At 33.9% G+C, this 72,089-nt stretch overlaps 6 protein-coding genes and 1 long non-coding RNA gene across 8 annotated transcripts; 3 read left to right on the top strand and 4 right to left on the bottom strand.

Moving 5' to 3' along the window:
• Positions 1–11,300: 11,300 nt before the first annotated feature.
• LOC131594645 (transcription factor MYB63-like) lies at positions 11,301–13,999 on the top strand. Its single transcript, XM_058866822.1, has 3 exons — positions 11,301–11,517; positions 12,723–12,852; positions 13,115–13,999. The coding sequence occupies exons 1-3, from the start codon at positions 11,379–11,381 to the stop codon at positions 13,818–13,820; spliced, it is 975 nt and encodes a 324-aa protein (XP_058722805.1). The 5' UTR covers positions 11,301–11,378; the 3' UTR covers positions 13,821–13,999.
• An 11,881-nt stretch (positions 14,000–25,880) lies between these two features.
• LOC131594643 (putative Peroxidase 48) lies at positions 25,881–28,602 on the bottom strand. Its single transcript, XM_058866820.1, has 4 exons — positions 28,233–28,602; positions 26,865–27,059; positions 26,623–26,788; positions 25,881–26,447 (listed from the first exon to the last, which is right to left on the bottom strand). Exons 1-4 carry the CDS (start codon positions 28,560–28,562, stop codon positions 25,954–25,956), a joined length of 1,185 nt encoding a protein of 394 aa, XP_058722803.1. The 5' UTR covers positions 28,563–28,602; the 3' UTR covers positions 25,881–25,953.
• Positions 28,603–32,884: 4,282 nt separating this feature from the next.
• On the bottom strand, positions 32,885–35,441 carry LOC131594644 (transcription termination factor MTEF1, chloroplastic-like). The gene is made up of 2 exons (XM_058866821.1): positions 35,145–35,441; positions 32,885–33,766 (listed from the first exon to the last, which is right to left on the bottom strand). The coding sequence occupies exons 1-2, from the start codon at positions 35,292–35,294 to the stop codon at positions 32,936–32,938; spliced, it is 981 nt and encodes a 326-aa protein (XP_058722804.1). The 5' UTR covers positions 35,295–35,441; the 3' UTR covers positions 32,885–32,935.
• A 3,189-nt stretch (positions 35,442–38,630) lies between these two features.
• On the top strand, positions 38,631–42,474 carry LOC131594647 (style cell-cycle inhibitor 1-A-like). Its single transcript, XM_058866826.1, has 4 exons — positions 38,631–38,788; positions 39,005–39,124; positions 41,816–41,871; positions 42,010–42,474. Exons 1-4 carry the CDS (start codon positions 38,731–38,733, stop codon positions 42,235–42,237), a joined length of 462 nt encoding a protein of 153 aa, XP_058722809.1. The 5' UTR covers positions 38,631–38,730; the 3' UTR covers positions 42,238–42,474.
• Positions 42,475–43,628: 1,154 nt separating this feature from the next.
• Positions 43,629–50,244, bottom strand: LOC131594646 (proteasome subunit alpha type-2-A). 2 transcript variants are annotated; one of them, XM_058866825.1, is made up of 12 exons: positions 50,153–50,244; positions 49,874–49,923; positions 49,696–49,772; positions 48,602–48,666; positions 48,071–48,117; positions 47,343–47,418; positions 46,781–46,848; positions 45,939–46,008; positions 45,678–45,763; positions 45,437–45,499; positions 44,861–44,926; positions 43,629–43,934 (listed from the first exon to the last, which is right to left on the bottom strand). In XM_058866825.1, exons 2-12 carry the CDS (start codon positions 49,912–49,914, stop codon positions 43,886–43,888), a joined length of 708 nt encoding a protein of 235 aa, XP_058722808.1. In that variant the 5' UTR covers positions 49,915–49,923; positions 50,153–50,244; the 3' UTR covers positions 43,629–43,885. The 2 variants fall into 2 exon arrangements, with proteins under 2 accessions (XP_058722808.1, XP_058722807.1); XM_058866824.1 differs by having other exon boundaries at positions 49,874–49,939; positions 50,153–50,238.
• Positions 50,245–55,382: 5,138 nt separating this feature from the next.
• Positions 55,383–56,780, top strand: LOC131594648 (uncharacterized). Its single transcript, XR_009281436.1, has 3 exons — positions 55,383–55,564; positions 55,879–56,296; positions 56,387–56,780. It is a non-coding gene; the product is annotated as an uncharacterized LOC131594648 (long non-coding RNA).
• Positions 56,781–64,112: 7,332 nt separating this feature from the next.
• LOC131594641 (uncharacterized) lies at positions 64,113–69,515 on the bottom strand. The gene is made up of 7 exons (XM_058866819.1): positions 69,245–69,515; positions 68,383–68,509; positions 67,409–67,509; positions 66,108–66,402; positions 65,815–65,931; positions 64,800–65,721; positions 64,113–64,614 (listed from the first exon to the last, which is right to left on the bottom strand). The coding sequence occupies exons 4-7, from the start codon at positions 66,399–66,401 to the stop codon at positions 64,604–64,606; spliced, it is 1,344 nt and encodes a 447-aa protein (XP_058722802.1). The 5' UTR covers position 66,402; positions 67,409–67,509; positions 68,383–68,509; positions 69,245–69,515; the 3' UTR covers positions 64,113–64,603.
• Positions 69,516–72,089: the final 2,574 nt, after the last annotated feature.

Raw genomic sequence — 72,089 nt, forward strand, 5'->3', positions numbered from 1 at the left:
CTATCGATCAGAGTAACCAGCAATGCCCCATTAATCCGTTAACTATAATGATCAAATCTATTGATCATCGCATCTAACGGTGACATATCAAACCAGGGTTGTACGCCCAAATCTAAAACACACTAAACCACGACACTACAGATTTTCATCTCTTCAATACTACGGTGTTCAAACTACGATAAGGTAATTAAAAATACCTTGCGAACATTTGCATTTCAAAACTACGATAGGCCATTCAAAAAGCCTTCAAACACCTCCATAATCAATTCTAAGGCGTACAATCCTGTGCCCGAACTACGTTGACTCTGATTCTCCATAAGGAGATACGTAGGCACTTGGCAACAAGGCGAGTCCCCCTCCCTAAAATCTCAATTCACTTAAAATCTCATCTTTGCCCTTTTCACTTCCTTAGCTATTAACCTCTATAATTTTGCCATAAACTGTTACCTTAGATTCAAAGCCATAGGAAAGGGTTGAGGGTGCCTAACACCTTCCCTCGACCTGATTATAATAACTTACCCCGAATCTTTAAACTGCGTAGGGTTTCCTATTCGCCCTTCAGAATAGGTGGTGACTCTAAACCTTTAATTTTTAGGGCAGGTTGCTACACATCATCATCATTTACTTCACAAAATATTCATCACAAGGCACACGCCCATATCACGATTATCATTATTAACTCAAGTAATAACACTCATACATATTACGACAACGTCACGTAAACAACGGAACAATTCCGGCAATTCATCAAATCAACAAACGATACCATTAGAAAAATAATCACAAAGATATTCACAACAATTCACAATTTCGGTCAAATCCTCAAGATATCGTAATTTACCGATAAATCGAATGGTTTTTTTTTTTGAATCAACAACTTGTATATTAATTCAAAAACCTTTAAGTACAAAGCGACCCCAATGGGTCCAGCCCATCAAACACGGACTATAACATTAGTCTAGCAATATGAGGCCTAATTTTCAATTTACCCCACCCTTTATAAACTATCATGTCTATAATATTTGTTCCAATTTTCAATCTATCAACATCCTTTCCAAAACTGACCGAGTTCCTATACATCCATATTCCATATACCGTTTCCGCAATAGCCAGCTTTAGTATATCCGACCGTATAGATTTACCTCTACAGTTTTGAATTAACCAAACCAGTTCCTCATTCCAAGCTAGAGGTTCATGGTGAATATTCATCCACATCAAAACCTGCTTCCAAATATTCTTTGTCTCAAGGCATTCAAATAACAAGTGCTCCATGGTTTCCTCCTGCAAGCAAAAACAGCAAGTAGTATAATCCACCATCCCAAACCGATACAATCTACTTCTCGTGGCCAACTTGCCATGGCAGGCAATCCACATGAGAAAAAGAGCTTGAGGCCGTGCACTGTTCCCACAGAAAATCCTATACCAAGGAGCTTGGCCATTTACTTTCATCAACTGCTTGTAAACAAGTCCGGTACTATATGTTTGCCACTAGAACCAGCCCTGCAAACCAATAGCCATATCTCTTTGTCGAAGAATAGCTTTGAATATCCAAAAGTGTTGCTCTCTTTCCTCCATATGCATAACATTAAGCCCCTTTATGTAATAGCTATCAATCCATCTAACCCAAAGATTATCTTTCTTTTGCTGAATATTCCAGAGCAACTTCATCATGGTAACTTCATTCCATACTTGAAGATCCACAATGTTTAGACCACCAGCCTTCCTAGGTCTGCAAGCATTATGCCAAACCACAGGGATCTTTCGACTGATAGTAGACCCACCTGTCCACACAAAAGACCTGCAAACAGCATTAATATGATGGATAACATGCTTAGGCAGAGGGAGGCATTGTAGCTAGTAATTAGCAGTGGCAAAGCAAACACTCTTGACAAGCTGAATTTTCCCTGCATAGCAAAGAAGTTTACTACTCCAATGAGTAATTCTGCCCACAATCTTGTCAATCAATGGCATATAGTGGTGGATCTCCAATCTCCTACTAGTCATAGGGATCCCCAAATATTTGAAAGGCATCTCTCCCTCCTGAAAAGTTGTCACAGATTTCAGTCTAACCCTAGTATCAATATCAACTCCTCCAAAGAAAATCCTACACTTCCTGGGATTCACCACAAGCCCTGTAGATAAAGAGAATGTTTGCACCACTTTCATCAGCATCTTCACAGAGTTTGTATCACCTCTTGAAAACATCAGCACATCATCTGCAAAAGAGATATGGGTTAACTGAACAGCCTTGCATCTATTATGATGTTTAAATCCAGGATCCAATTGCATCTTGTACAACAATCTATGCAGGTATTCCATCATTATCACAAACAGTAGAGGGGATATAGGGTCCCCCTATCTGATACCTCTCTTAGCAGGCATGATAGAGGTATAGATACCATTAACATTAAATCTATATGAAACTGTCCTCACTGTCAACATAACCCAATTGATGAACTGTTGGGGAATTCCAAGCTCTCTCATGATAGTTTCAAGGGCCCCCAAATCTACCATGTCATAAGCTTTTTGAAGATCCAGCAGTAGCATACATTTAGGCACACCACCTTTCCTTGAATAGCCCCTCAAAAGCTCATAGGCAAGGAGAATATGACTTTGAATTTGTTGCCCAGACACAAATGCTGCCTGACTGTGACTAATAACTGTTCCCACCACTTTTGCCAATCTGCTAGTCAGAATTCTAGATATAATTTTGTAAAGAGTGGTGCACCCAGCTATAGGCCTATAATCCTTAATAGTCCTAGCTTCCTCACTCTTTGGGATCAAGGTAACAATGGTACATTTTGCTGCTTTATATAACTTGCCATTATCAAAGAAATCTCTGATAGCTGCCAACACATCACCTTTAATAGTCTGCCAACTAGCCTTAAAGAATCTTGCCCCATAACCATCAATGCCAAGTGATTTTAAGTCCCCAATACCTTTCAAAGCAGTCTCCACCTCAAGCTCACTGATAGGAACTAACAGATTTTGTCTTTGCTCAAAGGTTAATTGAGGTCCACCTCTCAAGGCATCAATGTCCACATGGGTGATATCACTAGCTGTTGTTCCCATCAAAGACTCATAGAAAGATATAATATTCTGCTCAATATCCTTTTGAGTAGTAATAGCTATCCCATCCTCCCTGTACAGAATATGAATGCCTTTCCTAACATGTTTAGCTTTAACAGAAGCATGGAAATAAGAGTTATTTCCATCCCCTAACTTCAACCAATCAATCTTAGATCTTTGTTTTAAAATCTTCTCATCAAGTTCATTGAGGGCTAGCAACTTTGTTGTACACAGATGCACTTTCAGAATCCTATCTTTATCCATAACATCCCTATTAAGATCCTGGTAAGCATTATTGAGTTCTTCTCTAGCTAGCAGAATATCTTGTTTCAAAGTAACCAGGGGTTTACTCAAGGTTCTAATGACATTTTGAAGCCTCTTTAACTTTTCCCAAACAAAATACATAGGCCTACCAGTTAGGGGAATATTCCAATTTTCTCTAACTCTCTGCTCATAACCCTCCATATCCACCACACAGTTATAGAATTTAAAATGATTCCTACTATGTTGCACAGGCTCCTTGTCCCTCAACCATAATAAGGCATGATCAGAAATCCCAGGGTGCAGAATATGCAGAGTGGTATCCAAATGGTTTTGGAACCAACTAGTATTAGCAATCACACGATCAATTCTAGTGTAAATGGGATTCTCCACCTGCTTATTAGACCAAGTAAAATAGCTACCCATACCATCCATCTCACAAAGGTCAGTGTTATCCATCATACTAATCAAATCTTTGATCTCAGCCTGGGTGACTCTCTTCCCCCCAATCCTATCTTGGACTTTGGTTACATTGTTGAAATCACCCAAAAGCACCCAAGGGCCCTGCTGATTCCTATGCAAATTCTCAACATCTTTCCATAGTTTTTGTCTTTGGTCAATGGTGTTTGCAGCATAAATGGCAGTGATCCAATACAAAAACTTTCCCGTTAAGTCATACAACTCACAATGAAGCAACTGACTAGTGGTGTGCCTAATTCTCAGATCAAGCATTATTATCCCAATTAATCCATATCCTACCATTATAATGGCTACTATAGTTATCAGCATACATACCTCCCATGTGAAGTTGTTACCTAATCTCATCAGCCTTATTCATCTTTACTCTTGTTTCTAGCAAAATACTAAGCCTTGGTCGCATATCTCTGAGGCGGGAGCTAACCTCTCTGATTTTGCCAGCTATATTCAGCCCCCGTACGTTCCAAGCCACAATCATGAAGCATAGTCTTGGTACACTAAGGGGTTATTCAAGTCCCCTAGTGCATCAAAACCATTCGAAATGGAAACATGATGTTCCTGGATGGGTCTCTTTCCTCTATCTCTTCCATTTAATATAGTTTCCCATTCCCTCCCTAAGTCTTCAATCCTAATCTCTCCATTATCCTCACGTGTAGAGGCTTTTTGAACCACAGGCATTGAGGATCCAGCAACAACCTCCACTGGGGCCTTTATGTTCTCCTCTGGGGCCTTTTTGTTCTCTACAAGGGCTTTTGGTATCCATTTCTTAACAACCTTCTCTTTGCATTTGTGACCAAATTTCTGGCATTTACCACAGAAGTTTGGTTTCCATTCATACTCAACAGGTCGTTGGATCTTCTTTCCTTCAGCATCTTTAATAGTGATTGAATTCTTCAGTTCTTGAGTGACATCAATCTCTACTAGGATACGCGCATATGAGATCCGAGCTTTGCTAGCAGTACATTCGTCTGTCACTAATGGATTCCCCAGGGCACTACCAATCTTGTTTAGGCTCCTCACACCCCATAGCTGTAGTGGAAAATATGGAAACTTCACCCAGATTGGTAGTGTCCGCAACATATCATCTTTCAAGCAAAATCCTGGCGTCCAATCTCTTAGCAGAAGGGGCATGTTTCTCAGGGTGTAGGGTCATTTCATCAGCACCTCCTGCTTGTCACTATACGATCAGAATTTCAGCAAGAAATATCCCTCCTCATGGTACACCATATCTGGAAGTTGCACAAAGTTCCACATACGCTCCATGTAATGCTTCAACATATTCATGCTAATCTCGCTACCCAACGCATACAGGATCGGAGCCGAATTGTAACGACCTTTTTTCTCTAATTATTTATTTATGTGAGTTATGTGAATTAATTGTGAATTAATTGCGAAATATGTGTTAATTATATGCTTATTTGATTTTATGTTGTTTTATTTGGGAATTATTAGTAAATAATATAAGATAGTAAGTGTTGTTGATTATTGGGCCTAAGTTGGTATTAGTAAGTGAGGGGTGTTAGTTAGAGCTCATTAGCAATTTAAGATAGTAAGGGTTTAACTAAAAACAAGGGTTTTAGAGGAAATGGAAATTAGAAGTTCATTTGGGGGTTTTTGGTGAAAGAAGAGAAGAGAGGAGAGGAGAGGAGAATCTCAAGGTTGAAGATAGAGTTGGCTTCAATCCAAAACCTAAGGTAAGGGTGGGATTCTTTCATGCTAAAGGGATGTATGATGATGTTTTGGGTGGGGTTTTGATTGTATGTTGTTGTCCATGATTGTGTGAGAAATTGAAAAGAAATTGTTAGGGTTCATGCTATATTTCTATGAAATTGTGAATTTAAGTATGATTGATGATGTTTGTATGAAAACCCATGAGTGGAAATGAGTTTAGGAACCTTACACGTGTGGTAAATTGCTTTCATTGATGTATAAATGATGTGTGGGTTAATGGGTGCTGTATGAGGGGATTAGGGAAGAAAAATGGTGATTTCCTGAGTTTTACGCAGCATAGGTCGACCTACACAGAGGCTTGAGTCGACCTGAGCAGCCTAAAACAGCAGAAAATCCACTTTTCTTCAGCATGCGTCGACCTATAGCATCCCTTGCATCGACTCATGGGTCGGCGAGCGCATACCCGAGGGGGGACAGCTACATTTTGCGTCGACCTTTCTAATGAATATGATTTAAGAATCCTTATAAACCTTTTTGAAGTTTTCCTTAAATATATTTGTTTGATGTTATGATTTGTGTGGTGAAGTGGTGTGTTGTTGTATGAGGATGCAACGTAGCGACGTGATTGTGAAGTGGCGAATTACTATAAAAGTAATGATGTTTAGTCGGTATTTGTGATGTATTGTGAATGTCGTGTTTGTATGGATGTTGCATTTATTGAGTCACATCCATTGCATAAAAAGACTGTGGCCTTAATGGTAAAAAGCGACGGTGGCCTTAATGGCAAATAGCGACGGTGTGCCCAATGGCAAATCTTGAGACGTGGGAGTTTCACTCCAAATGGTACCACATGCATTTGCATAAGTCGAGTCACATGTAAATTGCATTGAGTCTTATTTGATTATGGCATTGTGAGTTGATGAAGATATGTTTGTTGAGACGTGGTGACTTGATAATGAGATGATTGTTGTGATTGTGTTGGAATCTTACTTATGAATTGTATATATTGTCATGGTTGAATTGATGACATTGTTACCGATTCTTAAGATGATTATGTGATGTGAAATCATTGTATTGAGTATTGTGATGAGAAGTGGTGACCAACGTATGATCTTTTCTCTTGCTTTGAATATTATCATACGTTTCTTTATAATGAATGATATCTCACCCCTTATGTTTGAATGTTACCCTCTGTTGGTAACGTGCAGGTAACGACGTGGAGTAGCCGTGTACCTTATAGCTCGAGTCGGTGTGTCAATGCTCTGATACGTAGCACTCGGGGGGGATGTTTGCGATACTTGCTTGTGTCTTGTCTTATGTTGATTATCTTTTCTTGAATTTTGATGTTATGTCTTGTGGAGACGTTTTGGGCACATTGTGCCATGTTGGCAAGAATATATGTTGATTTAGATATGTGTTGTTGTCTGGATTCCGCTGAAATATTATGAAGTTGTTTGGATTTAAATGTTTGATGAATTATGAGTTTCCTCCGACATAAGTGTTATGTATCCATGTACTTTGAGCATGAATTGTGGTTTTGTTTAAGTCGAATATGTGACGCCTCAAATTAGTTGCTTGTTTCGATGTCTTATACTCTGATTTCTCTTATTAATTGAGGGGTAGATTTGGGGTGTTACACGAATCCCAATAGAGCAATTCAGATTCAATATCCTTCGCTTCAATCTCAATTTCAATTTCCCCATCAATCACTTTTGGAGCAACGAATTCCAAAGTCCATCCCTTTGCCGGATTCCTATTGTCACTCAATTAAATGTTTATCCCAATTAAATAGACTTAATAAAATTAATTCAACTATTAATCTAATCGACCGATTAATATCCTAACCTTGACAAATTACCATGTTAATCTACTAATTAAACCTAGCTATCACATAAATTTTCGTAAAATTCCGAACAACTAATTATACCGCTTAATTCGGTTATCCGATCAAACGGGGCTGTTTTGGCTATTTTGCATTTTATTAGTACTATAACCATTATTGTTATGCTACTGGTGGTCATGTCATTCTATTCCTAAGCATTCAATTAATATAGTTTCTATTTTATTTTAATATACTACTTAGTCATAGTTGTTTTATCAAGCCACAAACCTACTGTTACACATAATCATAATATTACCATTAATAAAAATAAAGTGATAATGGAAAAAAAAACAAGAAAGTAGTTGTCCCTCCTAAGGGGACCCTTGTCTCCAGCATGAATAGAAAAAGAAAACAAGTGTCGGCTGGCACTTTCCTGCGACGCCCGTCAAAGGGCTTACTGCCTAGTCAAAGGGCTTACTGCCTAAAGCAGCGCCGACACATTCCTTGTTTCATAAGATCCTCATTTCCTCTCGCACAGTAAAATCATCACAGTGTCCATTTCCAGATTTAGCAATGGTTCAAATAACACATGAACAGATTTCAACACAGTGATTTAGTAACCTAAATACCTAATTCCCACATATAATTTCTCATAAACCCCATTATAGGAAGAAAAATCCCACCCTTACCTTGGATTGAGTGCAGCTCTAATGAATTCTTGGAGAAATTTGGAGAAAATAGCTCTTGAATGGAATCCCTCTTTGGCCTCCTTCTTACCTCTAAAACCCTAGTTTTCTTCTCTTCCAATAAAATGACTACTCTAGTTTCTATTTTTCTGGTTTTGTACCCAACAAAACCCTATTTTCCATTTAATTTCATATTTGGGCTTAACATACTAGCACCACATTTCTATTCCTCACTTAAATAAAATAGGCCCAATATTCTCCTTAACATAAAATAAATAAGTCAAATTACTACTTCTAATAATATTCCACTATTATTCCATAAAAAAAATAATATGTGATTATTTAATATACCGGGTTAATACTCAATAACTCATATTTACAGTCTAATCTCAAATACTCAGAAAATTCCCAAAACGCTACATATTAGCATATTAATATTTCTAATACTAAAAATATTAAAATTTCCGATTAAATGTCGATCCGCTATCCCGAACTAATACCGACTAAATTGCCCCAAAACACAAAAAATTCAATAAACATCACAAACGTCTAAATTAAGCGAATAAATAAATGTTCGGGCGTTACAAATACCAACTATTCTACGGTTTCCATTAAATCCAAATTCAACACATAAACTAAATAGCAGCCATAATTCATTTAGTTGCTGAACAATAACGTCAACCATTCTCATCAAATCACAGGCAACAAAATTCACCACAAACTGTCAATTTCCATAGAATAACATATACGACAGTATCAACTAACAATTCATGGCACAATTCATACAATCTCATCCCACATACGGTCTATCATATACCTGGTTATAGAGATTGAACCCCACCCTTACCTCGGAATGACAGTCTCTTCATAATTTTCTGGTCGAATCCGCTTTGTCGCAGCTTCCAATTTTCGTGCTCTGCAACTTTTGTATTCTTCTTCTCTACAAACCATTGTTTCTCTTTTTCCCTTCTTTTCCTTTTGATAAAACCCTCGTTTTTTTTACTGGATAACCTTATTTTCTTTCTCAACTTAACCAACATAACAATATTTCTCTATGCACTCCTTAATGGGCCTATTATTCGCACACCTCCAATTGCTATTTTCCATACAACAACTAAACCCAACTTAATTAAATAATTGTCCCATGTAACAACATTATTTATAATATTATTTCTCGGATTAAACTTTTTAAAATAATATTGATAATCATCAATTTCGAATAATTCCAACAAATAAATTATTAATTAATTTAATTAAACGATTAATTAAATTCGAGGCGTTACAAACACAATTCATTTAGGAATAAAAATATGTGGTTGAAATCTAAACCCATTAAAAGCTTTGGTTGAGGATTGTGTGATCAGTTCTTGATATTTATTTAGGTTAAAGATCGTTAATATTGATGAACTTTCCTTAAGGCTATTGGAAAGCCTTGTTCAATTGAAGGATGAAGTTTCTTAATATTTATGAACTTGCCATTAGGTTCATGGTTAGCCCGTTTAAAACCATAAATTAGAAGATCAACCTGTTAAAATTTCAAGTGATTATTGGTTATCCTGTTAAACCAAATTGAGCTCAAATATTTCGCGGAGAGAAGATTAATTACTTCAATCTACCATTGAGAAGGAAGCTTGGTCACTTCAGTCTCAACATTTTAATGGAGAAGACGCAAACGATCATATATTTTGTCTTGTATTATCATGGTTGTAGGACAACCACCATTTCCTTGTATAAGGGAGCTTGTGAGTTTCACCTACTAAAAACTCTCAAGTATTTAATAGAAACTCTCAAAATCAATTCTGGAGAAGAGGAGTGGGTCTGTTGATTTGACTGAACATCTATAAATTTCAGATTTTTTTTCTTCCTTTAACTTTTTAATTTTTCACACTTTATTTTTATATTTTGTTGTTTAGATAAAGAAAAATATTTTCAAACTCTTATTTTAATCTCGAAAAGTTTTCAATCATATTTTTACAAACTACACAATTCACCCTCTCTCTTGTGTGAACCGTTAACGCTCACAATTATTAAGAAAAACTCTTACAAATTAGTTTTAAATTTTAAAAATATTTATTTTTATAGTTTTGTTAAGCATAGAAAGTCATTAAATCATTAATTCTAAACTAATAAATGGCATGTCAAGTGACATATCTTATTTTTCCGTTAAGAAGTCTGAAAAATGGATCAAGATTAATCAATTTTAAAATGAGTGGATAAGTAATTAAATTAAAAATACAATTACATTTTTTATTTTATTGAAAATTATTTTTACGAATAAAACATTTCTATTTTATTTGTTTTATTTTTACACAATTGTTCTAATATTTTTTTGGAGTATCGAATTAAAAATTTGTGAGTCAAATTTAATTATTTCATTTATATATTAATATTTTCAAATTATCCTAAAAATATACACTCAAAAATCAAAATCAATATAAGACCATTTTCAAAAAGATTTTTTTTCTTATAAGAAATAAAGAAAATATTTATAAAAGAAAAATATTTAAATTATCCTAAATAAAATTATTTAGTCCTTGAATAATAGTTAAATGTCAATTTTTCTCTCAAAATAATAAATGTGGATTAAATTAAAGTTATCAAATTCTTTGCTCCAAAAGAAAAAGTGGGTTAAAATTAATCTCATTTAGAATAATAGGAATATTTTAGCCAAAAAAAGAATAATAAATTAATACTTTAAGGTTGTATAAATTAAAAAATAATTTTGTGTTTTTTCATAGATACTAAGTTGAATATTGAATTTTTATATTATATTATTTTAGATGAGTTGATTTCTAAGAAAAAGAAAGTCTAGAAAAGTTCAAAAGGTGCTAATATAGATAGAAGTATTATCCACTCATATAAGTATTATTTTGATTAATTGATATTTTCTTTGTTTGGTTTGATTGCATTTAATTTATTTTCATTAGTTCAAAAAATTGATTCTCTAATTTTTTAAATTTTATTTTCTAAATTTTACTTTTTTAGACAAATTTTATCATAAATAGATACATAGTATTTTTCAATTTTTTTTATAAACAGATACATAGTATTTTGTAAACTTTATTATTATAAGACTAAAAAACAAAAAGAAGTAAAATTTATTTATTACAAAAGTATAATAGATATTATAATAAAAAGAATACACTTTTGGATTTTCATTCTATATATTGCATATAAATGACCCTTAATATTCTAACATGTGGCATGACTCTTGTTGGTTCATTGCAAAGTCTCCATCCTTTTCAACACTAGTTAGTATATATATATAAGCAGAGAGAGAGAACACTTGTGTGAATCATATTATAAAAATCAAATAATGAAATAGTATATAGTATGAGAGAGAAACTAGATATATAGCATTTGTTTTTGATAAAAGAAGAATCATCATCATCATGGGAAAAGGAAGAGCACCATGCTGTGATAAGAGTCAAGTTAAGAGAGGACCTTGGAGCCCTGCTGAAGATCTTAAACTCATTGCTTTTGTTCAGAAATTTGGTCATGAAAATTGGAGATCTCTCCCTAAACAAGCAGGTTCCTCTCTCTCTCTCCCCCTCTTTCTATCTCTCTAAAATGAAGTTTATAATTTCATATTTTTTGTATTTGATCTCATGCATTTTTTATTGCTTCAAAGAACATGCAGTTTATGATACCTTGAACTTGAACTTCATGTTCATGCATTTGCATTTCATATCATTCATCACACCTTTCTCTATTTTTTTACTAAATTAAATTAATTTGAGATTTATTTTTTTACTAAATTGACGCATTTAATTAAACGCCGAAAATAAGAAAACACGCAATCGTGTGCAATATAGTGCAATATAAACATTTGGATTGAATCTAACACGACTATAACTAAAAACGTGGTTTGTATGGTTTGTATCGTAATCACGAGTTGTCATCTTGTACATGCTCTCTGATACATAAAAAAATCAGACAAAAGTGTAGTTTGGTTTAAGATGGTTAGCATAAACATTGTAATTGATTAGTGAATGTGGGTCATGTTTCTACCTATAACTGACATATCAAATCATAGTTAGAAGAAATCAAATAAAGTTTTTACATGACTTGTGTTTTTCTGATAATGCATATCTTACCTACCTTATGTGAGGGCCATCCAACTTGAATGGTCCATTTTTGAAAAAACATTTACCTACTATTTGTCTATTGTTATTAGTTTTTACCATAATTACACAATAAAAAGTATAAATTTGTATCTATTTTATTGGTAAAATATATGGATATATCCCTTAATTATGTGTCATTGTGCATGTATAGAATCTTTAATATTATTACTTTACCTTAAAGGAAAAAACATGTATTTCAAATTTTATGTTTCCTAATAATTAATCCCTTCAAATATTATCAAAAACATTGTATCTTGATTTAATCTCTACAATATATATAAAAAAAAAATAAAAAAAAAAAGAGTATCACCATTCTATGCATCAATTATTTTAGTGAAATTATAATTAATTAATTATTTAGAACAATTATATTTATTGTTAATGCTTTGAATTATTTGGATTATAAAAAGAATAGTGTGTAAAACAGCATGCAATTGCATATCATGCCTTTAATGTTTTAAATTTAGTGATTCTCAAAAGAAATTATTTTAAATTAAGTGATGAATGATTATGCATTAATTTTTTTACTCTTGTATTATAATACTAGTTTAGATGTTATCGAATTAAGCTTTTACTAATAAATTTTTTTAATCTTTTCTTGATACTTAGGTCTTCAAAGATGTGGCAAAAGTTGTCGTTTAAGATGGATCAATTATCTTAGGCCTGATTTAAAGAGAGGCAATTTTACAGTAGATGAAGAAGAAACCATAATAAAGCTACATAAAGCCTTGGGAAACAAGTATGTCATCATTTATATAATTAAGAATTTTGGTATCGAAATTTTAGTTTGTTTATCAAATTTTCATTTTTTTTAAAATAAATAATTAGAGTGTCACGAATTTTATAATTGAATTTTAGTCACAAATTTATAATTCAACACATTTTTATATGAAGTTGTCGAATCAAAAATCATTTTACATTTAACGTGTTTTTTATTTGAAATTGATTTTACAAAATCAATCCATTCAAAATTAATTATATATCGACAAAAATTATTTCAGGTGGTCAAAGATCGCATCGTATATGCCTGGTAGAACTGATAACGAGATCAAGAATGTGTGGAACACACATTTGAAGAAAAAACTCGTCGTCAAAAATTCAGATTCAACGAGTGGAGACGAATCCAAATTAGAGTCATCAATAACCTCACCCTCTTCCTCGGAATCAATTTCAAACGAGGCACCAATACAAGATTCCGAAAAACAAGTTTCCACCAACGAACATGTTATCGTTGATGAGGATCCAAAAGGGTCATCAAATTCATTGTCTTATTCAATCGAGTCTAACAAAATCTTGAACTCGGGCGAAATTGTTGACAACAATATAGACCAACAACATTTGAGTTCTCTAGAGTCTTATGATATTGACAAAATATTAGAAGATTTTGAAAATATGAACAACTTGATTGAAATTCCATGGGAATCAGACTATGATCTTTGGAATTTTATTGACAATGTTGGTTCCTATGATCAATCAAATGTTGGTGAAGAGAGTGTTATTCAAGATGTTGTTGAGAATGAGTTTGGAGAAGTAGGTGAAATAAAGGAGTCAAAGAGCAAAGAAGAGGTTCTACCAAAGAATTATGAAGTTGACCCTCATGAGGCATTTGATTTCAATGATATTATAATGTCTGATTCTGAATTAGATTTTAGTAATATTCAATTGTGGTCCTCTTTTTCTGAAAATAACAATAGTCCTAAAGTTTAATATACAAACAAATAGTTTGAAGAGAAAAAAAAAGAAGTTTATATGAGATTCATGAGTTTGTGATTTACTCAAAGTAGGTATATTGACATTGGCAAATTAAACAATGTTATTAGGTTTCTTTGATGTATGATGGATTTCATTTGTATACTTTTGAAAATCATGTTAGAATAGGTTGTAGCTTGAAGCACAAATATGAAAATTAATCAATAAATAAAATTTTCTTGAGTTTCGTTTTAAAAATATATAATTGTTTTTCTATATATTTAATTGCTTTTGTGTAGAATTGATTTTTTTTTATTATTAATTTTAAGAGAAAATGGATGATGTATTGATAGTGTAAAAAAAATTTATACTGTCAACCAATAACGACGATCATGTATCTTGTTAAGTCAGATTAAAAATTTTTAATTAATTATATAACATGGTAGGTTGATATATTCTCATTTGATAACGGTGTAAAACTTTTTTTATACTACATCTCCATTAAATCCTAATTTTAACTTAATTTAAAATTTGGAACTTTTGATTACAAAGTTAATTTTTAATTATTCAACTTACTTTAATTAAATATATTCAAACATAAATTTTTTTCAAAGTTTACTTTTAGTTCATATTAGTTTTACACAATAAAGTTATTCAAAATTAATCTTTATCAACCAAATTAAAGTGAGGTCAAAAAGATTCTAAACACCAAAATAGTTTTGATATGTTTTGGATAACATCCATTGTGATTGATTGTGTTTATAAAATTGATTTTAACTTGAATCTAGATATGTTGCATTTGACTACAAACATGATTTTAACGCTCAAATTTACTCCTCACGCAATTCATTTTTATGTAAATATATTTAAACATTCAATTTATTTTTAATTAAAATTAATTTATTTTAAATTAACTCTGCCGAGTCAAACACACTTTAAAATTATTTCCATGCGTAGCAAATAATAAATTTTATTAAATTTGATATAAAAAATTATAATATTAGAAATTATTTAATATTTCATTTTATTTTTTTTCTCTCTACAATAAATAATTAAAAATCTTGATCACCTTAAATTTTGTTGAATTTATGTGCAGATTAGTCACACTTCAATCATAACAAAATACCAACATTTATTTAATCATAGTTTAAGCGCGTCAAATCTATTATAAAGTTTTATTTAACTATAGTTTAATTGTTAAAAAATTAACGTCAAATAATATAATTCATCTTACACGTATTCAAAGACGATAATATTAAATAATATAATATTTCAAAAACGATAATATTAAAAATATTGTTGATAATATAATATTTAATCATATAATTAACATTAAAAAACAAATAAATATAAAAGAAGAAAATTCAACATAACAACAGGTTAAAAAGTAAGTAAAAGAGTATTAAATAAATTATTGGTAAAGTATAGTTTACAAAGTGGGTATGTAGGTGACACTTTTCCACTTACTACCACTAATATGACACATTTTCTTCATGTTCCCACACATCCTTTTGAAGAATTGTAACTACCATGCAAGTACAAGACTATGTCATCACACTAAGTCTAAAGTTACACAACAATTTCAACTATCAAATCATTTAAAATTAAGAAGCCAAATCCATGAAAACAAAAAATTATATTTTTAAAAAAATTGGAATATATTTATTCTAAGTTATGAATTGAAAATTAGTGGTTACATGCATTTGGACTAGGTAATGATTAGGACAATATCTTACCAAACTTTAGCTACCTAAAGGGTGAGGTCATTGTTCACTGCTTCTCATTGAATTTGTGTACCAACAATTCTAAGTTGAGTGCCGTTTTCAATCATAATGGGTGAGAAGTGAACTTCATGACTTGGTGGTGTATAGTACTATTAATTTCTTATGTATATTTATTATGTGTTTGCAAATCTTAGAAGTAAAGCGTTGGTATGAACAAGGCTATGGTAGACTCAAGCATTTGAAAGTTACTGCCTACTTTGACTATTGGCTATGTTTAGACTCGTCCATAAAAACTCGTAAAAAAAAAAAAGAACGGAACAGTGTTGATATAATAGAAAAGACGCGTTCTTTTAAAAATAGATAGGTTATAATGAACAGACAAAAATATACAGATCAAAATTTTTACTTCGATCTATGAAAAATTACAAACAAAACAAACATGTCTGATGAGTAAGATTTATTTTTCCATCTCTTATACCTACAACTAGTTAAATTAAAATTTCTTAAATTGTATTAATTGTGTTTATACTACTCACATGCCTTGAACATTTTGTGTTATCTCTTAAAATATTTAAACAAATTTTTTTTTGAGATATAATATTTAAACTATTTATGGAATAAGAAAATGTTGTGTAAATATGTAGGCTGTAGGTTATTACACTCCAAAGAAAGCCTTAAGGCTTTAAAATAAAAACTTATAATCTATGTGTCAAGTTAAATAAATGACAATTACATAGTGCGTATAGGGTTGCATGTTGCTTAAACTATATTAATTTATTAAATTATTTGTATTTTATAACATTAAATGAGAGTTAGAAACGACTACATTAATTTATTAAATTATTTTGTATTTTATAATAGAAAAAATAACATTTGAATCAAAATTTAGTAATTTTGTTAAACTATTATTATAGATTTTAAAAAGGTCTGTTTCGAAACATATCTTAGCCCTCCAAATATGTTGGGTATGTCTTAATTTTAAGACATGTTCAAAGTTGGTGAAACCATAAAACTCCAATTTGGCTAAAAAAATTGAGAAATACTCTTTCTATTTTTTATAGGTGCTCCACACCACCGTAAAAAGTCTATATTATCTCTAGCGTTTAGAGATGCATCCGGATACATCTATTTTTATCATTTCTTAAATCAAATTAAAGAGATGCCCTTATTATATAAAAAATAAATTCAGAAGTATATTTTATGTGTAAAAAGTGCGTCTGAAGATACATCTCCGTAAACACCATTTATTCCAAAGTAACTTAATGGTCCGGAGATGCATCTTTGGATGCTATTAGTTCATATTCTCCGCCAGACTCTTCTCTCTTCCTCCTTCTTCATTTTCTCAAAAGTTTAAAAACAAATCATTTGAGTTCTATAACAATTTTACCTCTCCATTCATTCAATCAAGCTTATATATTTGGAGCTCTTACTAGCATTTTATAACATCTAATATGCTCATTATTATCAATCAATTTCAATTGGTAAGTTTTTCAAATTTTCTTTTCTTTTTAAGTTTTGAGTTTTAGTTAGATTTTTAAGATGCATTAGGTTTTTTAGGTACATTAGGTAGTAGTGTAAACGAAATTGATAGTCTATCAGAATATGCAATGAGGATTTTGGGGTTGGTTAGGACAGAAAATGGGTCTGCCAAGGATGCTAAAAATAGCAGGTTTGTTCGAAGATGCATCTCCGAATTTGCTGTGATCAGTTTCGGAGATGCATCTACGGATTGGGCTGAGTCAAAATTGGGACATTTAATGGACATGTTGTTTAAACGTGTTTATGTTTATAACGCTGGTGCAACGACTGAATCAAAATTTAGTAATTTTGTTAAACTATTATTATAGATTTTAAAAAGGTCTGTTTTAAAACATATCTTAGCCCTCCTAATATGTTGGGTATGTCTTAATTTTAAGACATGTTCAAAGTTGGTGAAACAATAAAAGCCCAACTTGGTTAAAAAAATTGGGAAATACTCTTTCTATTTTTATAGGTCGACACTACCAAAATTTTATACTGTCTCTAGCATTCGGAGATGCATCTTCAGACGCATCTATTTTTATTATTTCTCATACTAAATTGAAGAGGCACCTTTATTATGTAAAAAAAAGAATTTGAAGATGCATTTTTGTATGTGTAAAAAGTGCATCTGAAGATGCATCTCCGTAAACACTATTTATTCAAAAGTAATTTGGTGATTCGAAGATGCATCTCTAGACGCTATTGATTTATATTCCGCGCCATACCCTTCCCTCTTCCTCCTTCTTCATTTTTTTAAAAGTTTTCCAAAAAAATTCACTTGAGCTCTGCAACGATTTTACCTCTACATCCATTCAATCAAGCTTATATATTTGGAGCTCTTTCCAGCATCTTATAACATTTAATCCGCTCATTCTCATCAATTAATTTTTTTGGTAAGTTTTTCAAAATTTCTTTTCTTTTTATGTTTTGAGTTTTAGTTAGATTTTTTAGGATGCATTTCTTGTTTTAGTTATATTAGTTAGTAGTGTAAGCGAAATTGATAGTCTATTAGAACATGCAATAAGGATCTTTGGGTTGGTTAAGGAAGAAAATGGATCTCCCATGGATGCTGAAAATCACAGATTTGTCCAGAGATACATCTTTGGATTTGCTCTGAACTGTTTTCGGAGATGCATGGGCCGAGTCAGAAAATTAGGACATTTAATGGACATGCTGTTTAAATATGTTTCTGTTTATAACGTAGTTGCAATGACTGAACTATGAAGGTCAGGTTAGGGTAGGGCATGAGTCCTAAACTGCGTCGGTACAACGTGAAAGGGCTGCAGTCAGGACCATGAGGCCACGAGTTACTGATGATTCGTTTGATGCTTCATCTTCTTCGCACCCCTGGCCGTCTAGTTCTCGTAGCCGACTCTCTCAGGCATATCAGGCATATGATGCTGCAGATCCTGAGGGCCTTATTGACCCTGAAGCCCAAGATGAAGCCGTGGAGGAATCCATGGAGGAAGTTCCATTTGAGAGTTATCCAGGAGGGCCATATGACATCTCCTTACTTTATATTTATGCAGAGCATGCTGCTAAGTATTTCTAGAATGTAGAGGTATATTTATTTTCTTTTGCAATACATATACATATGTTGTCAACTAATTAGATTCATACTGATGATGTTTTCTTTCTCCAGGGGTGTGATTGTTTGAAAATGATTAACCACAGCAGGAAGATACTGCAGTTGCCACATCCCTCAAGTTGTTGGTTCATAGATATTATCCTCTATTCAGGGCTTGTCGGTTTATGTCTTGCTACATATACATGACCATAAACCACAGCATGCAGGGAGCTTTTGTTGAGAGGTGGAACTTAGAGACGTCATCTTTCCACCAACCTATAGACGAGATGACTATCAATTTGGATGATGTCTCATGCCTACTAAATCTTCCCATCAAGGAGAGATTACTGGATCACGGGAGGATCAGGCGAGAGGAAGGGGTTGAAAGGATCACTTTAGATGATGTCTCATGCCTATTGCATTCTTGTTTTAAGCAAGAATGACACCATTGGTGTTCATATCTGTGATATTGTTTTTCCTTGGAGAGGGGTTTCTATTCTTTAAATGATTAATGTTCTATCGTCCACACTTTTGGACATAAGAAAACCCCTAGTAGTAGCATCTAGTGGTAACTTTGGTTGTTGTTGTTGAAGTCCATTCTTGAAGATGTATATATGTGTGAGTTCGTCAAAACCTTGGTTTGGACATCGTCATAGCATGGACTTGTACCTTTCCCATGCTTCCTAGAGAGTTTTTGTTATGCCTTGAGAAAACATCATGATGGTTGTCTTGGCTTCCATGATTTTTTTGTGAGGAAAGAATTTGTTCAAGAACTTTTCCTCCAACAAGTTTCAGTTTTTCATTGTCGACATGGATTGATCTAGATAACACTACTTTGTTTTTTCAATTAGAGAGTGTGTAAACAATCGTAGGAATATCACCTCTTCCTCATTTTCTAGAGCTCCTAGTGTACCAACAATTTCGTAGAATTTTATGAGGTGCGTGTACGGGTCTTCATAATCTAAACCTGCAAAGGGGTTAGCATACAAAACTTTCAAAAATCCTGTTTTTTGTTTTGTTTTGCTAGGAATTTCTTTGCGTTCTAGCGAGATGAGCTAGACGCCTGTGACATGTTGACATGGTGGGCTACCATTATTTTTTCCATTGTTGTTGGTGTTGTTGTCTACTTCAGTCATGGTTCGTTGTTTTGCGACATAAGACTCTTCTAGATCTAGCCTTTCGACTCTTTATTTCTTTTTTCTATTTTTACTAAGGTTTTTGCGTGCAGTTCGTTTGATTTCAGAATCAAATAATAATTGTTCTACATGAATCTTACCTCGCATAAATTAGTAAAAATAGAATTGGTTCTAAATATTAACTAGTTAGTGTTTGTAACCAAATTATACATCTATTAACAAATATACACAGATATAAACAATACTTAAAATAATAAAAACTATGTTATATCTTTAAAATTTAGCAACAGTCCCTGGCAACGACGCCATTTTTTGCGTTTGCAGCAAAAGTAACTTTTACGTATCCAAAGAGACTAGTGGTTTCAAAGATCGTTCAACCGTTTTTAAGATCATAAGTAGAGAAGGGTTGTATATTTGTTGTGATACGTAAAATTAAATAATATAAAAATAAATTATAGAAAGTAAAACGGATATTTTGTTGTTAACAGTAAGAAAACTTGTTAAGGGTAGATTTCATCATTACGTATTTATCATTCACATCCATAGGCCAGTAATATGCTCCTTTACTCAGTTATTAATATTACCATGTGTTGCTCTCATTTTTATCTTCTTTTAATCTCAACGTCGTGAGATTGGTGCATTACCCAATAGTCTGATATATCAGTTATTAACCAACATAGAGCAGTAAGTTCCAATAGTTATAAAGCAGCAAGACTCCATACTGATTCATACTACAGTATGTATGGATAATGAACCTAACCCTATCTCTAGGCGCTAGTATCCAATATATAATTATCTTGGATCTAATCATGACAAGTACCTTTTGATGTCAAGTCACCAGGAAATCATGTTTTAGGTAGCAAACTAAAACAAGCATTAAGATTAAACAGTCATTAATATTAAAGCATGAGTAGAATTACATAAAACACCATGACCTATTTAGTACATGATTATAATGACTACATCTAACCCCAAAATATTTATTTTAGCTATGCTTAGTCATGGTAGCATAATTGCTCATAATCCTACGAAGCTGATCTTGGAAGTGTGATATTCTATGTCACTTAATCAGCACTTCTGTCTTTAGGCTTCCTCTTTTATTCTCTTGTTGTAGACTAAATTGAACCTACTCCAATTTTCTACTACCTCAATCCACCAAAACTCCAATTGCACTAAATTGGAAACTCATATTTATAGGCAAATATCTAGACTTCTCACTAGGTGCACCGTTGTCTCCCCTAGCGCGCCTACCCTACTCTGACCACCTTTGCCCAACCTTCTTTTCTTCCTCGGTAAATAATGTCTGTGTGTCTTCCACGTGGCCATGACCTTCCATTCTTGCCTATCGCATCATCCACTTGACTAGCAAGTTGATCTTTGCTTCACCGTGAAGTAGTTGCAACTGGTTGGGCCGTGTGGCTAGCCATCCTTCGCCTAGTGTGCCTATGTTGGGCCTGGCGAGCCTTATTTATTAAGGGTTTTGCTCTTCCTTAGATTTTGTGTGTTAAAACGTGGTTTTCCAATTCTTTTCACATTTTTTTATTAATACATTTTAGAAGAGTTCAGATAGGTATTTTCTTACTTTTCATAGATAAATTAGGGATTTTTGTATCGATGTTTGTGAAATAAGTAAATAAGTGTCAACATATTTAATGCAAATTTGTCCCTTATCAGTGTCCAAGCAATAACGGTCGGAAGAAATAGTCAAGGGGAAAACAATATCCTCCATGATCCAAGGGAGAATAATTCTTCTTCTCAATCTTTCAGATGAAGGAGTTGGTAACTACTCTCTAGCCCAGTCCCAAGAAGCCTCTAGAAATACCTTAGTCTTAGGACTAAGAAATGGTAGCTTTTCACAACCTTATGGGAACTATCTCTAAACATATAAAAATACCCTAAAGCACTCAAATAACCCTAAACATCAAGGAGTTGTCCCTCATTGTAATTCTTAGCCGACATAACTAGCGTCCACCATGAAGCCCGATAAAACTAACCTAGACCACACCATTTTCATTCATCAACCACCTCGGTCACCTTTTTCGATATGGTGGAGTACCGAGACACTACAACACCTAACAAGGCAAAGGTGGCCATTAACACCGGAGCAGGAGGATTCTCTAGAGGTGGAGAATCTAAATCTTTCCGTCAGAAGTATGCTCTGTAGATTCTGGTGGCGAGCATCGTATTTTCCAGCCCTGAAGTAGACTCGAAAAGGAGATAGATCCAGATATTACCTTTCTAGTAGAGACATCATCGGCATCCTCCCTCATAATAAAGATCCCATGGACATCACATTGCAGTACAACAATTGGGACATAAAGTGGGTATTGGTTGATCTCAGAAACTCAATGGACATCTTGTTATAAAACTTATTTTAGAGACTCCGACTTGACCCAAATAACATCATAACATTTCAAGGCTGCCGGGTTGGGCTCTCTGGAAAACACGTACAAGTAAAGGGTGTAAGTGCAAGTACACACTCAACAATGGTTTTTGATTCATGGCAAACATCTAAGTGGAACAAACTTAAAGCAATAAGTGAATGACATAAGAAGAAACAAGTTTTGGCAAGTTTGAACACATCAGGTCGACTCAACATAAGCCTAGGTCGACCTAGACCACTGCACAAACTCTATGGAGGATTCTAGTCCATTTAGGTGAACCTACCTTCAACCCAGGTCGACGTAAACTGGAGAATCAAACTGTCTTTCAAGTCTGCCTCATTTAGGTCGACTCAGCAACCCACCTAGGTCGGCCTGATGAAATGAAAATCAATTAGGTCGACCCAGAACCTCCTCAGGTCGACGTATCTGAAGAACAATTAACTGACTTTTGAATCTGCTCCATTTAGGTCGACCCAGACATCAAGTAGGTCGACCTATCGCGCCAAAAATGTTTGAAAATTTGCTCTATCTTCAGCCTATCTTGCTAGCACCTATATATATTATTTCATGCTAATTATTGAAGGTCGATACCAACAACTGAAAGATACACAAAGTCTTCTCATCTTCTCTCTTCTTCTTAACTCCAACACAATTACACATAACAATTCTTGTGGTGAGGGTTTATGATCAAGATTGATAACGTCCATGGAAAGGGATTGAAGGTTCCTAGTGGGTGAAGATTTGTGGGGTTATTGGTGAATAAAATCTGCGGATTTTATCCTCCAAGATTGGTGAATTTTTGGGGGTTTTGTCAAGAGGCTTCATCAACGATTCAGCTGAGTGTAGAAGTTAAAGAACAAGGGTTCGATCAATTCACAACACTGCAGAAAGGGAATCAACGACAAGCTCTTGGAAGACACTTGATCTTGCGTAACATCAAGGGGAAGAAGATACAAAGAATCAACATAATCAGTTTTATCGTTATTGTTTTGTTATCTTCTTGTATAAACGTTTTTCAATCAATAATGAAAGACATCCCAATTCCCTTTTGGAATTGGGGGAAGATGTAGTCGTAGCGAGGACGATCGACGAACTGCCTGAACAAATATCGTGTTCTCTATCGCATTTATCTTTTCGTTTACGTTGTGCTTATTTCTGGTTATAATTGCAAATTGATTAACAAATCAAAGTGTTAAACTTGTGTGATAAAATCTGCAAACACATCACAAGTCACCACACATTGATCTATAACTCAATTTGGTTATTATACACCACGTGTTTGATATATTGCTTACTTCGGAAATTATTCATATTGCATAGTATAGATCATTTCCTATTGCTTACTTTCATCAATCAAATTCATTGGAAACAAGCTTATTCAAGTTAAACATTTAAACAATTTCTCTTATCAAATAATTTGTTGATTCATTGAAAGTACTTCCATCTTTACATTATAATTGGTTTGTGTGTTTAAATCATATCTGATCCTTCCCGTAGCGGTTCGGAGTAGACGCAAGTCAATTCCTAAACGCTTTCGCCTAAAACTTTTAAGAAAACCGCAATAAACTCTGAAGTATCTATTCACCCCCCCCCCCCCTCTAGATATGTAAGCCAAGTGTCTAACAAAGGGCCACGTAAGTTTCCCGACGATATTTGGGTTAAAAGAGAACGCGAAAGAATTCAAGGCCAGATACCTCATAATAGACGCCTCATCGCCACACAACATCATGTTGGGGAGGCAGACCCTTAATCTACTATGGGTCGTTCTGTCTATTCTGCATTTAAGCATGAAGTGTCTGTTTCCTAAAAGGAAGGTTGGAGTGGTCCAAGGAGATCAATCGACCAATGTGTAGACTTGGAAGACATCCTTGAGTTAATTAGGAAGTATAACATGCGCTTAAACCCCTCTAAATTCTCTTTTTGCGTTCAAGCAGGTAATTTTATGAGATTTATGCTAATCATGAGAGGGATAGAGGCAAACTCAAACAAGAGTCAAGTTATCATCAACATGAGATTCCTTTCCAACATTAAGGAGGTTTAATAACTAACAGGACGCCTAGCCTCCCTAGCTCATTTTCTTTCTTGTGCGGGTGACAATGCGTTCCATTTCTTTTTCACTTTGAAAAAGAAGGAGAAATTCTAATTGGTGAGCGAATGTGATGAGGCATTCACTAAGTTGAAGGTATTTCTGGAAACATCACGCATATTGACACGTCCAGAGGTTGGGGCACCCCTTTATCTATATCTATATGTCACTGATCAGGCGATGTGCTTTGTGCTCATCCACGAGAAGAACAAAACTGAACAGTTTTTCTATTTTTTGAGCAAGGTGTCGAGGCCAGGTACCAGAAGATAAAGATTGGCCTTCGCAGTCGTGATAACTGCAAGAAAGTTCATACCATACTTCTAAGGACAATGTATAATGGTAAAAACCAATTATCCCATTCTCTTGATTTTGAATAAGTCGGACCTCGCATGAAAGTTGGTGTTCTGGTCAGTGGAGTTATCTGAGTACGATATTTAGTATATATCTATAAGGAGCATCAAGTCACAAATGTTAGCCGACTTCCTGGTCAGTGGAGTTATTTGAGTATAATATTTAGTATGATATTTAATAACATTTAACATAAACTAATTATGCAACTTATATAAAAATCAAAATTCTAAATATTAAATCATCAAAATATCATAAAATCTTAATAAGGATAATTGTGTAATAAGATTAATAAATACACATATAACTTAATAACTTTAAGTAGGTCGAGTAGGTGGGGTGGGTATCAACACCCCCGCCTCCACCCCATTTTTAAGATTGGATTATCCCGCACTCACAACCGCCCCAGCTAAATCTGTTTTTTTCCTGTTAAATTTAGAACGAGCTTCACTTGATTTGGATTTTGTTGTCATACCTAGCAGGGAGTAGTTAATAAACTTTAATTCTAACAATTTAGAGTGGTTTTGATTTGTGATATCATATCAAAGATGTTGTTGTGATACAAATGTGAGTTAGAAGTCTCTCATTATTTGGAAAACTAGATATTTAGCACTTTATAAGTAAGAGAATTCATATACCTAAATGTTTCTCTCTCTTGACCCATCAAAAGAATCATTCCTCCATATGTAACTGTGAGGGTTGAATAGAGAGCTCATAAGAAAACAGACTTCAATACCTTAGAATCCAAGTTTAATAAGGCAGAACCAAATACTTTGATTTGTTTATGTTGTGCAATGACTCTCTATTCATAAAGAGTTCTATACAAAACTAATCTTATATCAGGATATTTATTGTCAGACATAGACAACATTTAACACAGTGCTACCAAAATCTATAAATTCTGTATCAGACTGTCACTTTACAACTAAACATTCATCATCTTTTTTTAGTATATCGCCCCCGTTACATGACAGTCGGTCTACCCGGCTTTCTTTGCCTAAATCGTGCCTAGACAGAAACATCGCAGGTCTCTCTAAGCCCTCATTCAATCCAATGCCACATAGCTTAAAATATCTTTGATCAAATGTCTATGTTTAAGCATCCACATATACTAATTGAAATTTTTGTTGCACTACTTCAATACCTTGGAATCCAAGTTTAATAAAGCATAACAGAATACATTGACTAGTTTATGTTATACAAATGACTTTATTTAGAAAGAGCTATATTATATACAAAACTAATCTTACGCTGCGACATTTATCGCAGCCTTGCAGCCATAGACTGAACATTTTAACACAATGACACCAAAATCTATAAACTCTGTAACATCTGTCACTTTACACTGTGCAAGGGTGGAGTGCTTGAAAAATGAACTAACTCAGTTAAGAACTTATGAGTTGGGAGCAATTCAGACGAACCTGACCTTGATTTCCAGTCAAAACATCAAGATTAGACAGTTTCAACATAACCCTAGCGAAATCCATCCGAAAGGTCGATCCGTCATCTGAAGCATAAGCAGAAACCAATCTGGCAGTCCTCTCCTCAGCCATCAGCTGCTGATCAGCAAACAGTAGCCCTCTTCCTCTCAACAAGCTTTGGTAGTAGTGAGTGTCGAATGATGCTCCAGACGACACTGCAGACAATGCTTGCGCGTATGACATCCCTTTTTTATTAGAGTGATGATGAACATTCATTGGCTTCGAAGTTGCAAACTTGTCAGTGCTGCTGCTGCTGATACTCCTGTTGTCTGGACAGTTTTGCCTCATCTGACTGAGGAAATCGAGAGGTATGCTCGGGTCTGGTTGTCCTGTTCCTTGAAAGTTGTACAGCCTTTGCTGAATGAAATCACATCCGATTCTTCCAATGTTGTGTCCTCCTTAAAATGATCGAAAAAACAACAGACGTCATTAGTGATACTCAAGGATAGGACATTGTGGTTTTTGATGTCTTTGCAGCCACAGCTGAGGCTGCATAAGCCTCAACGGTTTGCAACGAGGCTGGGATTTAAAATCTGTCATATAAGAAAAATGCATAAAGATAAAGTAATTTACCGAGAAGACTGACTGTTTCCCGTGCACTGAATCCTCTAAGATTGAAGAGGTGAAGCGTGCGAGTAATGTTATCGTCAGGTTTTGGAATTTGATCGGTTGCATCCTCGAAAAACGATTGAGGGCTATCTCGTCTGCCTGTTAAGACTGGATAGAAAGGCCCACCAGCCTGCAATGGCCATGTCCACAAATCAGAATTCAAACCTTATAACAGAAGAAATATGCTATAAGTGTTAGGAACAAACCAAAAGAACGGAATCTCTAGCTGCGAGAGCAAGTATGTCAGCGCAAGACACGACGCCAGGACATACTTGTTCAACTTCCTCCTTAATCTGGTCAATTTTGTCAAAACCTTTCAATGTCTGATTTGGAATAGCTTGCTTCTCAGAGGAACTGTTTCTACCACCATTGTCCTCCAATAGCAATGAAGCATCACACCCCTGATCCAGTAACACAAAAAGCAATTAGAACAGAAAATCAAAACCATGATCAAAGTAACTAGAAGCTTTTGTAAACATAGCATACATAAGCATTTGATAGAGCCTGTAAAATTGAGGTGAGTAGCATTAGCAGAAGATGATTAATAATTGGAGAAGAAATCTCAAAATTCCAAAGAGACACAGAAATAACAAAAGTAAGAATCTGTTTGGATAAGTAGCTTATTTGAAGCTTATAGCATAAGTGCTTATTAAAATAAGCGCTTATGAATAAGCTTGCATAAGCTATTTTTATAACAAAAGATAAAATAAACTTAAGTTGTTTTTATAAACTATCTTCGAGAACTTATAAAAATAAGCTAAAAAATATGTACAGAAAATGTTACAAGTTGTTTTGATAATCTCTCCCAAACAGTGTCGCAAAACCTATACCAATGGTGAAACCAAACAGGCCCTAATAACTCCCAAAGCAAAACCAACCAACACCCACTCAAAATCAGAAAATAAAAAGACTAAATTTATGATCAATTTATGATCTTGAATGCAAAACAAACAAAACTTAAACACACCATTTCCACATAATTGAAAAGCAATAGAAGTACCCTATTTCACTAGAATTGAAGAACAATCAAGACCCATTTGGAATCACATCATAAAAATCCAAACTTTATGATCATAGAAGCAAAACACATAAAATTAAAACCACCCCATTTCCACAAACATGAAGAACAATCAAGACCCATTTGGATTCACATCATAAAAATCCAAACTTTATGATCATAGAAGCAAAACACATAAAACTAAAACCACCCCATTTCCACAAAATTGAAGAACAATCAAGACCCATTTGGATTCACATTATAAAAATGCAAACTTTATGATTATAGAAGCAAAACACATAAAAACAAAACCACCCCATTTCCACAAACATGAAGAACAATCAAGACCCATTTGGATTCACATCATAAAAATACAAACTTTAAAATCAAAACCACCCCATTTCCACAAACATGAAGAACAATAAAGACCCATTTGGATTCACATTATAAAAACACAAACTTTATGATCTCAGAAGCAAAACACTTCAAAATCAAAACACCCCATTTCCCCAAAACTTGAAGAACAAGAAAGACCCTAAAACCCTAAATTTACAACAGTCTTGGAAACAAAACGAACCTGAATGAAGCAATCATGAAAGAAGAGACGAAGAAGCGACGGCGAAAGATCTCTATGATCAAAGTAGATATCAGTAACAGCAGAACGAACAATATCCTCAGCTTGAGGACAGGTATTCCTATAGAAATCATATTCAAGATTGGACCCATCTCTGATCCTCTGGTTAAACTGAAATGGAAAAGTGTTCGCCAACTTCACAGTACCAAAAGAAGTGGTTGTTGGGGTTATGGTGTTCTCTGGTTCACCGCGAGGGTTTCTGAGAGAGAGAAGAACGGGAAGGACTAGAACAAGGGAAACCAGTACCCAAGGGTTGAAGAAACAGCTCCTCATTTTCTTGATGATGATGATGATGGAATGGAGAAGAAGATGATTGGGGAGATGAAAGAAGCGGGAAGAAGGAAGTTTATAGGTTCGTTGGAATATAACTGACTCGGAATGTGTTTAGAAGTTAATCACTATGATTATGGTTAATTAGTTAGTTAGCAAATTTTAATTGAAGTTAGTTAGCATATTAACTTGGTTAAAACATTAAATTTTTTATTAGTTCTTAGTTTTTAGTTTTTTAGAGTAAGAAAATAAAAATGTGTCAATTAGAGAGTTACTTGATGTGGAAAATATTTTACTAGTAAGTTGATAGTGAATTAAGTTGATAAATTTGTTAACTTACACATTTTATTGAAAAGAGAATAAATAATAAGTTGGTGAATTAAGTTTAGGTGTTAGATTAGATGGAAAAGAGAATTATATGATCATATAAATTAGATTATTTGTATATGTAATATGTTAAAATTTTAGATAAAAAAATATGGTGGAGAAATTAGTTATGTTTTTTTTTTTAAGTCCATAGAGGAATATACGTGATTCAATTATTAAAATAGTTGAGGTTTTTAGTCTGGATTTTATCACCAGAATAGAGAAAGAGAACATTTTTATTTGGTGTGATAAATGGCTTTTAAATGGTGGAATTTTTGACAGAATTTTTGCTGTAGGTGAACACGATACACACTTACATATCATGGATGTCTACGGTTCCGGTACTTGGAATTTTATATCATCTCCACCCATCTTCCTCAGGACATAATGCACTCATATGTCTACTCTTAATGAAGCCTCGATGGTGTTTTGAAACAATTTTAAGGGCTAAGATCTTAGTGATAATTTTGAATTGAAAATTTACAAGTGTAAGAGGTCTATACTTTTCAATAGAATATGCTCTCTGTTAGATATCAAAGTCGCATTGACCGAATTGAGATTAGAAATCCAACCATGCTCAAAGAATTGATTCATTGAATTGATCATATAAATCCCTACAATATCACAATAGGATTGGGAAAGTATCCCCCAAAACCATTAAAAATTGTATTATAATTATCATCTATTTTATGCATTGCATACTTAATTTCCTCCGACTCGGGAATTGTATTGAGATATTCATTATTTGCATGAGTTATAAATTTTGGGATAGCTGTCTCCCCCAAATCAGTATAACTACAATTGTTAATAACATGATTATCTAATTCAATGCCCTCCTCTAATAAAATATTGACATGCCTTAGTCTAGTAATTTTACTACTAGTATATATCAATTTGATTGTGTTATGAAAAAAATTGTATTCATATCTTTATGCTTAAACCACTTATTTCTTACCTAGTTCATCCAAAATTGATCATGCATATAATGCGTTATATAATAGAAGTTGAACATGTATTTTTTTCCTACAATCCAAGATCTGAATTGTAACCTACATCATTAATCAATTTTTGTATCATGTTAACTTCATCAATAGCATGAGTGACTTTAAGATGAATATTGGCAAATGTATATTTGTTTCATTTCATAATAATAGATTTAAGAGATCTCAACTTAGCAGATAAAACAAACATTGGGAAGCAACCACACAAGTATTCCAATTGTCAGTAATTAGTTGTTTGCATCTATCATCTAGAGTCCAAACATTTAAAGAGTGTGATTTTTAATATTATTTGAATATATGAAATTATCATTCACTATGACATGTACAAATTCATTATTCTCTATGTCTTTGACATTGTCATTAACTAGTATAACCTATTTGGCCTTTTTATTTGTGTATCTTATATATTCTTTAATAAGAGGATTATCAATATTCATACCTTTAAATGTCCTACACTTATCAATACTATGACTAACACACACGGTGATAACAAAAAAAAAAGTAAACTCTCGTATTTCAATTCAACAAAGAACACATAATCCTCACATTACACCAAAATACAATCATGGAGAGTATCTAACATGTTAATGTCTATATACTCACGTGTAAGATGTCCCTAATTTATTTTTCTTGTAAGTTCATTAATTGATAAACAAGTATCAATATCAGAAGCAATTGAAAATAAAGTTGTTAGTTCCCAATACTTTAAGGGAATGCTTGCATCCTCAGCCACACTTGAGCATGTGTAATCTTCAAATCGTTAGGTCTAAAACATTTTGTCCATGCAGACAAACTGAGTAGGGAGGGCTTAATATTTCATGTCTTTACACTCCAAGTTTTATTGAGATTCTCCTTGATTTGAAAGAAAATTCAAAATGGTCATATCCTTAAGAAGTTAAATCCTAATTAGTAATTGAACTTCATAATTTCATGAGTTTGTCACGTAATTCAATGGTATATTACCTTTACTACTGATCAAACTCCCATGTAAATTATTCCTGCAGCATTTGAGTCCTGCTTTATAAGCCTCTTCAAGTATCTTGATCAAGAGGCGATTACCTTTGAGTCAAGGCTTGGCAAAATTAGAAATGGGTATGTCACACACTTTTTGAAGAGTTTGTGCAAAGAATTTCTTTTGTGTTTGGGTTTGGGATAGAGACAAAAGACTATTTCGAGGAGGAAAAATCAGTCGTGAAAGGTCTCCATGTCAATGGCCGGCATCAGAGGATCCCATGCCGATTAGGCTTTCTTTCAAACCCTAGCAGAGCATTTCCAAATAAACTTGGTTCCGTGCAAACACGATATCTCTTTCATTTGTCCTTGTTTCGATGATAAGAACGGTGAAAGTGTAGCATTGTGTCTCACGAATCTTATGTCAAAAAATCAATTGGATCCAATGGGAGATAAATTTGTAATTGCTCTTTTTCTGAAACTAATTAGAGAAAAACAAGAATCTATAACTCTGATACATTATCATTTGTGTCTAATATCACCTTAATTATTTTCTTTTTTAATATTACAATATTTATTTGTCAATCAATTCAATTATAGTTGAAATCAATGTTTTAAAAAGTGGAAAGGAGGTCGAATCAGCGAGATCAACAATTTAAGATTTAATTAATTCAACTAATTCAATCTATAATCAAATTGTTTACTAAATGAATAATTCAATCAAATTATTATATAAGCTCATAATTTAATAAAGTAAATATTTTTAAATTTTATTATAATTTAATACAACAAGATCAATAGTATACATATAACACAATAGAATTACACTTAATTTCAACTTTAATTCAAGACAAATTTATAGTAATTAAATAATTACAATAAAATAAAATAGTTCAAACCAAAATTAAATATAGTAGTATAATTTGATATTTAAAATAAATAAATTAAATATCTAAAAAAATAGACAATTCAAAATATTCTTATAAATTAAATATGATAAAAATCAGAAAACTAAAATTATATATAGTCAAGATGTGGAATAAGTTATAATAACTTACTCTTGAAGTAAATATATTTTTCCTCATATATATATATATATATATATATATATATATATATATATATATATATATATATATATATATATATATATATATATATATATATATATATATATATATATATATATATATATATATATATATATATACGAAGAAACATGAAAAAACGATGATACATGAAAAAATGATGATTGAATGTAATTTGAACAATAAAAGATGAGTCATAGTTGAACAACGCTGACAAATATTTAGGTTGGAAGTAAAATGAACGGCATAATTATGTATAAAATGGGCGATTATGTTTGAAACGGACGGCGTGATGATGATAATGAAACGTAGTTGAAAGGAAAATTATAATAGCATAATTTAACTTAAAAACTTGTGTGGTTAACTAAAAACAAAGGTTTTTATTTTTTTGATATAGAATGAATGTTTTAAGTTTTCATGCTGAAAATATATATTTAAAAACATATTTGAAAATACAAAATAAAATTTAACCAATTGCATGCATTTTTTTTAAATCGGACAGTTTCACAAAACCAATTTTAGTACTTTGGTTCAAACAATTTAAATCAATTCAATCCGATTTTTTCCAATTTTATATCAGTTTTAGCCCACCATCAATATTACAAGACTGGTCAGATCGGATTCAGGTCCGATTTTCAGTCCAGCTAGTTAAACCATTCCGGTTTGATTTTTAAAACATTGGTTAAAAACCACCCAGAAAGACTTATCTCTTGTATTCAAGAAATTTCAAGAAAACTAATATTCAAGACTGCAAGTTGAACATCCTAGTTCCATTTTACAAACAACATTCTATTTGTTAAAAGAAAAACTCTCAACTCTTCCCTTACTGAATAGCCAAAAGCACTTGGAGTTCAAATCTGAAAAACTAACATAACCACTAATATCCTAACATGTAGTACCTATCCAAAAACAAAGAATTCCCAAACCAAAACCAAGTTAAATATACAATGCAATTCTTGTCTATACCTGATCAATAATTACCAAGACCAGCACACCACAGAGGAGAAGTTTCCAATGGTGTTGAAGAATTTACAAAAGCTTCTAATCTATTCTGAAATTTCACTTCACTACTCTTTAACAACAAAGGAAGAGGAAAACACACTCCCATTTCTACACACCTTTTATGTCTAGGCTTAATCCTATTCTCTAAGCTATATGAGAAAAATTGTGGAAACTCTTTCACCTCCTTCAAATCTCTCCCCATCTCCACCACAAAGTAATTGTATTTCGGCTCGTAACTGTTCTTAATACTACAACAAAACAGTTGAGGAAATCGTCGGAACATAGAAGTCACGTCGCGGCGAGAGAATCCGATGTTCTCGAAGTATTCGATTCGTGGCATGAACTTGTCTTCGACGCTGCATGAGAGCAAGTCGGTGTGCCTGTTTACCTCTTCTATGCCGATGCTTTGGAGGAAGTACATGGTTGGACGGAGCTGTTTGTCGACGTTGCAGATGATTAACCGAGGACGGCGATTTATTACGTGCTTGATTTTTGAGCTACTTACACGAACTTCGCGGTGGAGGAACGTGAAGACGGGTATAATGTCGGAGACTTTCGTGGTGAGGATCGCAGGGCACATGCCAACCATTCGACTAAACTCGATTGCAGAGAAATTCATTGCGGTGATGTATTCCACGGTGGATTTTATATCGTTGAGTGAGGCAGTGATCAGCATCGGATGACTTTCAATAAGTGAGAAAGGGTCGATACCGATAGATTCTAGATATAGGGCCTTTTTTTGGAAACCGGTGTCGCTGTTGGGAGGTAGAGTTTGCTTTGGACTTCGCCACTTCACAACCTGCAGTATATCAGAAGCACAGAAAATTTCAAGGAGATGATAATCAGTTTATAAATCAGCAATTCCAAATGCAAGCAAATAGTCTATTACTCAATTCCCTTACTAAAACATGACTTTAATGTGCATATAACAAATGACAAGAAGACCCTAGAATGTGGTACCATGTAACAATCTTGAAGCCAAGGAATCATCAAGCATTTAAAAATGAAAAGGTAGTATTTTTAAGGGATGAGACTAAGGATAGAACTTTGAGGTAGCAAGTTAATAGTAGTGCAGAACATCCGATTCGATTGCAGGGACACGGATTCAAATCCGCAACACGTCACTTAAGTTATTCCCCTTTTAAGGGATGAAATTATGACCATTAGACTATTTGACCACACACAAAAAAAAAAAAAGTAGCAATAGCAGCTTTATCCAAAAACCACTGCTTAACATCATCTACTAATCTTCCAATTAAATAGACAAAATTTATAAATTATACTACAACAACCAAGCCTTATCCCACTAAATTGGATCGGCTACATGGATCAACTTCCCATGTTTATTTAGGTTCATACTTCTATCCAAATTGTTAATCTCGAGATCTTTCTTAATAAATGCTCTTATAGTTTTTCTAGGCCTTCCTCTACCTCTAGTTGTTTGACTCATCTTCATCTGATCTACTCTCCTTATCACAAAATCTACATGTCTTCTCTCTCAAATCACCTAAATCTATTTACCACCATTTGTTCTACTAAAGGTGTTACCCCAACACTCTCTCTAATATTGTCATTTCTAAACTTCCTAGTTGATCCATGTCATAGTCTCGTAGAGATTCGACAAAGTTTTACATTGGTTGTCTTAACACACAATTCACTCCTTTTATTCAGGCTTGGGACCGACCGACTATGTATAGCAAAGCTAACGTATGTAGAATTTCAGCACTATTAATCAGTGAATACCATCAACAACCAGCAATTTCACTATCAATCAGATTTCATCACCCTCAAATGTTCAACCCCCCACCCAAAAAAAAAAACAGAAAACTATATCCTTAATCCATACAAGGAGAAATCACACCAGTGTTCAAAAATAAAGGGCATTACAGAAAAAAAACATAACTAAAATTATTCAGCTAATATCTTGAAACCTTGCCAAGGACAACTAACAATGTCTTAGGATAATGTTTTATTGCAGAAACAGATAAAATAAAACCTAAACTATAGCATTATTAACCAATAACCAGAGACCCAATAACAAAACCCTAACCTAGTGCAAAAACAAGCAGAGACCCAGTAACAAAAATGAAAAGTAAAGCATGGATAAGCAAAAACCCAGTAAGAAAAACTCAAACTTGAACAGTATTAAGCAGAATTGAGTTAGAAAGAAAACTGACGGTAGCTCTGACAAAGAAGGTAGGTGGTGATGAATGGAAGGTTAAGGAAGTGGGAACCCTAGAATGGAAGGGTTTGCAGAGACGAGTGAAGGATTTGGGAAGGTGGTGATCGGTGGAAAACAAGGGTGTTGCAGCAGTGGCAGAGCACATTTCGGTAGAAAACAAGGGTGTTGAAGAAGAAGAAGAAAATATTGAAATGAAAATGGAGAATAGTAGAAAAATGAAGATGTTGGGGAAGGGGAGTGTGTTCTGGATTGGAGATTGGGGGATGATGGATGAGGAGATAGAGAGAATGCATGCGTGTCACACTTCTTTAGGGTCCACACACATTTGCACTTTCATCAAATTTAAATAAAAAATAAAAAATAATAGAAAAATTAAAATAGACCTAATTAGATTAGAACACCATTCTCTATCTTACAAAAGATAAATATAAAAAGAAGAGACAATAATAGACTAGTGAATAACAAAGGAAATGGAAACAAATCAATACAATTGAAGTTTAATGGGTTCTTCTTGAGTGAGGTTACAACTGGGGGTGGTAAAACAAGTTTGATTTATTGGGCATATTCGTTTTGTCGGTATTTTTTTGTCAGTTGGATCAAGGATTTAAATTCGCATTCTTTAATGTGTTTATCTCGTTCCATCTTGTTTTTTTGCAAATTTTTACATAAAATTTTGCAATTTTAAAGCTTAAGAGGTCAAATGCTTCTGGGTCCGCTCCCATCTCGCCTTCACTTTTATAGAGGCAGACTAATGTTTTAGGTATGCACCCTCAGGTATGGTCGCCCTGCATCGCCCTTTTTTTGTGGACTTTTGCGGAGTGGGCATCACGTTTGTCACCCCTAGTTACAACGATGTAATTTTTTGTAAGTACATTTGGCGCTCATCGTGAGACTCAATAAAACTAACTCAGACCTTAATTGCAATTCATGTGACAAGATGATGATTGATGACTCTATTGTTTGTGGCGAAGATGATGAAGACATTAACAATGGGAGGCCCCGAGGAAGAGTTTTTTAATCTTTTTTTCATCGAACATAAAGGATATTTGCAATCGAATGCAAAAAAAAAAAACATGTGTGCCTTCATCTTCTCCTAAACTTTTGGTATTTGTAAATACAAAATATGTCATGTACAATTTTGTTGAAAACCGTGTTGTTAATGTCTACCCACAGTTAAATAGCAGTACAAGGAATTATTGCTCTTGGGTTCATCGATAATGTTAGCTTTGGGAGGTGATCGTTTTGAGTTGGATGTTGGTTTTTTGAAGCGGCGTTGAATACATGATATTTCTTAAATAGAAGGTAGATACTTTAGCGCATAAAAATTAGGTAGATAATAGTGATGGAATCTGACCCGGTTAAGGAGATGAAGGATATTGCATTGTGTTTATGGTTAATCAAGGTGCTCCAAGCGTGTCATGATGGATACATGTGTCATAGTTTGAAAATTTTATTAAACCTCGTTGAATCGACTCACTGAGTCAACTCACTATATTTCTAGGTTGCAAAGAATATTATTGAATTGGGATTGTATTTGAGGATGCAATCTCTGCCAATGTGTTATGGTTTGGTTATGTTAAGGTGATGTATCTAAAAAATGATCAATGCAGAGGTAGCAAATTGTCCAGATATATAAGTTAGTAACCAAATAGCTGATAAGTTATCTAGCCAAATTTTGCTAGGTGTTTATCTTGATTCATCAATCCTTTTGTTTGGAATTGAAATTGAAGATTACAATGAGGATGATCTTATTTATTTGGCTCAAAATATTTAATATAGATGTTAAACCAAATTAATGGTAATTTAATAATATATTAAATTTATGGTTCAATATAATTATCAACGTTAAGAGAACCTATATGATCACGCACATAAGAGAACCTACATGAATTTCCAAACAAAATACCATTTTCAGCATGTCTGAATGTTATCTTTCAAACGCACCTTAATCGGTCATTAATAATTTGTTTATGAAATTATGTTCCTTAGAGGACAGATGTAGAATTCGATGTCCTAGACACCTAGTTCAATAAGTTAAATCAGAATCACCATAATTAACACTATCTAACTTGTACAAAATGATGGACCAGAAACGTAATAAATAACACAACCAATTGGTAACTTAGTTCGATGCAAATAGCACCTACGTCTAGAGGGTGGGCTTCTAACTCAATAAAGAAAATTTACTATTAGTAGTTTAGTACACTTAGTTTTACAAGCAACAATAAACCTTATGTTGTTAAATGCCTCTTCCTAACACTATCCAATGACTTTCTATTTATGACTCTCTCTAAATATGAGACACTCTCTCACTTTCTTTTCTCTCAAACACTGACCCCTTAGTGTTTCAACACTAAACTCTGGTGATCAACTTCTATCAACAATATGAATGATGCTGAATTTACAACTCAACTAGATAAACCTACGATTATGCCAAGTTACTGAAACATAGTATGATGTACATAAAATAACAATGACTCTTGTAAACCTAGTGTTAAAGCAGGCATATGATGACACGCAAATACATTGTTTATTTGACTTGATTAATGCATTTTTTTAGTTGTTTTGAATTGAATTTGCACTATTATGTTGGTATTTAGTTTGTTTTCAGGTACTTAGCCATTTTAGAGGCGTGTGCGAAGAAGCAAAGCAAAACAAGCGAAAGATATTATCCGAAAGATATTACACAAATGCTATTTGAATGTTAATTGTCAGACAAACCCCTTTGATCATTCTTTAAGTAAGAATATGTGTTCAAAAATTATCATCAGAATAGTATCTGCATATTAATATTTGAAGTCATTCATTTGGTCTTTGTAGATTGAGTCTGTATGTATAATATTGTACAACGTGCGTTCGAATGTTTATATTCAAACATTAAAATTTTAAAAATGTATAAGATTCTTCAGAAACACTTAGGGTGTAATAAGTATTGTTATATATTTTAAACTCATATTACAAAAGACTTTTTTTTAACTTGACTCTGTAAAATTTGAATCTCATCAAAATCAATTTATTTGAGATGAATAACTCATTTTAATAGCTCTAGATTTGAGAGTTCATGTTTTATTAAGAGAATTGTAAAAATATATAAGTAACAAACTCACTTGCCTATTGTAATTAAATGTTAAGTGTTAATATAACTAAGATGTCTCTCCAACACAATTATTCACATTTTTTAACATGATGCAAGAGAGATTGTGGAGAAGACTATTTAAAAATAAATAAATACATGGGTCATGCTAACATGTGCCCTAAGGGCACATGTTAAGGATACTATAATTAGAAAAAGTTAAATATAATTAAATACAATAAAGTTATATTTAAAATTTCGATACATTAAATGCACGCGTTCCAAAAAAAATTTTCTATAAATATCTCATTAACATGTGTCCCAAGGCACATGTTAGCTTTTCCCTAAATACATAATAGGGGTATTTTAGAAAATATCAATAATTAATTCATGTCAAAAAGCGTGTAAACTGTAATGTTGGTGTAACCGCAGAAATAATCAAAATTTAGTTGAATCTATTACTTAAATCGATTGTGTTGTGAACTTATTCGTTTTCAAATAATCGATTATGGGAAGCGATCGAAAATCGAAGAGAACAGCTTATTCTTCGCCGTCCGACTCCGAAGGTACTTCATTTTTCCTCTACCCAATTCAATTTCTCCTTTTTCATTCGCTGTGCAGCACTATCGGATGAAAACAATTAGGGTTGAATTTTTTTTTGGAATTTTTTGCATTTAATCTTACTCATTTAGCTAAAAATTTGCTTCACTAGTTCTTCAAAATAGGGATTTTTTTTTTCATATTAGTATTAATTTTATATCTTAGTGTTAATTAATTCGCAGATGAGAAGAAACACAAGAGGAGGAGAACGGTAGATGATGATGAGGAAAAGAAGAACAGGAAGAGGGAAAAGAAAGATAAAAGGAAGGACAAGAAACATTCCAAAGATAAATCTGATAAAGGTACTTATTTATTTGTTTATTTGTTTATTTATGTTTGGTTCAGTCTCTTCAGACCTGTTTGGATAATTAGCTCAATTAAGTGTGTGTTTGATTTTGCGGTGAAAAGAATTGATTTTGAATGAATTGATCATGTAAATTTGATTCTAGCTAAAAGTGAGTTTAAGGTAAAGTGATTTATGTTTGGATAAGTTTATGTAGAAGTGAGTTAGAACAGTGTAAAAATCATGTTTAAACTCAAAATCGGGGGGCAGATTCAATTTTATTTTAGAAGAACCAAACACCTTAAAATCATTCCAAAATCAATTTTACACTTCTAGAATTGCTTTTGACTATTCCAAAAGGTAAACCAAACATATATTAAGTGACTATTATAGGAGTACATGCTTATTAAAGTCAAATTGGTTGTGTGCAAGCTATAAGCACTTTTGATAAGCTATCCTAAAGAGGTTATCGAAATAAGATGAAAATAGCTTATGAACATGTCATAAATTATTTTCATGAGCTCTCCAAATAGTCTCTCAAGTGCCTATACCAGTAGATTTAAACTCAAATTAGTCAGTACAAAGATCCATTTAAGATTAGTTGGTTAATATATTTCAGTTTTAAAATATACTTTGTTTCTATGTAGTTGCTGCAAGACTAAGACGTCATTTTTATTACGGGACTTAGATGCATATTTAGGTGTAGGTTTGATCTTCTGGTATGGATAACGAAGTTCAACTTTGTCAAAAAAATTTATAGTAAGTCTTGAATAACTGAATTTGATAAGAATGCCCAACCTAGAAATTCAATGGATGGTGAATTGGTAGCTTTAAACTTATTTGTATTTGTTTGTAAGTAATGTTGTTTTCAAAGTGGTTTAGGTTGTGATTGTTTATATAATATTAGAATCATGTCTCTACTTAACAGAATTATTCTAAATAGAGGAACATGAAAACTGAAGGATTTATCAGTAGTCATTTTGACATGGAAGATCGTAGGAGTTAGAACTAGAAATCAAGAGGCTGTGTATCGTAGAGTGTAGACTAACTGCAGAGATGACGGTTCTCTATGAGATCTTCAATGATCTAGTCCACAGACATGGCGATATTTTGAGATAAATTTGAATGTAGAAATTGTTTTAGGCATCTTGTTTCTTATACATAGATGTTTGAAAGGAGCACAAATCATTATGCAACCATTTTCCAGTTCTATAAAGTAAAATCTTCAGGCTTGCAATTTAGATGACATTAATTCATTTAGGCTTATTGCATGGCATTTTGAGCAAGAGAAAACACGAAAGGAATGTTTGTTATCATGCTAAACAGTAACTTGTTTATAAAATATATAAGCTATCATGGTCCTGCACCAATTCATAGCAGATTCAACTTGTTACCTATTTTTATCTTTCCTTTTGGAAATATTGATGATGTATGTTTCATCATTAAATGTATTGAGTATCATAGAATTTGGGTTAGGCTTAACTAACCTCGGATGCTCGCACAAGGAGTGATCATTGTCCGACTATTATAAGGACTAATTTGATTATAGAGTTATTCTCAATCTCAACATGCCCTTTCACTCCTAGTAAAGGATACTTGGTGCGTGAAGTTTGCAAGACTATACACATATAGGTGGCCTAACAAATTTAGGTGTTGAGAGTTCCACATTAAATAAGATATGGCATGAAAATGTGTTTTGAAGTGAGAGGTGTCCCTTTACTTTAGAAACCGGTTTTGAGGGTTGAATTATGTCCAACTCAACTTTTAAGATAGTATCATAACACATTCAAGATTTGTTGGGTTAATCACAATCGGGTCATGCTCTAGATGTCATGTCTTGACCGTGAGGGAAGTGTGAGAGTTTCACTTTCAATGAGATACGGCTTGAAATGTGTTTATAATAAGCATCTCTCGCCTTATAAAATGGTTTTGTATGGTTGAATTAGGTCCAACCCAAATTTGAAGACTAAGATAGGCTTCAATTAGCTGCAGTGAAGGTAACCTAGGACTTACAGCGATTCTTCAAAAGATGAACATTCAAGGCTTATCCAATAATATGGGAATTTGAAATTTTCAGTTCGTATACTTTTATTAATGTAGCACAAACCAAACATAACATGGAAGAAAGACAAATTTGAGAGAGATTTTTTAGATAAGAAAGAACATAAAAATGGGGGGAAGGGGGAAGACAAGAGGAGAAAAAAGACGACCAAAGAAATTTTATTCTAAATTAAAGACTGAACGGTTAATCAGAAAACGAAATCGGTAGATAAGAATCCTAATTACTTAAAAACGGTATTAACTCGACTATTGAGAAGAAAACCCACAGATCAGAAACTGCCACCTCTATCTAATCCAAACATACGTCATTCCAGTATCCTAGATAACTTAATCTCTATGTCTAAATACCCCCTTCACTTATTGAGCTAACTTTTGAAGTTGAGTTAGACCTAGTTCAAACTCTAGGATGGTACCAAAATTTGAAGTCTGGGAGACCCTGCTTCCATATTGGAATCCTAGCCTGCCTTTATCATAGTAAATCCTAGATTACCTTCATTGCATCTAATCGAAGTCTACCTAGTCTTAAAATTTGGGTTAAACCTAATTCAACTTTACAAAACCGGTTTATAACATGAGATGCATCTTTACTTATCATAGCAATTATAATAATGATACTTTATTTTATCTTGACATTGTGTTGTCATTTCAGAGAAGAAGTCAAAAGACAAGCACAAAAGTAAACGCAGCAAAGGTGAAGTCAATGTGGTGAGTTATGTTCCCATTCCCAATATTACTAAAAATGTTACTATCCAGTTATTGATATTTAGTCAGAAACTGTGATTGTTGAGGTTAGTTATCCAGTGGTTCATTGGTATTTATGGCTTTTCTTTATTTCAAATGTAGGATTTTCAAGAACTGTCCAGTGATGACTATTTTGCTAAGAATAATGAGTTTGCTACCTGGCTGAAAGAAGAGAAGAATTTGTTTTTCTCTGATTTGTCATCAGAGTCAGCGCGGGAGTTATTTGCAGAATTTGTGAAAGCTTGGAATAGAGGAAAGCTAGAGTCGAATTACTATGAAGGCATTGCAACTGCGCCCCGTTCATCCCATAACTGGAAAATCAAAAAGTAGATTTGACGAGAAAGAGCTGTCATTTTGACACAATCACTGTAGACCCTTTTGTTTAGAGTTTCTTTCTAACAGTAACTAACAACTGACTTGAAACTCAGTAATTATAGATGTTCTTTTATCTGCATAAATTGCACACTTGCATCAATCTTCGACGATCAGTTGTTCATTGTGTCAAAAAGAAAAAGTGTAAAGAACAGAAAACAGATAGAGTTGAAAAAATGAAGGAGATTCGGTTTATGATTTGCAGAGTGATGGATAGGTACATCGCTTTCAAACATTGGGCACAATCATAATGTTTTAGAACTTGCGAGACTAAATTTGAAACAAAATATTGACAATTTAAAATTGGAAATTAAGATGAATGATCAAACAGGTAATTTATCCTTTATATTTTTAGGCTCAAAGATTACTTGATTCCAGTGCAGATTTTTTTTATTTTAACACTGTTGAGTTTCTGTCAATTCTTGAAGTGTCACGTATATTGATTCTCTCGATACTTTCCAACTGTTTCTTCATCTTGTTCAGTTCTCTTCAAGCCAACAGAAGCTGAGTTTCATTTTCCAATATAATCTTCAAGTCACACAAACTTACTTATCCTGAAGCATAGCCAAGAAATAATGATACTAAATACTGAAAAATGATAAATTTATTGAATCCCAAAATCATGCAAATAAATCCCTCATGCAAACTTGAAAATCTTCTCATGTTGTGGGTGCCTTTCGCATTGCTCACTCTATTCCATTTTACTTGCATAATTATTGTATTGTCTATGATTAACAAACAGGAAACAAAAATATCAATTAGGTTCTGGAAATGTGCTTCCGGATCCAGTCTGAAAGTTAACTTCCGGATTTTTTTCAGCTTCATTTTGGCTATTTCTGAGACTAGATTGAGGTGTGTACATTCTTTTGTGCATTTAGAAGTGCAATTCCGAATTTTAAAAGCAATATTGATTTTTTGCCGAAACGTGGGAGCACCACTATAGGTGCAATAAACAATCCCCTAGAAACAAAGGTTCTGAGTGTAGGATTGCAGTTATTGAATAATGCTGAAGGAGTTATTAAAGTAATTAACAGAAACAATTTCAGCCTTTCATTCTGGGAAAGACTAGCGCAAGTGCATAACTATGTTAGAGATTTGGAAACGAAGATACTGATGTTTGACTTTTGTTCAACATTATTCGTAAGGAAATGAGACAGCACAACCTTTGGCTGGGTTTGCAATCACAAAGCTTTATTGTTGTTGGGTATCAATCCCTCTTTTTTAATATGGTTTTTTATCAATGATTATTGAATGTTTTGGTTTTTATTCAAAAAGAAAAGGTAAAAATAGTTTAAAATTATTAAGTACTAGCAAGATGGAAAACAAAGAGATAATGTGCAATCAGATCATAGAAGGGAAAATAAATTAGAATGGTCATTAAAAGTCATTGTCATATCATATATTTAAACAAAGCTAGGTTTGTATAGCAATTCTGATGGCTTTGGAGAAGTTTTTCAGAAGACTTGTTGGCCACACTACAAGAGTAGCTCATAAATTTTTCAGTGCCATCACAAGTCTTCATTATCAACCCATCTTGAAATTCAATTAAACTCAACTAAACAAACACCAACTTTGAGAACACGAGGATGGATTCTTCGTTGCAAGATCATTCTACTTCACCCAAATAATCATCAATTTCAGCTGGTGTCAATACCCTGCAATATAATTCATTAACAAACTATTAACATGCGAAATCTGAGATTCAAAACAAAGACTTGAACTTGTCATTTTATGCACCAATACACCAGTAAAAGATAAGAAAATAATATTTCAACTTGCAGCAGAACATATGAAGAAAAGGAATATACATGTCATTGATTTCAAAACTTGGTGGCAAGAAACAAGAACTTCCAGACTTATTTGGTTGGTTGCAAGTTTTCAGTATTTTGATTTTTGAGTATAAACTTTAAAAAAACACAAAACAGGTTTTTCTAAGATGGAATTAATTTAGTTAATTTAACTTTAATACTGTCAGCTTATTTTTTAAAGTAAAAAGAGCTTATCATTGTTTTGTATTAAAACATGTCAAAGTCCCAATCTATTGTACCCTACTGTTTCCAATTCAACAACTCTGATTTACATTTTCTTGTTCCATTTTTCTACCATTGTAGAGCCTCGAGCTCACCATTTCCCATTCAATAATATAAAGTTGCTTACCTAAAATTCTGGTTTCTATCAACTTCAAGCCATTTTTGAAAGTGAAAACCACAACTGAATATGATCTTTGTTTTTAAAATCTTCACAACTAAAATCTAATAAGCAAACTGAGCAAGACCCAACGGACTTGATCTAGGTTTTGTTTGACCTTTGGTGCAAGTGTAAAGCAAGCACACCATAGTCATCACTCGAGTTTCTATTTTCACTTCCCAGTCCCAACCATTCCGTTAAATTTTTGGGAAGCAACTTATCCTGTATTTCAATATACTCCTAATTTATTCATTCAGATTGGATAACCAAAAATTTAACTCAACTTGATCAATGACAGAAACCAGACGAAGCAAGTTTCAAATAAGTACTGAAAAGGTAAAATACAAGATAGAAAAGTCAGCTAAATTATAGCTTAGTGAACGGAGATATGCACCTGAACTTTTTGTCAGCACCAATTATGCCAATTTCAATGTTTTTTGCTGAGATCTGTCCCTCAAACCTAGAAAACGCCAACAAAAGAAAACAAATGGAATAGTTTCAGAGATTTGGAAAGATCGGATAGTTTGCAAAATATAGTAAGGCAAACAAGAGAATAAAAGCCTACGACGTAAAACTTGTCAAAGAAAAAATATAATAAACAGTTCTCACTCCCTTTGATTTTCTAATTTTCCAAACCTTGCTACCAATACCATAAAGTCAGCTCATGACTTTTGAGGGATGTTCCTTGGTAAAGTCAAGATCACTAATATAAAATTTGCTTTATCACCCTAGATAGGATTAGCCTCTATTAAGCTAGTCTTAGATACATTTCCTTATTCAATTTATAATTCTGAAACACCAAAGCTACCATACACTACATATGCCAGGAAAAAAAACATTGATAGAATGAAAACAGAAACAAACAAAGGTATGAAGTTTTTTAAGCTTCCTAATTGACTGTAATAGTTAAATATGATATTTTCACTAAAGTTTTATTCAGTGCATAAACTTTAGATGGCATTTCTCCTACCCTTCCTTCAGTGTCAATATTGCTGTGTGGACTGCATCATCGAGCTCCATATCATCAGTGTACCTACAATTGGAATGAAGAAAAAATTGAATTAATAAGCATTGAGGTATAAACAGAAATGAAAAGTTACAAGAACCTCTAAAATTAAGTTTCAAACCGCCTAATGGACACCCCTAGACATCATGCATTGATACACTGCATAATTACCTACAATATTATCACCATTTATCTTAAAGCATACCTCTTCTCAAGAAATGTCTTAGCATTAGAAACATTTTTCCCCATAGCAGAAGCTTTCCAAGAAAAATATGAACCAGATGGATCGACCTACAGCAAAAACAAATTGACCAAAAACAACCTTCAATTTTCCCTTCTCTATCTAAAAACTTATTAACTTGAAACATTTCTAAGTGCAACACTCTCGATCAGCAATACAAAGAACACTGCTTTTTGCCAATGAATGAATATTGTCTAGACTTTTTACATGTACAGCATGTCATACCTGATATAGTTGTGGTCCATTATCATCAAATCCAGCAACTAGCAAGGACACTCCAAAAGGCCTAACACCACTATTAGGGCAAAAAAAGAAAAATATTAAAACTCCAAATATAGTAAAGGGGGAAATGTGAAGAAAAAGGAGCTGTTGAGAATAAAGATAAGTAAGAGGGTCTAACTAAGTTCACTGCACTAAATTAGAGGTACATTGTGGAATTCGAGTAGGAACCAAAATGTTTATCAAAACTTGGAGTTCCCAACAGTTGGCACCGAAACCAACTCATGATGCTACTGTCATTAGATCAACAAATACAAGTTCTTTCAGAGAGGAAAATGTCTCAAGTTTCAGACACCTTGTCTTAGACTCATTTGAAATTTCCCTCAACATATAATGATAATTAAGGCTTTTCATGAAACAATCCCTCAACATGCAATTTAGTTATAAAAATTAATATCTATTAACTTTGAAAAGCATCACAATGGATACTTCATGTTGATTGGAGTGGATAATTTTGGCAATTTTTTTGTAATAAAAATAATCTAAAGTTTAAAATTAAAGTGGCTGAAATGAAACTGTAGTTGGAAAATTCTAGTGAGGGAATAATATGGAAGACAAGTTGAAAAAACAGAACACGGGTAGAAGTTGTGGAATTTAGCAAAAACTCCAAATTGATGAGGATAAAATGCTAATTTTTACCTTGATTAAACAGTAGTTTTCACTATCTTAATTTTTGTGTAGTGGGAGATATGAGATTCATACATAACATAAACTTATATGCAATGAATATATAAAGAAAAAATTCAGCTGTGAAAATAAAATGCAGACACTACAAACTGAGTTATTACCCAGACTGAGTAAATTCCTGCATAACCGCGGCAACTTCCCTTACTAGTTGAGTGACAGGGATTGGTTCCTGCAATTTTAACTTACAATATCAGATAGTCTACTTTCAATAAAAGATCCATTATAGAATACGAGAAGATAACAGAAAAGACATGTGGACTAGAAAATATAAATTCACGGAGATAAAGACTAGCAATATCATAAATTGTGTAGTTTTTAACAAATACAATTAAAAAGTACTTGGCAATATCCAGAAAAAGAAATGCTCCAAGGAATATGTAATCAATGTGTAACAAACCAACACTCAGAATACATCCCCCACAAGGCTGCAACAAGAATAATTAAGATTCCATGGTTGAAGAGGAAATGTGTCCTAACTCATTCCAAGCAATAGGAAATAAGGGAATCGGCATACGACATATGGACAGACATGTTATGCCACCAAGAAACATTTAAACAATAAAATTCATTCCAAAGTGGAGGTGATAACATTATAAGTGAGGCATATTGACCAAATATAGGCAGAAAAGGAAGAATGTTGCAATATAAAATTATATACTGTACTTTATATAATCGGTGATACTGCTCAGCTTGTTTCCTGCTTTTTCGTACCAAAACTCGGAAATCAGGACCCATGCCACTGAACAACAAAGAACAAAATTGAAGCCAATTAAATTTAATATCTGAAAACAATTTAAATGATAAATGACAACACTTTACACTTCGCCAATGACAACACTTATTAATGTTTTGACTGAAAACATATGTTTTCCTTCTATCATTTCTTTAAGAAGGTTTAAGCATGGCATGCCTATTTCCATTCTATACATAATAAATGCTAAAGATTTTTCCCAGAAAAAGTTGAGTCACTTCCCTCAGGCTGCCTTTCCAGTTCTTAAAAAGTTGGAAACTGCTAGGATGTATCATTAAGTAGAATAAGGACAACTGATCTGTTGGGGTTTGGTCTATTAGTAAGATTAGTTAGGTAGTCTTTCAAGCTTTTCATGAAATACTTTTATTCTAGTGGGGAATCTGTTTAGTAGGGTTCATCGAGTACTTCTGATGGTTTTGTAAACAAGGAGGGACCTTTTGAGAAGGGAAAACCCTTGGATAGACTTCTATGTTGTACATTTAATTTTCAATAATACACTTCTATTCTATCAATCATTAATTTCAATTTCTCCGGTTTCTTACTACTAGAAACTTCAATGGTATATTGTGTTTAAGAACACATTCAAAATAAAAATGCTGTAGAAATATGTTGTAACTTAAACATGCATGAAGAAACAAACCTGTATACAACACCTATATTTGGTGTTAATAACTGAATTTTCTGGACCTGCAATCATATGACAAAAAGTGTAAGACTAAGACCCGAATGTGTCAAATCTAAAACAAATGAAATGAAAAAACAAATATCTTCAAAGTTTTTTTCAAAAAAGTTCACAAGCAACTTGCAAAAATTAGCCAAAATATTTTGTTTTATCAATGGCCATACTAGCAAATATCCTTAATTATCCAGATATAATAAGAACATTTTCCTCTAAGCAAATACTATTCGAAGAAAAATTAAACAAAAACAATGTGGCATACTATATTTTCAAGTACTAGGACTATGCATAGAGGGTTTATTAAAAAAACTGAGAAAACAACAATAACAAATTATAAAAGGATGTCGAATGATTTATTAGGGATGCAGAAAAAGTATAAGACCAAAATAGCACAACCATATTAAATACAACTTTAAAGAGGACAAATTACAAAAATAATAACTGGTCACATTCATAATATACACAAATTGATCCAAAGAAAGAGAAACATACTGATGCTTCATCAACCAAAATAGACGGCAGCTTCTTCTCTGTTGCAATGACAACTCCATTTGCAGCTGCATGAACCAAATACATAGTTACAAATAGCAAAAGTTGCAGACAATATTACAAGAAACAAATCATCTATACAAACTCGTGAAGTTAGAAAGGAAATAGTACATATTAAAATAAAACGTAATTCATCCTAATTTACTATAATATGAACTCCCTTCATACTTGAGGCCATCATCAGCTTGTATTATATAGATCAAAACAATTTGTCAATCAGAGAATGTCATTTATGCGAGGATAATTCTCTATTAATAACTCTGACTGCTGGAGATGCGGGACTGAAAAACGGTTCTCCAAACCCAACTCATTCTACTTCAGAATGCTCTGATGATGAGACCTCTGTCATTGGAAGAGAGGAAGGGCTCGAATGCCCGGTAAGCTGGGAATCATTCATCACTGTTGAAAATGGGCCTTATGTTTTATGCTGTGGTCAAACCCTCTGCAAAAACTGTATCTTGGGACTACAATGGGCTGTTGTGAAATTTCCGATGCTGCTGGTTCAACTTCCACTTTCCATCTCCTGCCCGTGGTGAAACCTACTATCATTCCGTTTAGTTTATCGGGGAATTCTTAGATTCCCTCGCAAGAACTACTTTCTTCTTTGGATGGTTGAGGGCAAGAATGGAGATCGAGTAAAATCTCATTCGACTTTCTCTGGGGATAATCAACAAAATTGTACAAGCAGGGGCAATTTTCAAAGTCCCATTCGAGAGTGCCTGAATTTAACTCTATCATATATCATTATTTTTGTAATCTATCAAGTTCTATATAAGTCTACACTTCTTAAGAAAACTCTTTTCTCTAACTACATCAAGCAATTAGTCACAAAATAGACACAAAACAGGTGCAGCATTTAGCATTCAGTAACTAATTAAACCATTCAGCGCCAACCCCATTACTTTATCAGCCCTCATCGCGCAACCAATCAACAACACAGCTGTCTAATGTTTCCTAAAATCATATTCATTCAAATTAAGCCCTGAAGCAACATCTACAGTGAAGAAGAAAGGATGAAAAGCAGATCCAACAACTACCTTTAATTCCAAGAGAAGTTTGTCCAGAGCCAACAGCAGTCAAAGCATGCTCAATCTGAACAAGCTTTCCAGAAGGACTGATCCATAACAAAACAAAATCAAAATCAGTTCAAACATACACAACATTATCAATTCAATCAACCCAGAGAGAGATACAAAAATATAGCAACAATCATACCTAAATGTTGTAAGAGAAAACGAGTATTGACTATCTCCCATGGCAAATCTCTACAAAAAACAAAACCTAACAATCACAATTTCAACAAAAAACACTGTAAACAATCGATTTTCATACAAACCCTAGTGAAAAAATTCAAAAGGTAAAATTGGAAGTGCGAAAATTGAATTAAAACAAAACGAAAACGAAGTGAAGTAGAAATCGCATGGATCGATTTTGAGAAGGAAAAGGAAGAAAAAATGGTGAGAAAACGAAGGGGAAATTGTAGAGAGAACGAACCTGAGAAGTGGAAAGAGAAAATGAGAGAAAGAGAAAGAGTGTTGCAAAGTTTGAAGATTCTGTGAAGTTGGAGTAAAATGAGAGAGAAGAAGTAGGCAACAAGTCTAAAACATGAATGGGCCTTGGGCTTCATCTTTTCACTTGTTTTTCTATATGTAATTTGGGAGGTGCGAACAATGAGAGCTATAGATAAATGGAATAATTTGATGTTAGTTGATAAAGTGGGTCGAATACTGATGGTGAAAATTTTAATAATATTTATTAAAATAAAAATAAGTGTTGTGTAAATGTTAACCTTGATAAAAAAAAAAATTATTAGGATATTAAAATAGTTAGATGTGATTGTTTATGTTAGAAGTTGGATGTATTCGTTTAGGAAAAAATATTTGTTTAACTTAATTGACTTCTTTTTTTATTTTGTAGAATGGAGGGTTTTCAATCAAAAGAAAAATAACTTACACTATAGTCAATATTGGGTTAACCAACCCTCTCGTATTTGCTTCAACCAGATGTTTAATTTGACTCTGAATATGCGAAAAGAACATATTATCAAACTCTAAATAGCAACCAATGTTTTCTAAAGCATCAACACAAGCATTTTCCTCTTTGTATGTATGTGCAACTTCAACTGATCAATGCAAATTCAACAATCTACGAATATTCTTAACAAGAGTTTGCCCCACAGTATTCCCAAAAATGCCACTATGAATAGCATGGATCACCGATAGAGAGTCAATATTCAACTCCCCCCTCGTAACTCCAATGCCCTTGGCATACTTCAAACCATCAAACATTCCCCACAGCTCACCAATATAAGCATTGCACGATCCCAGATACTTAGCAAAACCACTAATCCACTAACCTCTATTATTTCTGACAATTCCTTCATACCCCGCTCTAATTTCACGCATACAAGCGCCATAGCTATTGAGCTTGAAGGTTCCTTCTAGAGGCGGTGTCCACCCAATCCACTTGCACACGCGATGAACTTCCATAACATTCTCATTAGCTCTTTGAGCCTGATAATTATCCTTTATTAACGCATTATCAATATCCCTTGAATTATTTGGATGATGGTACTCTTCATCGTGAATCTCTCTATTCCTTCACATCCACAAACAATGAAAAACTATCGCCCAAAAGTCACATCAGTGAACACCATTTGATCCAAGATCTCTGAAGGTGATATTAGTTTTAATCCAGTTCTACAACTCTCCCTGAAAAAATGTGTTATGAAGCTCAGTTGGCATGAAATTTATCCATATTTGCACATGGCATCTCTATAATAAGTGCACATGGCATGCCCTAAATCCATCACACTCTTAACATGGTTTGTAAGGAACTTGTTATGGGGTAAATATCCAAATGAAATATTGAACTAGATCTGGCACATCCAACTTCTGAATTCTATCTCACTCAATCCGCAACTTACCATCTTCGAAATCACATAACAAGTTAGAAGAAGCGACCAACATCTTAAATTGCAAGGTGGGGTCCACTCCGTTAAAATATATTGGCTTACCGATTGGGGGAAACTCAAGAAGAATAGCAATGTGGCAATCCGTAGTTGATAAAGTGAGATCTAGATTGTCAAGATGAAAGCAAAACCAATTGCCCATCGGAGGTTGGGTGGTTATTAACAAATCAATCTTGTCAGTTATCCTGGTCTATTATCTTTCTTCAAGGCTCCATCAAGTATTATTTCAAAATTTGATATGTTTAAACAATTCTTAAGGGATGGGAGAGGGAAGGAGAGGAAAATAAATTGGGTTGAATGGGATAAGGTGTATGGACCATTAGAAGAGGAGGTTTGGGTATAAAAAACCTGAGAGGATTCAACGATGCTCTTTTGGGTAAATAGGTTTGGAAATTTAGATCAGAAAAAAGAGGTCTTTGGTATAAAATGTTAGTTAATAGATATGGAGATATTGATGGGTCCGTTAGATGTGGAGGGAGAGATAACTCTATTTGGTGGTCTAATTTAAATCGTTTAGAAATAGGGGATAGTGCATTCGCTAATGAATATTCAGTAAAAGGAACCTGTAAGAAGATCACATAGGCTAGATCTTGCTTGACCAACCCCCCGTGGTTGAACATTTGGAATAATTATATTCCATTAAAAGTCTCCTGTCTCGTTTTGGGGTTTTTTTGAATAAAATTTCTATAAAAAATAATCTGTTTAGGAGAGGTGTCATTGGTCAATGATCTTTATTGTGCTGTAGTGGTAGTGGGATCGAGGAATCAGTCTCCCCCTTATTCTTTGAATGTCCATTTTTTGCAGGTATCTTATATCATGTTGTAAATTGATTGGGCATCTCAACGATATTCCGTAAAGAAGCACTAAACCATTTTCAACAATTTGAAGGCCTAATTGGTTATGGAAGAACTTTTTCTGCGAGAGTTAGGGTGATTTGGTTGGTTTGTATATGGTTCATATGAATATCAAGAAATGAGAAGCTGTTTGAAAATAAGGAAATTAATTTGTACAACATGGTTGAATTCATGATATATTGGCCTTGGAATTGGCTCAAAATTAAATCAAGTATCATTGACTATTATGTTACTTTATGGTATTCGAATCCTAGAGCTGCTCTTGGTTGTGTGGATCATTTCTAAAGTTCACGTGTTGTTCTCCGGCTTGTAGGTATGTTTCTCCGGTTTGGGGCTGCATTTAATAGATTCATCGTATCAGTCCACTCGTGACAACGCTATAGTTGCAACAGGTTCAATCTATCGGATCTTTGTGGTTCTGTTTGTGGTTTGGCAGCGCTTTTTCGCTTGCTAGGATTATCCATCATGTTCTAGTTTTTTGGTTTTTGGCATCGAGAGGTCTGCTTTCGTTTGTCAAAGGTGTTGTTTTATTAGTTGCAATTTGAGGGACTTATATACTATCAATTTTTGTTGAGAGGCGTCGATTCATTAGTGGGAGTTTGGGGGACTGATATACTATTCAGTTTTTGTAGTTCTTATTTTCTGCAGCAGTGTGTTTTGTCTGTCGAGTAGTTTGTCCTTGCTTTCCCCAGTTGGTGGAGACAATATGTTTGTGTTTATGGTTGGGAGTTCCAACTTGCGCGTCTTCGCTTAGTGCAGGGCTTTGAGCAGGAGAGGGTTCGGTCAGATGGGTGTAAAAGAAGAAATGCATTATGTTATACATATATACAAACTTGATCAATTTTCATGTGCTTGTGGTCGAGGAAATGAGATGCTTAATGCGTCAGAATCGGAGAATTGCATCAGCGGCAGTGAATTGTTTCCAAAATATGTTGTCTGATTCTAGTAGTTGGTCATTGTTCTGATATATTCGGTTTCAGGAATTTACCTTTCTGTTGTGTCTTTGGCAAACAATATAGAATTATGTACTTTGTGCTACTGGCATATCTTATGCCTTAGACCACTTACAATAGAGGTGTTGAAAAAAAAAATCAATAATTGAATGGTTGCAATGAGGTGTTGAAAATGACGTGGATTAATTGGTGTTGAAAACATTCAACATGTTGAATGATGAGGCAGTGAGGGCCACTGTAATACTTTGCAAAATCTTATTGGTTGTTGTTATTGTTTAGATTCTCATTTTAATTATTTGAAATCAATTATTTTATAGTAAATCAATTTTTTTTATACCAAAATTCGTCAGTTTTTCTCTATAAATAGAGACTTGATTCATTAGATTTAGTCACAGAAAAAAATCGAGATTTTTCTCTCTAATTTTTCTATTTAGCTTCCAATAAACTCTTCTTTACAACTCTAACCATCTTTTTAAGTGAAATATAAAAATAGAAAAATAAAATTAAAATAAGTTATTAAATTAAAATAAATTAAAATAAATTATTTAACTCTTAATTATTTTAATTTAATTTCAATCAATAATTGTTATTAATAGATAATCACAAAAACAAAAACATAAAAGAAAATAAGAATATGAAAACAAAACTATTGTAGTGAATAAAAGTTGAATGAATATTGAATTATCGGGTGGAAGAGAGAGAAAATGGTGTGGAATGTAAAGAAGTGAAAAATGAGGGTGTTGAATCTATGAACCATTTTGAGTTGAGATTCTCTTTATTTCTCAAAAGAAATAGGAAATACGGTTATTATAATTTTGATGTAGAAATACATCTACTATCTACCCAATACTATAATGTTGCCCAAACTTCCTATTATACCCTTCCATCCAAAAAAATTTACACTACAAAAAGGCTATCTAAGTAATTAACAAAAGAAATATTCAACTATGCCAATTGTATTCTTCTCATTGGTCTATTCCAAAAAGTTATGTACTAACATTTGGATTATAGTGCAAATGTTGTTTCCCTCCCAAAATATTGATACTCCACTCCTTTGTAAAGGTCACTTCAGATTTTGAATTTTCTGATTACTCCATGCCAGTTGTTCTCTTTTCATTGGTCATTTCAATTTTCTTTTGGACTTTCTGATTACTTTTCATTCACTTTCGGTTCCCTCCAATACAAAGCATAAACGTTTGCAAGCAACACACCTCATCTCAGTTTTTGTGCTTCAAGGCTCCATTGTTTTCACAAGAAGACATAGCGACTGCAAAGCTCAATCGCCAGAGACTGTTCTAACGTCTTCGTTTTTCAGGTTTGAATCTTCCACCATGCTCTTCGCCTGTTCTTTCTAACGCCAAGTTTGGAAAATGCTTATTAGGGTTGTTGATTTGTGGGTTGTTATTGAGAAAAATGGCCAACAACATATTGAAATGGTTATTCAAGATGGAAAGGTATCATTTTTTCTAACTTTCTAACATTTTAATGGATATATGAACACTTTAATAGAAGGTGGTTGAACATTTTTTTTGGTTGTTTATGAACATTTGTTTGTTAATGCATTTCACAGGGTGATAAAATTCATGAGACCACTCGGAACTGAGACTTCAAAGATTGGATTGAAGTTGTCAAGGAGCATGAGACATTTTATCTTTATAATGGAGAGCTGGTTGAGAATGATGGGCCTTTCAAAGTCTGTTTTAACCCACTCAAGCTCATCTTCAATGGAGGGTATTTCAAAAAATGAAGAAGATGCACGATTCATCCATTTACAATGTTTCAATTTTTATATCAATCCCATCCTTTCCGTTAATGGGTACTTCTCATTCCACTTTTATTCTTCTTACCAATTCATTGAGTTTATATTGGCTAATATTCAAGTTTGAGAATTTTGCAGGGTTGTATTTTTACCGGGTCAGTTCAATTTCCTCTAGTAAGAACAGTGAGGAAAAACCAACGCAGTTTCCATTTGGTTGAAAACCTTTGGGGGTCATCTAAAGAACAAGTCTTTGTATGCCTTGGGATTATGTTCAGAGTTTTAGTTAACGCGGGTGATACTTTACTTTTTGGTTTAGATTCATGTGACTATACCAATAAACCTCGTGGGAAAGCTATCCTTCATCATAAGGTATGCATTGTAATTCTATTACAAATTTGTAAACTTTTTTGCAATGCTTTTATTTTCGATGATTTTTAGCATTTGTTGTTATGATACTGTTCTAGATTTCTTACTTGAAATAGTTTGCAAAAAATGCTGCCCTGGAAAGGTATAGGGAACTGAAACCTGTTAGACCCAAAAGATATCCTCCCATAAGTACTTCATTAGTTCTCATAGATTTGACAAAGCAAATAGATGGATGAAAATAAACTTATAGTGAATTGTTTAGAAAGTTTACTGCATACTGCCACTGATCTGATTCCTGTTTATATTTTTTTGGTCAGGTCAATAATCTACCAGTAAATTTGCTTCGTGTTGCATACTCGAGCCAGATCCATGGTCAAAGCTCTTATTCCTCTTATGACTTGCCCAAGACTGCTGTGATGACTCTCAACCAAGTTTCAATTGTAAAAAGTCTGGACTTCCCTCTTTTTATTTTTCTGTTAATGGTTAGTTGGAACAAACTTCCATTATTGCCTTTTCCTAGATGCTTTAGAATTTTTAACTTGGTTGATACTGATATGGTGCTGATATAATGGTGATATTGGTGATATGGTACTGATATGTTGGGTGTCTTGAAAAAGTTGATCATCTCATATCAGGAATTGGTTTATGTTCTGCCTGAGGCACTGTCACAATTTGTTTTCATGATTTCTTCTGTAAATTTTTTATTACAAGGGAAGATTTTGGCTAATGAATGAGGTATGTACATTTAAAACATATAGGATCAGAAGGAAGATGTTGTATATGCTAATAAATATTAATTATACCCAAACCTAATGGATAATGCAGAGTCATGTCATTTGACAAATGTTGTGTTGGCTATGGTGAAGGTTGCATTTGATACTCTTGATTTTGAGCTTCATAGTGGAACTCATCCTAGACTTGGAGTGGTGGATCATATATGTTTTCATCCTTTGGTTGATATGTCGTTGGATCAAGCGGCTAGGACTGCGAGGTGTTTAGCTACTGACATGGGTTCTAAGCTACAAGGTTAGTAGTAGCACTTGCGACAAGTTTGATACGTTGTTGTTTTGGCGAATATTAGAATAACTCGCATCAACTGCACAAGGCAAGTCGGCCACCAACCAGGAAACTTTCTGATCGGAAGGCATATGCTTGTCAAAAGCACTCAGCTATTAGTGCATCAGCAGATTTTCCTTGGTACTGATTTAAGTACCAATAAAAAGACATTGAAGTCAATTTTGGCATTTGAAATAAATACACATTATTATTCACTTCCGGTTTAATTGGTTTAGTTGGGCCAGAAGATGTACATGAAGAGATATTGGCTGCTGTTAAGGGTCTTATCGACTCTGGTATTAATCTTTCTAAATACTATCTAAATGTGATACTTTGTTTTTGACAGAATCTAAATATGACACCTAAATACTTATTATCTGATGGAGTAGTTCTGAATAATCTTATTGCTGCAGGTCGTGCTTTTTCTAGCCAATTTTGGAGGCAAGCTAGCAGGCTATTTCATTTATTCATTAATTTTATGTGATGTATTTTGTGTTTGCTAGGTGGATTTGGAATTTAAAATCAAATAAGTTTTAATATTTCTCATACAATAACCAAGCATGTGTTGCTCCATCTCTTATGTCACCGTAGATTCATTATCAGTACATATCAATGAATCAGTCTACTAAGTATTATTATATTTATGTTGCAAATTGCATAATGTTCATGTGTAATTCAGTGTGATAGCAGGTTAGCAGCACAATCTGTGCATAATTCAGTCAAGTTAAAAGCATGTATTTGGCTGCAACAAAAACACATGCTTTGTTTCACTAGAAGACATGCTTTGTTATTTCTGTCTCTAAATGTGATCCATAGTATTTAAATTATGACACTAATTTCTCAACAAATAGTTCAACTTTTGTGAGATATTGGATCGAACTCTAGTATTGTCGAAGGGTAGCTTCTTGGTTCGACAGTTCGACAGAGTTAAGCATGAAGTCGAAGGATTGTTCACATGCTGGTGTCGAAGTGTGCATGCTGTAGTCGAAGATGGGTCTAGCATGCAGATGTCGAAGATGCTAGAGTTGTTAGCATGTTAAATTAGGTTGTAGTGTTTAAACCCTAATTTGTTAAGTTAGCTTGTTTATTAAGTTGGCTTGTGTAATGGGCCTTGCTGAAAAAGCCCATTAGTTAGTATGTTAGGTTTTATTATAAATAGCATACTAGTCTCTCATCATTGCTAAGCTGCAAATCCTAATTTAGGGTGAGAGAGGTTATTTGTTATTCTTGTAAACTTGTAATCTTGTTTTAAGAGAAAGTGAAAGAATAGCAGTTATAACCAATTCTTGTGTTCCTCTTCTTCCTTGTCCTTTATTCTTCCTTGTTTTATACTTTGTTCTTGGCATTGAATTCACAACAAATTGGTGCGGTGAGCGTGGAGAAGATGCCTTCAACAAAGTATGAGATTGAAAAGTTCACCGGAGTGAATGATTTCGGTCTGTGGCGCTTGAAGATGAAAGCCCTACTGGTTCAGCAGGGTTGTTTGGAAGCGTTGAAGGGAGAGGCAGCCATGAATGCTGCATTAACGGCAGCGGAGAAGACAACTATGATCGAGAAAGCACACAGCGCAATTCTGTTGAGCCTTGGTGATAAGGTTCTCCGGCAGGTATCAAAGGAGACGACGGCATCAGGGTTATGGGTGAAACTTGAAAGTTTGTATATGACTAAATCGCTGGTAAATCGACTCTACCTGAAGCAAGCTTTGTATTCATTCAAGATGATTGAAGATAAAGTATTGGCTGAGCAGTTGGATATGTTCAACAAGCTGATTCTTGATCTTGAAAATATTGATGTAAAGATCGATGATGAAGATCAAGCGCTGTTACTATTGTGTTCTTTGCCTCGATCACATGCTCACTTCAAAGAAACTCTCTTGTATGGAAGGGAGTCCCTGACGTTTGAAGAAGTTCAATCAGCCTTGTACTCTAAGGACTTGAATGAACGAAAGGAGCATAAACCTTCGACTGTTGGCGAAGGTTTGGCCGTTAAAGGAAAACTCTTACGAAAGGATGGTAAGTTCGACAAGAAGAAAGGCAAAAGCCAGTCGAAGACTTATAGTGGCGAAGCATCTGGCATTCGGTGCTACCATTGTAAGAAGGAGGGTCACACAAGAAAGGTGTGCCCTGAACGCTTGAAATATCATGGAGGTAAGGATAATGGCAACGCTGCCATTGTTCAAGATGATTTCGAATCATCTGATGTTCTTGTGGTTTCAAGCAGTGACTCTAAGAAGGAGTGGATTATGGATTCAGGTTGCACTTGGCACATGACTCCAAACAAAGACTTGTTCGAGGAATTATGTGATCAAGATGGTGGATCAGTATTGCTGGGAAATAACAAGGCTTGCAAGATTGCAGGTGTTGGATCTGTGAGATTCAAGCTCCATGATGAGTCAATAAGGTTGTTGACTGAAGTCAGGTATGTTCCTGATTTGAAGAGAAATCTGCTTTCTCTTGGTGAATTCGACAAGAAAGGATATGTTTTCCAAGGAGAGAAAAGTATCCTAAGAGTCATGAAGGATTCGAAGGAAGTCTTGAGAGGCGTGAAGAAACAAGGCTTGTATACCCTTGAGGCTGAAGTTGTAAGTGGTTCGACAAATGTTGCATCCACGGAACCTTTGTCGAAAACAGAAATCTGGCACATGAGATTGGGCCATGTCAGTGAAAGGGGTCTGGTCGAATTAGGGAAACAAAATCTGCTTGGTGGAGACAAAGTCGAAAAGCTGAAGTTTTGTGAACCCTGTGTACTTGGAAAATCTTGCAGAGTGAAGTTCAACAAAGGCAAACAAAGAACACATGGATCCCTTGATTACATCCATGCTGATCTTTGGGGGCCTGCAAGGTGTCCATCACATTCAGGAGCAAGGTATTTTCTATCCATAGTAGATGATTATTCCAGAAAATTATGGATATTCATCCAGAAGACTAAGGATGAAACTTTTGAGAATTTCAAAAGTTGGAAGACTCTGGTTGAAAATCAGACTGGCAGAAAGGTCAAGAGGTTGAGAACCGACAATGGCCTTGAATTTTGCAATGAGGCATTCGACAGTTTTTGTGCTGCCTCTGGTATTGCAAGGCATAGAACTACTGCAGGTACTCCACAGCAAAATGGTTTGGCTGAAAGGTTTAATCGAACTATTTTGGAGAGAGTCAGATGCATGCTGACTAGTGCGGGGTTAACAAAGGTGTTCTGGGCTGAGGCTGTTTCGACAGCAACATATCTGATAAACAGATGTCCTTCGACAGCGTTAGATATGAAGACACCTGAAGAAGTTTGGTCGGGACATCCACCAGATCTCGACAAACTGAGAGTATTTGGCTGCGTAGCCTATGCTCACATTAGGCAAGACAAAGTCGAACCTAGAGCTCTGAAATGCATGTTCATGGGATACCCTGAAGGAGTCAAAGCTTATAGGCTATGGTGCCTAGAGCCAGGTCACAGGAGTTGTATCACCAGTCGAGATGTAGTTTTCAATGAAGTTGAAATGGCTTTTAAGAAAACTGATGATGTTGGTCGAAGTACAGAAACATCTGACGAAGAGCTGGAACAGGTAGAGATTCCTGTTGAGGTGGAGCATGTTGATGCTGAATTGCAAATCCCAGATGAAGTCGAAGAAGAAGCAGAAGATGCTGAAGTTGAGGAAACTGACGATGACTACCTATTGTCGAGAGATAGGTCGAGAAGAGTCATCAAGCCACCTCAGAGACTTGGATATGCAGATCTTATAGCTTATGCATTAATCTCTGCCAGTGAGGTTCTTGATGATGAACCTAGAGATTATAAGGAAGTTATAAGGAGTCAAAATAAGACTGAATGGCTGAAGGCCATGGATGATGAGATGAAATCTCTTCATGATAATCACACTTGGGAACTGATCAAGAAACCTGCTGGGGCAAGGTTAGTCAGCTGTAAATGGATTTTCAAAGTTAAGGAAGGAATTGAAGGAGTGACGTCGAAAAGATACAAGGCAAGGTTAGTTGCAAGGGGTTTCACTCAGAAAGAAGGTGTCGACTTCAATGATGTGTTTTCTCCTGTTGTGAAGCATAGGTCCATTCGAATGTTGCTTGCCATGGTGGCACAGTTCGATCTTGAACTGGAACAAATGGATGTGAAGACTGCGTTCTTGTATGGTGATTTAGATGAAACGATCCTGATGAGGCAACCTGAAGGGTATGTCGAAAAGGGGAAGGAAGACTATGTGTGCAAGTTAAAGAGATCTTTGTATGGTCTGAAACAATCTCCTCGATAGTGGAATAGGATATTCGACAAGTTCATGGCACGCATAAGTTTCATTAGAAGTCAGTTCGACCACTGCGTTTACTTCAGATTTCGACCTGGTAATTCATTTGTTATTTTGTTGCTTTATGTGGATGATATTCTCATAGCAAGCAACAGTGTCGAAGATGTGATGAGGGTGAAGGCTGAACTCAATAAGGAGTTCGATATGAAGGATCTGGGAGCTGCTTCCAGGATTCTTGGAATTGACATTCGAAGAGATAGAAAGAAGTCGAAGTTATGCCTATCTCAAGAGGCATATCTACGGAAGATTCTTGAAAAGTTTGGTATGTCAAATTCGAAGCCAGTTGTGACTCCAACAAACCCTCAATTCAAGCTGAGTATTGATCAATGTCCCAGTACTGATGTCGAAAGAGCCTATATGAATAGCATCCCATATGCTAATATAGTCGGTTCTTTGATGTATGCTATGGTCTGTACTAGACCCGACATAGCATACGCAGTAAGTCTTGTAAGCAGGTACATGGCAAATCCTGGAAAGGCTCACTAGCAAGCATTGAAGTGGATTTTAAGGTACATAAATGGGTCTCTAAATAGAGTCCTAATTTATGGTGGAGCCTTGGGTGAAAATAGTAAAGCAGTAATAGAAGGATATGTTGACTCTGATTATGCAGGTTGTATGGATTCCAGAAAATCTATTTCTGGATATGTTTTCACTATGTTTGGCACTGCAATTAGTTGGAAAGCAACACTTCAGAAGGTTGTTGCTCTATCAACCACTGAAGCGGAGTATATTGCCCTAACTGAAGCTGTGAAAGAAGCATTGTGGCTTGAAGGTTTTGCGAAGGAGCTGAAACTTCAAGGTCGAGGTATCACTGTTAAATGTGATAGTCAAAGTGCAATACACCTGTCTAAAAATTCAGCCTATCATGAGCGAACTAAGCACATTGATGTGAGGCTGCATTTCGTCAGAGGAGTAATCGAGCGTGGAGAAGTCCAAGTGCTGAAGGTTTCGACTGAAGACAATGCTGCTGATATGATCACCAAGACATTGCCGAGTTGCAAGTTTTTCCACTGTATGCAGTTGATAAAGCTGCATGAAGAAAGCTAGTTTGTTCCTTGACGTTGAAGAGTTAGGTCCAAGGTGGAGATTTGTGAGATATTGGATCGAACTCTAGTATTGTCGAAGGGTAGCTTCTTGGTTCGACAGTTCGACAGAGTTAAGCATGAAGTCGAAGGATTGTTCACATGCTGGTGTCGAAGTGTGCATGTTGTAGTCGAAGATGGGTCTAGCATGCAGATGTCGAAGATGCTAGAGTTGTTAGCATGTTAAATTAGGTTGTAGTGTTTAAACCCTAATTTGTTAAGTTAGCTTGTTTATTAAGTTGGCTTGTGTAATGGGCCTTGCTGAAAAAGCCCATTAGTTAGTATGTTAGGTTTTATTATAAATAGCATACTAGTCTCTCATCATTGCTAAGCTGCAAATCCTAATTTAGGGTGAGAGAGGTTATTTGTTATTCTTGTAAACTTGTAATCTTGTTTTAAGAGAAAGTGAAAGAATAGCAGTTATAACCAATTCTTGTGTTCCTCTTCTTCCTTGTCCTTTATTCTTCCTTGTTTTATACTTTGTTCTTGGCATTGAATTCACAACAACTTTTGTCAATAAGAATCAAACTCAATGTTACTTGGATACAATCAATTATATTCAGATTTACTACTCAACAATGTAATTATAGATTTTTTTGGTACAAACGTAATAGTAGATTTTAAATTATAATTAATAAGTACAATATATTACTACACTTTATATTATACTTTACTCCTCAACTTGATAACACTAGACTCTGATATGGCTTTTGCTGGTGGACGGATATTATAGGTCCATGTTTTAATTACAATTTGAAATTTTAAACTAAAATTAATAAAAATCACTTTTTAATTCTTTCAAATATTATGCTCGATTTTGAATTCCTCTAAACTTCACTCATGAGATCATTATTTTTATAATTTATTATGCTATCTACATAATTCATTTGTAAATTTGTTTAGTAATTAATCCAAATCATCATGTTAGAGTAAATACTAAACATATGATCATGGTCAAAATCACTTAATGTTTTAGAAATTGAGATTGTTGCGATTATAGTAAGAAAAAATGAGTACACATGATCTTCCCCTATATTACTTTTAAAAGTATCGTTTTGAATGTTAAATACATTCATATTATTATTTAATATTAAATACATTCATTTTAAATATTTGTAGTTAGTGATTTTATAATAACAATTATACATCTGTAACAAGCAAACTAATCTAAGATACTGCATTTTATTACTGAATCTCACTATTTTTACGGGTCACTATCATCATAATATTTTTCTTATGTGAATTTTATCACTGAAATTTACTATTTTTACGGGTCATTATCACCATAATATCTTTTTTATGTGAAATTTATTACTCAAACTCACTACTTTCACGGGTCGCTATCACCATAATACCCTTTTTCTATTACATTTCCAATATTTTTAAAAATATCTATTATATATAACTTCATTACATCTATATTATGATTTATGAGTCTTAATTTAATATTTCTCATTCGAGTTTGTAAACTTCTTTTTATGTATTTGTAATACATTATACATCTTAAGATTTAAATTACCCGTGCGGACGCACGGGTCTTCTACTAGTATATTTTTAAAATGTGTGACATATATTTGATAAAATTTGTTCTCTTGGCTTTTCCAAAAAAAATGTCTCTAAAGTTGGCATTGTTTCCATATAAAACTACCGTAAATATAACTGACACTCAATTTTCCTACACCGTAAACATTACATGTCAATTTCATGCTGACACAAAAACCAAAGCAAGATAAAAAATTATTTAAAAACTCAAAAGTATGTCTAATCGTATCAATGGTGTGAATGCATGATTTAGTGTCATTCCGCATTTCTCTAAATATATTTAGTTTGTGAGGTGTATTGTAGCTTTCTTTAAAAAGTAGATTAAAAAATATAATTAATTTGTGAGGTGTATTGAAGGTAAAGTGAAACTTATTTGAGTTTTTAATAAATTGCATGAAAATTTAAGAAATATAAGTTTAATTGTTTAAATAATTGAAAAGTATAAAACAACATTAAAAAAAATTAAGTGGTGTCAAAGACATATCATCTAAAATGATTATTAAATAAATCTTATTAAGAAATTTTAACCTTAAATTATTTTTAAAATTATATCATCTCTTTATTAGTCAACAAGTATACATTTACTTTTTTTTTTTTTAATTGTAGATGCTGTTTATATAGTCGTCCAATCAAAATCAATGGGTATTGTCTAAATCATTTGAAATCTAAAAAGGAAAATGTGTCATACAATTTAGAGAGATGTTTTTCTCTATCATTTCTACATTTTAGCACTTATGCGAAGTGCAGACTGTTCCAAGTTATATCTGGAGGCCTAACTCAAAAGTGCAACCCAAATCAGGAACCACACACACCTTAAAATTTAGGATCACACTTGGTGCTGTACCTGGCACCGATAAACGCATGAGATGATTGCTGAACTAACAACTCTTCCACCAAAGGTATTTGATTGAGTTACTATGAGCACCTAAAATTCATGTAAACTTTTATTCTATTAGCCTCACCCTCACCGAACAACTTCTCACTTAAATGTTGGTGTCCTTTGGAGATATCCAACCACCATTGATTCACAGTCTCCTCCGCTGTCTCCTTTCATCTCTTCATCTAGAAATTACCTGGTCATCAGCATTTCCACAACAGTTTACAGACCAAAACATATTAGATAATTGTGCTTAGCATTATATATAGTTAAATGAGTATGTATGTATGTTCAATAATATTTTTGTGATTTGAAGGACAACGATTATGAGACCTGGATTGAAAAACACTTCAAATTCTGAAAATTTACTTTCCTACTTACCGTTCATGCACCCTCTAGTTCGGTCATACAGTCCTGTCATACAATGGATTTGGGGAGCAGCATCTGAAACACTGGTCAAGCGCATAAACACACTAGCTCTTTTATACATTCTGCCATCTTCAATCTGTCGAGTGACCTCTTCCATTTTCTCATATTCATATTGACAGTGATACTCTGCAATGTCCTTTCCATTGATATCATTGTGATTCTTTGAAGTAATACCCTTTGACGAAAAATTTAACCTGGAAAACACACTGGTTCTATTTTTGGTTTTATCGGAATACAAACCCTTTGAGGGAAGGGTGTCAGTTTCATCTTTGGACTGTAAACTGCTTACAGCAGTGGGTGAAGAGTCACTTAACCTGTTAGATTCTTTATCACTCATCAGAAATCGCGGTACAGGGATATAAGAAAATTTATTTTCGGCAAGCATATCTAATTCTGTCTGCTTCTCTTCTGAGCAATTATCGAGCTCCCCTTCTTCAAGGTCAGAATTGTCTGTAGAACACAAGGGTATAAAATCTTCAGTCTCTTCCTCAAGAATATGGAGGTTTCCTTTCTTCTTTTGAAATGTAGAAAGCTCATGTGATTCAAAGCTAGCAGCAGAGTGAGCCCCAGATCCTAAAGAATGATTAAAGCCAGGGTTTTCAGGATCATAAGCATCATCAATATTGAATTGGATGCTTTCAAACTTTTCACAAGACTTGGGAGACAAAGAAAGCTTTTCCACCTCTTGCTCAGCAGCTACTGCTGCTCCGTGGTTCATGACGAGCCTCTTTTTCTGAGTGTTGGTAAACCTCTCTTTTATTAGTTCGTTTTCTATAATCTGAAAATCCCACTTTCTTTTTTTCCTTCTCTTCTGAAGAAGAGAGTGCGGAACTTCATGTTTTCTTGAGTTGAATATCCACATAAGATTTTCAACCTGCCAGTAAAACAACGAGGGTCACAATGTTTTCTTGAAAAGAAAAAGTAAAACAGTGCAAGAAGCCCAAACAAAAGTTGAAAAAGAACATACCTGATCTTTGGACAAACCAAAGTTGAATTTGTAGGTGGTAAAATAGTTATCTCGAATAACATCACAAAATTCATCTTCAGAAAGAGGGTCACAACGTAAGATTGTGGTGAATTTAACCTGGTCAAAACCATAAACATATATGAACTCATAAAGATAAGAATATTCTAAAAATAAAATCTTATCAAAATAATAGGAAAAGCAAAATATAGGTAAAAATATAAAATCAATTTGTGCCAAATCTGTGGGAATGAGTTGGAAAAAGGCAAGCATAATATGAAAATACAAATTACAACCTGTGAAGGGTACTGCTTTCCTGATGAAACATATGCATGAGGAACAATGTTCATGCCACCATCTGATATCGCTTTAAAAACCCCATAAAGCTTCCTTGCTTCAAATTCGAAAAGGAACAAAATCATTCCTGCCTTGATGTTGTGAACAAAATCAGCGAAACTATCTGGCAACCCAAACAAATTCCTCTGAAAACATTCTTTCAAAGTGCTCCGGTTTGACATGAAGATGGCACCATCCTCAGGAAAATTTCCAGACACCTTTTTTTTGCCGAAATCCCTCGAGTCCTTTTTCATTCTAACAAAAAATTAAAAATTTAGTTCATATATTACACAGCACAAATATCAAAACATGTTAAAATTAAAAATTAAAATGCTGATTCTTATAAGAGTTCATTATCAATTCACCATAATGAAGCACGGACACCCCGAACACGACCCTGACACTGACACAATGACACCCGTAATAATTAGAAAAAATGAATAAATTAAACATAATCACAAGTGTCGGCGCATGTGTCTGACACTGATACAATTTTAAACCATATTTAACATGCAAATTAAGATCAGATTCAACAAATTTGAAGTAGAAATGGAAAAATAACCAGAAACCTTTTAATCGGTTGTTGGATATCTAACCCTCTTCCTGTGAGAGAAAAACGAGCAAAAGTGCGCAATGAGAGAAAGAAAAATGCACAAAAGCGCGATGAGAGAGAAAAAAATGAGAGAAGTTGAGAAACCAGTACTCACTCAGAAGTTGGCAATACGAAATAGCGCCACTCGGCTCACTCACCACTTCTTTAGCATATATGTATCTTTTCCGAAACGACGATTCTTTTTATTTGAGAAATAAAACGACAACTTAATAAGGGAATTTAATGAACTAACTAGTTAGATACCCGTGCGTCGGACGCACGGGTAAATGTAATTGCATTTTTATATTATAATGAAATGTATTGATAAAACTACGATACAATGACGTAGATATCAACTGATTATAAAACTTGCAATTTAATATTTTAATGATATATCTATTGAAATATGAAATGTAAACGAAATAATAAACCAAAATGAGACATATATGATTGTGGCTTAATTTAAAGCAATATTGTAGCAGACATTAAAAAAAGAAAACATAGTCTTACACAAATCATCTTTATAGAAATGAAAACAAAAAACTTTTATTTCAACATCAAATAAGTGCCTATAAACCAACTTTATTTTGAAATAAAAAATTAGAGCAATAAGCAAAGATCATGACCAAAAACCAACTACATTCAATGTTGGAAGAATGACAAATTTACCTCTTCAAAGAAGATGATAATGCAATCTTCTATTTCTGTCAACTACGGTCTTTAATTGATTGATTACACGAATACAAGTGATTGGTATTTTGCGGGTATGCCTGTTTAGAAAACACAACATCAGAAATGTGAATACGGTTTCAGAAAAAGAATACATTAAGAATCCCATGACAGATATTGTGTAGAATATAGTTTTATGCATAAGATAAATTGATTTTGCACAGTCTGTTTTCCAGCAGCATGGTAATTTCTCCATTAAGAAAACCGAAAAGATTTCCAGCAGCATGTAAGTTTCTATAGCACTCTACATAAATAAATGACATTTGTTTCCAAACAGCATGTTAGTTTAGAAAATCATGAGAATTGCATAGTACATGAGTTCAACAGGAAAAAAGCAACCTAAATTGATACTACTCATTAACATGCTAAGTCAACATGACATCCTTGATGAATTCTATTGTATAGAAACATTTTTAATAAAATAATGGCTAGTAGTATCAAATATCTTGTACAGGATACCAAAGTAAATAGATAAAAATCATCTCATTCCAACAAAAACATTTCAATATATTACACTAGACATTAATTAGCATGCTTGGTCCACCAAATACAATAGTTTGTAAATTGGAGTTGAATCTCCATATCCAAAGCTATGGAACGTTTTGGAAATGATATTCACTTGCACCACCAATATATACTGTTCCAGTTTCATTTCATATGGCAGCCTAATTGAATTTGGTTACTTCAACAACTAACTTACTCCATTAACATGGTTCACCATGAAGCCAAACATCTAACAAAATAAGCAGGGCATTGGTCTCAATGGAGTTGGAAAATTCCAACTTCAAGATGTAAATATCAAATGAACAAATAGCACTACTAAATTGTTTAATGAATGCTTTGATTGTGCATAATTAACAGACAATTCCATTGCAAGTTTGCTGCAGAATCCAATTTAAGAATGAGATATGTACCTGTTATTGATGGTTGCGTCAATATGGAATTGGTTTGGAAATGAATCTGCATAAGAAACATACATGGGCAACCGCTCCATTTCCCTCACAACCTCTCCCACCACCCATTCCTAACTTCCCTCTTCCCCTAATTAGAAAACACATATTCATATGATTCTTTACAAATCCATAGATCATACATGGTATTGTAATTTGTAAGCTCGACTCCATTTTGTACATAGTAGCATCCACAAATTAAATCCACAAATTTGTAAGCTCGACTCCATTATTTAACATGTAGTTTAAGATCAGATTCAATTCTGTACATAGTAGCATCGACAAATTAAATGCGCTTTCTACAAAGGTTTTAAAAAACGGCCAGGGACTGCAAAACCGGCCGCGACATCACCGTTTTTAAAATTAAAGAACAAATTATGGTTAATTCACACCGCGACGACCGCGATCAGTGTCGAGAAACCTGTACTGATCGAAATCGTGAAAACTTTTACGCGACCGCAACCGTTTTTTAAAAACCATGCTATCAGTATCTACATAGCAATTTATAATTCTTCCACAACACATTAAAATTTACTCTAACATGCAATGTAATGTATTATGTAACTAACTCGGTGAATTCATGAATCATCAACCATGGAAGTAAGTTCAAATTCAAACCCTAATTAAACGTAAATTTAGTTCATATATTACATTACACAGCAAAATATCAAAACAACATGCTAAAATCAAAAATCAAAATGCTGATTCTTACACGAGTTCATCATCAATTATTCAACATTCACAATAATAAGCATTATTTAACGTGCAGATTAAGATCAAATTCAACAAATTCGAAGCAGAAATGGAAGAAAAAATAACCAGAAACCTTTGAATCGTTTTTTGGATCGTTATTCCTCTTTCTGTGAGAGAGAAACGAGAAAAGGCGCACGATGAGAGAACGAAAAAATGCGCTGAAGCACGCGATGAGAGAAAGGGAAAATGAGAGAAGTTGAGGAATCAGGACTCACTCGGAAGTTTGCAATGCGAAATGGCGCCACTCGCTTGATCGTTCACCGCTTTTTCAGCGTATATGTATCGTTTACGAAACGACGATTCTTTTTGTTTTTGAGGAATAAAACGACGGTTCTGATAAGGGAATTTAATGAACTAAGAATTTTAATGAACTAAACGACAACTCAGGGGTATAATGATTTTAGTATTAATTATTCACTTTCTTTTAAGAGAAAATTGATGATACATTGACATTATAAAATAATTTTTTCTTAGATGACAATGTAAATATAAAAAGAGAAAATGGGTGATGCACTAATAATGTAAAATAGTTTTTACATTGTCAACCAATTACAATCATATATTCAATTAAAGCCCCCTTTTATTTTAAAAAACTTTTAATGATAGAGTAGATTTGTGGTTTTCTATTGGATAACCGTGTAAAATACACCGTCAGTGCATATTTTGATATATATTTTTAATGGATGTTTATTTAATTTTAATGGTTTCATCTACTAATAAAAAAAATTGAATCTTCAGCTTCTACGTCTGAATTTTGGTGATTTTTTTAAAGATACGATACTACAATTTTTTGTAATTTGAATTCACTGCTGTTGTTACTTTCACACAGTCATACAGTCAAAAGTTTATTAGCAGTTAGATTTTGATCTGATGATCAGAAACAGCAGAAGTTTATAACTATAAAATATCAGTTTAAATCAAGACCATCAGATTAAAATCAGACGACTCCCATTGCATGACTGTGTGATTATGGGCTTTTCCGATTGCAGCGAATTATGATTCAATCTATCATATAAGAAAATCAGTTGTTCTTGAAAAACCTGTTTTACCCTTCTTTGCAATTTTGGCTGACACGTGGATGGTGTCTTCTACTTCCTTCCAATTATACACTTTTTGTTCCTTCTTTTTCTTCCTTGCAGATTATCACTTTTTCAACCTTCACGTGTACCACTTTTCCTTTTTTTCTCAAGAAGACAAACTTTCAAATGTCATCCTTTTCCATCATATCACTACTTATCACACCTACTCTACTTCATCTTCCCCTCTCTCTTCAATATCCCTCCCACAAACTTCTATTCTCCTCCACCACCTTAAATTTGTGCTGAACCTTCTTTTTCTCTCCACCGAAAAATCTCGCTCCCTCTCTCTACCATGGCCAGACCGTTCGAAAAAATTGCCGACATCAATGACACAAAAGATTTGTGGAAGGTGGCGGTTCGTGTGGAGCATAAATGGAGTGTTATTTCCAACAACAAATAACACTTTGAAATGATTTTTGTCGACAAACATGTAAGGTTTAAACGTTGCATATTTGAAGATGTATTGAGTCAATATAAGTTTTGCATTGTTTGTTTGACGTTGCTGCAGATAGGAGATGTTAGGGTTTAGCGTTTGATATATGTATAATAGTATACTGACTCATATACTACCTTTCACAGGGGTGTGATATCCATGTTGTTGTACCAACGGCGTATACGGCTGCATACAATGACAGATTTGCATTGGACCAGACCTATACGGTGTCGAACTTCAAAGTTGAGCCAAATAAGTTGGTGTTTAAACCTTCTGGCCACAGGTTTATGGTGAAGTTTACAGGAGGAACAACTGTTTCTGATGTCAACAAACATGAGATACAGCCAAAGCAACACATGTTTACGAGTTTTGCTGATATTATAACCGGGAAAACTCAGAAAGATATGCTTATTGGTAATATAATATATATGTTAATAATGTTTCTCTTATGTATTTTGTTTATATGCTTATTGGTAATATAATATATATGTTAATAATGTTTCTCTGATGTTTTTGGTTTATATGCTTATCGGTAATATAATATATATGTTAATGATGTTTCTCTAATGATTTTGGTTTATATGCTTATCGGTAATATATATCATAGATAATGTTTATCTGATGTGTTTTGTTTATATGCTTATCGGTAATAATGTTTTATTGTTGATATATATGACTCCCAAACATTATTGGTATTGTTGAAAGTATCGGGTATGCCCAGAAACATGGCGGAAGTAAGAAATTACAGGTTAATTTGGTCCTAAGGGATGCAACGTACGTCTTTCCACCTTCAATATTTTTCTCAGTGTCTATTTATGTATATGCAGTTTACTAACAACCATAACTTACCATGCCCAGCAACAATACAATTAATTGCACCCTTTGGGAGACTTATGCTGCTCAATTCTTCAAGTTTGACGAAGAACGGGTTAATACGTCCGTGCCAACTGTTCTTTTGCTTCGATATGCAAAAGTTAAAGAAGAAGGTTGGACTTTTAATACTCTTTTATGCAAATCTCTAATTTTAAATATAGATTTATAGTCTTCTTTTTAAAATGCAGGACAGTATCCGCTTTCGGTTACAAACACCTTCCATGTTACGAAACTACATATCAACGCAGATTTGCCAGCAGTGAAACATTTCGTTGAAAGGTATCCTAAATACTTTGAGCACTCTCCTAAATAATAGTTTATGATTCCTCTTTTGCGTGACTCCCGAGTTTATGTTGCAGTATACCTAAGGACACTTTGAGCGCGGTCTCTAGCCAGCTTAGCCTAAATTCACAGAACCTCTCTCGCTCCACGAATTCTGACAATTCTAGACAAACTCCAATGAGAGATTGTTGTCTGGTGCTTTGGCTCTGCCTCTCAGTGAAATCAAGAAACTGAAACAGGTTTGAAGAATT

Source organism: Vicia villosa, linkage group LG4, assembly GCF_029867415.1.
Source record: "Vicia villosa cultivar HV-30 ecotype Madison, WI linkage group LG4, Vvil1.0, whole genome shotgun sequence".
NCBI classification, from domain to species: Eukaryota; Viridiplantae; Streptophyta; class Magnoliopsida; order Fabales; family Fabaceae; genus Vicia; species Vicia villosa.

Coding starts and splice junctions, on each gene's coding strand:
- LOC131594645 (XM_058866822.1), top strand. CDS start 11,379: ATGGGAAAAGGAAGAGCACCATGCTGTGATAAGAGTCAAGTTAAGAGA. Junction 11,518..12,722: donor ATCTCTCCCTAAACAAGCAG/GTTCCTCTCTCT, acceptor CTTGATACTTAG/GTCTTCAAAGATGTGGCAAA. Junction 12,853..13,114: donor CATAAAGCCTTGGGAAACAA/GTATGTCATCAT, acceptor AAATTATTTCAG/GTGGTCAAAGATCGCATCGT.
- LOC131594643 (XM_058866820.1), bottom strand. CDS start 28,562: ATGAGGAGCTGTTTCTTCAACCCTTGGGTACTGGTTTCCCTTGTTCTA. Junction 27,060..28,232: donor TTCATGATTGCTTCATTCAG/GTTCGTTTTGTT, acceptor TTACTGGATCAG/GGGTGTGATGCTTCATTGCT. Junction 26,789..26,864: donor CTAGAGATTCCGTTCTTTTG/GTTTGTTCCTAA, acceptor TGGCCATTGCAG/GCTGGTGGGCCTTTCTATCC.
- LOC131594644 (XM_058866821.1), bottom strand. CDS start 35,294: ATGTGCTCTGCCACTGCTGCAACACCCTTGTTTTCCACCGATCACCAC. Junction 33,767..35,144: donor CCTTCTTTGTCAGAGCTACC/GTCAGTTTTCTT, acceptor GATATACTGCAG/GTTGTGAAGTGGCGAAGTCC.
- LOC131594647 (XM_058866826.1), top strand. CDS start 38,731: ATGGGAAGCGATCGAAAATCGAAGAGAACAGCTTATTCTTCGCCGTCC. Junction 38,789..39,004: donor TTCGCCGTCCGACTCCGAAG/GTACTTCATTTT, acceptor ATTAATTCGCAG/ATGAGAAGAAACACAAGAGG. Junction 41,872..42,009: donor GCAAAGGTGAAGTCAATGTG/GTGAGTTATGTT, acceptor TTTCAAATGTAG/GATTTTCAAGAACTGTCCAG.
- LOC131594646 (XM_058866825.1), bottom strand. CDS start 49,914: ATGGGAGATAGTCAATACTCGTTTTCTCTTACAACATTTAG. Junction 48,667..49,695: donor AACTTCTCTTGGAATTAAAG/GTAGTTGTTGGA, acceptor TGGTTCATGCAG/CTGCAAATGGAGTTGTCATT. Junction 47,419..48,070: donor AATATAGGTGTTGTATACAG/GTTTGTTTCTTC, acceptor TTTGTTGTTCAG/TGGCATGGGTCCTGATTTCC.
- LOC131594641 (XM_058866819.1), bottom strand. CDS start 66,401: ATGAAAAAGGACTCGAGGGATTTCGGCAAAAAAAAGGTGTCTGGAAAT. Junction 65,932..66,107: donor GAAAGCAGTACCCTTCACAG/GTTGTAATTTGT, acceptor GGTTTTGACCAG/GTTAAATTCACCACAATCTT. Junction 65,722..65,814: donor TTGGTTTGTCCAAAGATCAG/GTATGTTCTTTT, acceptor TTTTACTGGCAG/GTTGAAAATCTTATGTGGAT.